General features: G+C 39.8%; 3 protein-coding genes across 5 annotated transcripts in view; all 3 read right to left on the reverse strand.

Annotated features, from left to right (window-relative positions):
- LOC125383457 (perlucin-like) overlaps window positions 1-10,762 on the reverse strand; it is an 11,455-nt gene extending 693 nt beyond the window's left edge. Inside the window, exons 1-3 of the mRNA XM_048401593.1 lie at window positions 10,680-10,762; window positions 8,724-8,821; window positions 977-1,156 (exon numbers count right to left, since the gene is read on the reverse strand). Of these exons, the coding sequence (XP_048257550.1) occupies window positions 977-1,156; window positions 8,724-8,821; window positions 10,680-10,762 (361 nt within the window). The remainder of the gene's footprint in view (window positions 1-976; window positions 1,157-8,723; window positions 8,822-10,679) is intronic.
- Window positions 10,763-30,328: 19,566 nt separating this feature from the next.
- LOC124133097 lies at window positions 30,329-39,226 on the reverse strand. Its single transcript, XM_046497343.2, has 3 exons — window positions 38,920-39,226; window positions 32,261-32,440; window positions 30,329-31,043 (listed from the first exon to the last, which is right to left on the reverse strand). The coding sequence occupies exons 1-3, from the start codon at window positions 39,116-39,118 to the stop codon at window positions 31,009-31,011; spliced, it is 414 nt and encodes a 137-aa protein (XP_046353299.2). The 5' UTR covers window positions 39,119-39,226; the 3' UTR covers window positions 30,329-31,008.
- A 2,945-nt stretch (window positions 39,227-42,171) lies between these two features.
- Window positions 42,172-59,122, reverse strand: LOC124133098 (coadhesin-like). 3 transcript variants are annotated; one of them, XR_006860896.2, is made up of 15 exons: window positions 58,954-59,121; window positions 55,891-55,971; window positions 55,220-55,245; window positions 54,729-54,923; window positions 53,629-53,823; window positions 51,851-52,042; window positions 50,822-51,013; window positions 50,237-50,428; window positions 49,294-49,485; window positions 48,935-49,126; window positions 48,107-48,298; window positions 46,319-46,510; window positions 44,417-44,608; window positions 42,345-42,901; window positions 42,172-42,314 (listed from the first exon to the last, which is right to left on the reverse strand). XR_006860896.2 is itself a non-coding variant. In XM_046497344.2 (14 exons), the coding sequence occupies exons 1-14, from the start codon at window positions 59,025-59,027 to the stop codon at window positions 42,618-42,620; spliced, it is 2,391 nt and encodes a 796-aa protein (XP_046353300.2). In that variant the 5' UTR covers window positions 59,028-59,121; the 3' UTR covers window positions 42,172-42,617. The 3 variants fall into 3 exon arrangements, 2 of the variants coding, with proteins under 2 accessions (XP_046353300.2, XP_046353301.2); XM_046497344.2 differs by having other exon boundaries at window positions 42,172-42,901; XM_046497345.2 differs by lacking the exons at window positions 50,237-50,428; window positions 50,822-51,013 and having other exon boundaries at window positions 42,172-42,901; window positions 58,954-59,122.
- Window positions 59,123-60,948: the final 1,826 nt, after the last annotated feature.

A 60,948-nucleotide genomic window follows, 5' to 3' on the forward strand; every position in this document is an offset into this window, starting at 1 on the left:
TCTGTTTCGACAGATAATCTGCTAAAACAGATTTGAGTGGACGTAAAAGGCAAATTACTTTGCACAAAACTCAGTGATGACACCAGGGGTTCGCGTAAAGGTTAAACATGTCTTGTTTTATAGGTAATACTCACACCATTTGTATACAAAAAGTATTTGTTTGTTGCAAAATACCGAATAGCAATACTCCTGCCATGAATCCTTTGCTTTGATATTGTACTTTTCAGGTTACAAAGAAATTATTCTTTATACGGCAAACACTGTGACGTGTTCATTCCTGATAAACATCAAGGGGCGTCATTCTATTGTTCTCCAGTCTGGTTAAAATCTCAAAAACGGAAATGTTGTGATATCCCTTGGATTTTACATAATATACCAGGGGTTTAATAAATTCAACTTCCGTTTACATTTGAAATAAAATATCAAATGAAAGGCAAATGTATTCTTTATATTCCCCGAGGTTCGAACATGCAACCTTCGTATCTGTAGCCCAGGTAGGTACCATTAGACAACAGGCACGCTGATAAATCACAATGCTTTTAAGAATGTCTTTTTCAAGTACCCATACGTCAGCAACAGATATCTGTCGCCCGTCTCCTAAAGTTTATGGAAAATTTGTTTTGAACATAAAAACGTTGTAAATGTTGTCTTAGGTCCCCTTTGTGGGTTCATAAGTTAGACAAAACACTTTCCCTCGGGTTCTTAATTATGAGATTTAAAACCCTCCCTCGGTTTTATCCCTCAGCTTCGGATTTTAAATTTTGTAAAAAAACAACTCTTACGTGTTAAACCCTACACATATAAAATGCGAGGAGACGTTATATGTAATATAGAACAAATGTGATGCCCATGATAATAAGGTTTTGTGATATTGCGACGTCAGTGGAGGGTAATTCAGCCACCTAGAGTACTTATGACAGCAGGAATATGATGTTGAATGTGATTGATGGGTGGATATGAAGGCAGGAATACGAACCTGATGACGAGTTGACCTGCCTGACGACGTGGTTCTGCTTGTCCGCACTGTCAATTACAACAAAGTGTTCTCCTCTGGACGCACAGTCAGCAAGCGCCTTCTTATGGGGGGTACGGTCAGTATGAACCTGGTAGCAGAAGTTGAGGAGGCGATTGTGGACGTAGCCAGATGGACATGCATCTGAAATAGACAAGGACAGTCATACATTGCTATGAATATAAATGAACCATAGAACAGATATATCGACACATTGTTATCTTTCGTTATGTCGTCCCAAAGTTCTTAGAAGACTTTTGGCTATAAAATCTGATTTGTTTAAGAACTAAAGAAAAACCAACGAACCACAATGAATTACGGATTTTCTGTCATGGGTGAATTAACATTGTTAATCCATTACAGCATTCATTCACGATGGACAGATGATCGATAATTACGAGTTTCCAATTTATTTAGTTGAACATGGCCGAGGTGTTTAGTTGGAACAAGACGTATTTGTTTAGTTGAACATGGCCGAGGTGTTCATTTGGAAAGTGACCGAGGTGTTTAGTTGGAACATGGCCGAGGTGTTTAGTTGGAAAGTGACCGAGGTGTTTATTTGGAACATGTCCGAGGTGTGTAGTTGAACATGGCAGAGGTGTTTAGTTTGAACGTGTCAAGGATGATCGCTTCTGAGTATTCTAGAGATTGTCATGAATGTCTACACAGATGTTGAATTTTCCAAATTTCATAATTTAGGATGTTTCTAAGGGAGTTTGTTGGCAGACGTACTTTCATTCAGTAGAATTCATAAATGTGTATTTCATTGCTTTCATCAGAAAAAAATATATCTGGTTTGCACCTTCCCCGATGGTCTTTGTGAATGAGTTTAGGATTTGGATGATGCTTTGGACGATATTTTAGCTAGGGAGTGTCATCTTAATGGGATCGATAACAAACTGAAATGATTAAAATCAAATATATTTAAGAATATCACAAAAGTAATAAATCGAACCAATAAACGTTGGCGACATTGGTTAGGTCCAAGAGCATTTGTGTGAGACTGACAAAATTAGAATCATAATCAGGGCAAATATTGGATTCGAACCCACAATGAAAGGATTCCAGTCATCATTGTGAATTGCAGCTGACTTCACGAGTCGTGTCTGTAACCGATCAACTTTGAGGTTCATGCGGATGGAATCAACACATGTCCTGTAAAATTCAGGTACGACGATGCCTTATACATCTTCAAAACTACATGGGTTTGTATCCACCACGTTCCCCCATGAATTCATGCACCGCTATGCAGGTAATAGTGGTGTGTGTCTATTTGCAGTCAGGAAATGCAATTGGGCCAAGTATAAATAAATGAAAAACAATGAAATGAGTCCTGCTCCGTGCATGAACTGTGCAAACCGTATCGTTGTTATTGAAGGAGTGTATCGTGTACGTGAAACACGATTCTGGCTAAATTTTAAGTACAACGACTCAACTCAGGTCATTAACAAATCTTATTCTGAGCAATAGTCCGTAATAAAAGAGTATTGCTCATTACATCTATCACTGCATCGTCTGTCGAAATAATTACAGATATCCGTCATATACATGTAGATGTAATAATGCCGTCTGCATCGACACAAAACACATAAAAACACGTCTGATGTTTTTCATAATGATTTCGTAACGTTTTGCTCATGTAATAAATTATGCGTAATCGATAGGCCAAGAAGAGACCTTATCATACCTTGCCCTGGAATTAGTGCAGTTAGTAGTGAGGTTCAACACAAACGTTTCGTCTTTTTCGATAATTTATATTTTTACACCGCTCTCTTGTTCAAATTCAGTCGAGTGCATAATCGGGTCACTGGAGTTTTAAGTCCATTGATCACGCAACATTGCTTACAGGCCTCCTTCGTAGAGCGTGTGCTCTATGTTACAGTTTTTGTTACTTTGCTTAAGTAGTCTGTCCTTTACACACACTTAGAGAGTCTGTATAAATCGATACGACCAATCCAACTAAACAGTTATCTATTCAAAATTATCAGCATTTCATAAACCTTTTAAAAGGAATGTAACCATTTTATCGTTGTAAATATACATAGACCATTTATCCTCATAATGAAGAAATTGGAAGTATAGTCCAATACTACTTTTAATTCACAAATGCATGAGAAACAAAGAGTTCGTGGTTACCACTAAGCTGTAAAATGTTTTGCTACTTTAATTTAAGTGGTCTCTTCTTTACACATGCTTAGATTTGGTATAAATCAATCCAAACAATCTAACTGAACAGTTTTATCGATATCAACATATCAGCATTTAAACACTTCTTGACTGTATCGTGCCAGGTTACGAGATGTGACAAAGATTTTTCATGCATATATGTTTGCATTAAACATCGTGTCTGAGCCGAGAATTCAATGCGACGCAAGTTGACCTCCATTACACGCGATCGCCCGAAAAGATTGAAATAATAACTTAGATGTAAGTTTGGAAACTTTTAGATATATGTTTGTTGGTTTTATGTATTACTTTGTATAATATATGTAAAGATATGCTTGAAACGTCTTTATTTTGCTCTTTGACATGTTGTCAAAGTGTGTGTCCGAGAGTTATATTTTCAATAACATTGCGGGAAATAGTGAATATTTTTTTAATGCATCGAGGAAAAATGATAAATTGAATTGGAATACGTATTTCAGATGTTGTGTCTGGGGACTCGTTGCTTCTTGGCCGGTATACCAGCCTACGGTGTTGAAAGAGTTAAAACAGTCATTGTAAATTGACTAGCGTAACACACGTGTTTAAATTGTTTATCACCCCATCCCCAAAACCATTTTTAAAAGACATGAGAAACACAAATCTGTAATTTTATACTTGCACTTCCTAAACACATAAAGATAGCTATGAAATCTGAGATTTGTATTACAAAACCACTTGTCTGTCAATAAATGACATAAAATTGTTGATAAAAAAGATCGTTGATAATTTTCAAAATGACACATAGACATTGCTGTGCGGTATTGGCGTAACAAACCAAATACCCATGGTATGCCATATTGTAAGATAGATCACAATGATTCAGCTTTAAGTCACTGTGATATTACTATAAGATTAAGATAATTTCCTAAACCCATATATAACAAACTTTTTGACTTATATTTATGAAATCTCACGATGGCCAACTGTTATGGTATATTATTTTCGATTATATTTTATGTGATTTTACACAGAATGCCCAATAAGGTTATACTTCACACATTGAACAGCGTATTGAATGGCTGGAAGGGTCGTTGTAGATAACGTCTCTAAAGAAATAATATTGTGTCTTGATGAACATTAAAATGTCTGTCAACTTCGTTTAGCACCATTCCTGTTTGCATCATACCCAGGGTACGTAGACTTTGATTTCAAGCAAGCGGTTGCAGTGTGCAAGCATTATATCCACTTTCCAAATGCGCGATGATACGTGGCTGAAATTAGTTTAGCCCGATGCAGTTTCGTATTTTGACTTATATATACCCTTTGTTCCCGTATTTCTTTAGATGAACAATTGACTTGCTTTAATAAGTGTTACTGACGGGTGCTACATCCGGCATCATCGCTTCTTATGGTGATTCTTAGCCACATGCTCGTGGTGTTGTCAAGGTGGAGCAGTCGACTTTGCTTTTGGCAGAGAATTGTTATGAATATGGAAAGGGCTTTGTCGCTTTTAATTAATTAACGGTTGAACAAAAGTGTTTTTTCTGAGCTCTTGATGGCTAAACAAGCATTGTGTGCTGTTCACATTAAACAAACATGCGTATCATACTCCAAACAAACATGAAAACACGTGCAAATTGTGAATCATGACCTTAAAGACGAGGAGGTGTCTTCATGAATATTTAATGATGCATTATTTCATTTCAGAACTTTATATGTCATGGCATGCTGGGTAATGTAGGTGTACAGACGTGTTTGCACAGCTCCCGAGATGGGTATATGTTAAGAACAATATAGGGCGAAAATAGGAGCTTTTTAACATCCGAAAATGTCCAAAAAGACAATGCATGGAATATCGATCAGGATAAAAATACATGTTTCGACGACCCTGTGACTAGTTTTGATGTTGTTTACACTCCTGATTGGGTGTGGTGTCGTTGAATCAAATCCCAGGCCGAAGACGAGCAGGCAATCAACACTATCACAAGAGGATACAGGTACTGTGGGTATCACAAGTACAAAATATTCAAATGACGACATAATGCTTGCAATATTGGACTTGAAAGGGGATATATAAACAGTGAACGATCGGGTCTCCACTTTGGATAGAAAATCCGACAAAATGGCGACACAGATCAGAGAGCAGAGAGAAGAAACCACCCGATTCCGCCTGAAAATAAGACCATGGACGAACAACTAAGCGCAATGCGGGATTGTCTTGATCATTATGAATCCCGCTCAAGACAAAACAACCTTCTATTCAATGGTATTGAGGAAGAAAAGGGGTAAACACGGGATAAATTAGAACATAAAGTCAGAATTCATCAGAAACACACTTAACATTCCCGAAGAAGACATTTTGATCACCAGGGCCCACTGACTACGCAATTGGAAACAGAACCCCACAATTCTTGTAAAGTTTGTTCTCACAAGTGACAAGAACAACATTCTTTATGCAGCATAAGGAAGTTCAAAGGCCAGGAAAGCCCACCACACAGGGTATCAGAGTACCTTACACAACGAGTGCGGGAAGTGTTTGTTCAAAATATGACATTATTTGACTCGGTGAGAACATTTGCGAGACACCCGACAATCTCATTAAAATCAGATCTTAGTTCTCGCTACCGCTAAACAAAGATCCGACGACATCCTATTACGGGTCACGTCAGACCGACCTTGCGCGAACTTTGACAGACCAATGGAATGACCAATCAGAAGGCAGTTTTCTCGTGCTTTAAGGCACTATTTACAAATTGGCGACAACGCTTCAAAACCTTTTTGACAAATTCTCGATTAAAAATTTGAAACCTAAACAAAAGAACATTCTGGAATTGCTAATAGATGGTCTAGATTGTATGGATTCAGTCGTTTAACCCGTAACTATCGTTCGAAAAACCCTGTGTTAAAGTTTTCGAGGATGCATGATTATAAATCACATTCCAACTGTCACTTTCATGATCTGATCTTTCTTAGATTATATTCCATGTGATGATTGGCATTATATACAAGATAACAGTGATGATTATCCAACTGATCCTTTTAGTATGCCAAGAAATACAAAGGATACCATAACATACAACAAATATGGTGTAAAACTATCAGATAATGTTGTATATATGGATTACATGCTCTCAATGGAAGACTGTTTGATGATATAGATGGGAACTATACTTGCTTTACGCATACTGGTACCAGCATAGTGGACTATTTTCTGGCAAGCGCCGCACTTCAGTGCTTTTGGTGTTCATGGAAGGGATGAGTCTAACCATTTCTCTCTCTACTGTACTACTGAGTTCAAGAAAGATATGTCTGTGGCATCTGGCCATACTCAACTGCAACCTCAAGTTCCAGCACAAACAACTAATCTCAAATGATTAAAAATCATGGATTTACCACAACTGGTCTCCAGATGTAAGCAATTTATTCATGATTAACTTTCAAGAAAAGTTCTCATCTTGTTGTTATGCTATCAACAAGCAAATTGAGGCATATGTTGAACAAAGTTTAGATACTATTATCAAACTTTATCATAATGCAGCTGATCAGTTCAAGAGAGTACGTAAAAATAGCCAGTTATCGTCAACCTCAGTACAACCACCGTGGTCGGACCATGACTGGGAAGACATTAAGCAAAGAAAATATGGGTTTATGGAAAGATTATTAGCACATATTTATGCTTTGAAAAGACGTTTGAAAACATATGAATATTTTCAAACACAAAGAGTGAAACTCCAGGGCTCAGTGGACAAATTGTATGACCCATTTGAAAACCTTTTGAATCGTGATTGTATATATGATTACTCTCATGAGATAAGGGGTGATACAGTTATTGATGCAGACAATAATTACTATATGGATGAATTAAACAAACCTTTCACACAGGAAAAAGTGTTTTCCATTTGAGAATATTAAAAAGTGGCAAATCATCCGGCCCAGATGGATTACAAGTGATTTTGTTAAATCAACAAGGATTTGTATAGCCCCTGTATTAACCAAGTTGTTTCATAAACTGTATAACGTTGGCATATTCCCTGAACGGTGGGGAAGAAGTATTATTCCCCTATAAAAAAAACATTGGTAGTAACCTTGACCCAAACAATTTCAGAGGAAACACATTGAAGTGCATGATAAGCCATAAATAATAAACTGTGACATTGGTGTGATAATAACAATATATATGAGAGAATCACAAGCGGGATTAGACAAAAATATTCCTCCACAGAACATATATTTACATTGCAAACAATGATGAACGAATATTTATCAAATAAAAATGGAACGTTTTATGTCTCTTTTATGACTTCTCCAAGGCTTTTGAAGACATAAATCATGAAGTATTGTTTTAAAATCTCTGAAAGCTTGGTGTTAGAGGTAAATGTTGCGACCATGTATTCATCACAGTACTAGTTTGCTTGTGTGAGAACTGATTCTGGCTTATCACCATACTTGACATGTAGCATTGGCACCCGTCAAGGTTGTATCCCGAGTCCACAAAACTTCATAAACCAGCTTGCTGTAATGTTGGAGGAGGAAGGTGGGAGACACATGTCTGATGTGTTTTCATTATTATTTGCCGATGATGTCTTATCTGTATCTGACACTGTTTTACAGCTTCAAAAGAAAAAATTATGTTTTGGAACGTTTTTTTGTGGAGAAAGCAGAACAAAAGTAAGTCTCAACAAAACTAAAATTATGGTATTTATACATTGAGGTCCCCTCCACAGAAATGAAAAATAGCTTCTAAATGGAGAAGAAAAAAAAGTTGTCAACATGTACAGATAATTATTTTGGTATTGTTTTTTCACCACAATTGTCATGGACAAAGGCTCAAACGTGTTCAGCACAAGCGAGGAAAGCAGTATTCCCAATTAACAACTATAAGAAACATTTTGGATATCTTAGTCATAATGATTTTATAAACATATTTGATGCCTTGATCACACATAGTCCGTGTTATGGATATGAGAAATGGGGAACCACTTACTGTAACATCATCGATAGTGTGCACACGAGTTCCTGTAGATCATTGCTGAGAGTAAACAAGTATACTTATTCCAATATGGTCCTGGGAGAGTGTGGCAGAGTCTCCATGCAATATTATTGTATATCCAGAGCAGTTAAGTACTGGAGCAGGCTGCTCCAGTTACCACAGCATAGATTTTCCCGACAAGCAGATAAAATGATTAAAACTCTTGATGATAATGCTAAAACAACTTGGGTATCTCGTATAAGAAATATTGTTTTTCGATATGGTTTTGGATTTATATTGCTGTCTCAGGACATTAGTTGCTTTTCATCGTTAATGGCAATGTTCAGACAGAGACTTAATGACGGCATCTTTCATTTTCTGACTGTTTCTTTTTAATTTGGCATCACTCACTCGACGTTTCATCTAAATGTAATTATTATTCTCGATTTAGATCTTTACTTACTGTAGAAGCCTATTTTACTTGTGATCTTCTCTCTTAGCAACGGAAAATATTAACCATGTTCCAGTGAAGTAATAAAAGAAAACCTCTCTGAGACACCTTCTTAGCCTCCTGTCAAAAATGATGTCATCCCTCACCTGCTGTAAAGCTGTAGTATTTGGTACCTATTTCTTCTTCTCCGTCCTCAGGCGTCATGAACAGCACGTCATGAAACTGACATCGCCGGTGTTGCCCTCTATAGAACACAGACACACAAGCTTTGTTCTGAAGACACAGAAATACACACAATATACCCCTGTGAATATTTGAAACTTCAGACATGATGTGTGATGACATGATCACGTTGTCAAATTTCGTCCATTTAACTCCAGATCCAGTCATCAGCATTGCAGTAACATCGCTCACTAAACAAAGGTAAATTAGCTTCATAATCATTGCTTCTGTCTCAACTGGTCGCTCGACGCTGGATTATGTTTGCTGACTGTTGAGGTAGTGATGCAAAATCGACTGCATCAACTGTTGATTTGTTACCATGGGTCCGTCTACAAAGCAGCCCAAAAGCAACTAACATATGAAATGATCGAGTTATGTCACGATATGTTGGGTAAACCTACACGTACTTGTCCATAGGTGCATGTTGACGTTGTTTAATGCAATGTCCAAGTTTTGTCATGGCGGAATACATTTTGCGAGAAAAGCAATCCTGCCGTGATAGGGCTTGGTGACTGACGCCAGGATTGGAACTCTGAACTCACCATGACCACGAAGATACACAATGTTATTACTGCTTACCAATTTCTTGCAAAATGCGAAAATACATATAGTTGTAAGGTGCACCATTGCCGGAACTACAAGATTACACAGGACTTTGTGTGTAATGTGTGTAATGCAGACATGTTTCCACATAACCACCAATTCATACGTTACCACGACTCTTTTTGGTGATGGTGAACTAGCAATCATTGTACTATTTGTATGCCTTAAACCTTATTTTATATAACTTTGTGCCGATGTCCCAATATATTCCCTAACCAAATATGCATTTCACTTTATATGCACCAGCAAAGTGCATTGCGTCGTGATCAAACAACAAATGCCACACATCATTAAATTTCTACGACACTTTCCTTTAAATACGAGTACTTGTATATCAGATCGCTCAACCATATATTTACTTATCGAGTTGGAAACGAGACCAGTGATGAACGTAAAGGCCACCAAGACTTTGAACCCACTCCATGATTCCAACTCGACAAGCACACATAAATGTGCCTGGTGTCTAAAACGTTAACATGCCTTGGTTAAGAAATATAGCCGCATCTAGGCATCAGTATAATTATGATGATGCATAATATTTAGAATACTCAAGAATTGAACGTCAGTTTGGATGGGTTCATTGAAGTGTGAACCATTCGCAAGCTGTGAGGTTGACACAGCTTAACCAGCGCTTTTAAATGGTTCACACTTCAATGAACCCATCGAAGCTGACGTTGAATTCTTCTAAACTTTGTAGATTACTGGTCTCGCTGAACAATATCGTAACAATGTTTGCTTAAGTTTTAAAGTCCTTTGATTTCGCTGAGGAACATTGCAACAACGTTATTTTGTCGGGATTTGCTGTCACATACATTTCCCCTTTCATACTCAGTTACATACAAAAAATAGTTCTTTGAATATTTACAACATAATCTGAAAATATGTAAACATCAACATAATTTCTTTCCCTGAACAAATTGACGAAATATTTGGGATATATCAAATCTTAAAAATAGGTAACAGGAAAGTGAGCACAAATATAAACATGACCTCGATGGACCGTGGCGAGGTCAACCTTCAAGCGCGGATGGAACAGTTATTGAAAACACCCATGGCACAAGCAAATTGGGAATATCACTGATTTATGAATGAGTTGCTTGTGTTTGGATAATCGCAAACCAATTTGGAGGATATGGAATTGACTGGTGGGGATTGAACGGGGTGCTTTGAAACTTGGGTGTTTTGTGATTATTGTCATCGTCAGGGTTTGCTATATTTGGAGTTTTTGATTTGTCGCTTGTGCTGTAATACTTTGCTCAGCTGGTGTTTCTTGTTACCTGAGACTGACCCACTGTATGACCTGATGCCAGCTCCATTTCTGTGCCCCGTCATTCCTCAAGTGCCGCCGCTTCTCTGCCATAGAATGCACGGAGAAGGTCGGCCAACCCAGAAACCGGAATAGTAATTCCGTCTACATATATTTTCTCGTCTCCAGTGACCAGTCGGTAAAACAGGTAGCAAGTGTGTGTGTGTGTTTTTTTTAATAATATAAGTTTCTTTCCTTAGGCCTACCTTTTTATATATTACGGTTTCTAAAAATCTTGGATTTTTTCCCCGATACAATAGAGTGAACCGGGTTTTAGTTTCGGATTGATCAGGGGCAGTCGCTTGGAACTGTGTTGACAGCCACATCGTTTTCATTCCCATATTGTCTTGGTGCTCGATTCCTGTCATTTCCGAAAAAAAGGCAACAAATTCAATATCGTCCAAAAATTCGATTTTGTTGACCATAGTAATTTTACGGAATTCATTTTCTTTATTTGCTTTATTAGTATTGATAGATAGCCATTCCATATCCAAATCACTGTAAGGACCATCCATTTTGTTTCATCGAGCAGTGAGACGACATTTAACACCAGAACCAGAACACTGTTTTTAGTCAGATGAAATGTTACAAAGTTATATTGCTGATGAATGCAGGGTTTAAAAAAAAATAAACGAGTTGATTGTACACCAACCGAGAATTCGGGGAAACCCCGGAAAGTAGTTCCGGCAAAAGTTAACACGGTCGTTTTCACGAAAAGAGTGTTCACATTGTGTGAACTTTTCTGTCCGTTCACAGTTGTGTGAACTCAAAATATCAGTTAACGTAACTACCCCTTCAGCCAGTCAGATTGAAAGAAACAGTTAAACTTTATAGGATAAAAATATAGGGAGATAAATCGAAAGAGTCCTTTCATGTTGGATTAGACTGTAGTCTTCAGAAGTTATGACCTGTATACGCAGTGGAAAGTGAAGTAGAGGTCAGAAGCTCCAACCAAGCTGGTTACTACTATGAAATCATCCATATGAATGTGCGTGCGTGCGTGCTTGTGTGCGTGCTTGTGTGAACACCTTTACAAGTCACAGACGAGAAAAACTACCTGGCAATAAGTGTGATCCACTCATCCTACGAAGATGCTATAGATCTTCTCTCCAGCTTCACTGTCAACCTCTTGGCCTGACGCTAGTTGAAATGCCGAGGTAACACAACCCTTGACTGTAACGCGTACGATAACCACAATCTGGTTTGAATGCTGTGGCCAGTCTACAAGTTCCAAAATACAGTGTTGAAATATACATACCAGTGGTTCTCATTTTGTTATTAATGTAGTCATGGAACTACGTAGGGCATGTGTGATGATGGCATTGGAAGTTGATATAACTGTTTTATTAAGGTACTGAGAAGCTCTGAACGTTCTGCTTTAAGGGTGTGCTACACGGGCATGTTTCGTTTTGTTTGTTTCTTGGTTGGCGCCGCACAAAGCAGAATATTCCTATGTGTAAATAATCGAATCGTGACCAGACAATCCTGTGATTGACATCATGAGCATCTATTTTCGCAAATGGGATACGACGACATACATCAACCAAGTCAGCGAGCCTCACCACCCGATCCCGTTAGTCGCCTCTTACGACATGCAAGGGCATTATCCCGACAACTGACAATAACGACCGGTTTCCGCTGGATGCGCATTGGTTGCTAAGGACCTTCTTTCTTGTGTTTTCCTTAATCTGCTAGTGATGTCATTGGATCAGAGGTGCTTATTCCTTGATTTTAAGAATCTAGGAGCACAGGTATGAGTTGTTTGACAACAATTGGGATCAAACAGAAATATTCACGGCAGACAGTGTCTCTTGTTTTATGGTTTTCATTCTGTGCAAAACCCATTTAAATTCCGAAGAAGATACATGACTGAGTCCCTTCATAGTGTCAACAATCGAAGAAAGGAAACACCCAGTCTGTTTGGCCGTTTTAGAAAATTAGAGTGAGTGGTTTTGTGTTTTTTAACATAACACGCAGTCATCAATGTTACAATGACATTACGGCGGCCTGTAAATAATCAACATTTCGACCACAAAAACTAGCGGTACAAAAACGATTTACGACATCGGCACACGATGACACACCATTGGCTGAATCAGAGTCTAACAACCCGGTCAATTGTGGTCTCTTTCAGTCATCACTAAGGCCCTGAAGACATACGTGTATTCTGATCCGAGTCCTAACTTGTTAAGAAAAGTAGAGATGTTGGTGATGCAGAACAAAGGGTTGAGTTCACCTTCTGGGCTGGAATCTTTTAAGGAGGCAATAGAAAGAATCGATTAATTCGCACTGGATGCTTTGTAATTAAGTATTACAGATTAATGCAGTTCAACATCGATCAAAGAAGCCTTCATGCATGTAAAAGCCTCCACAAATATAATGACTATGTCAACATTACTCAACAAAGGAATTTATCAACAATAATGAGAGGTGGAAATTGTTCCAGTTGTCGAACCTGACAATAACCACAACGACCTAGCGCCTGTGTCACGAAACGATACTCGTAGTGCTACTGCAGCAGGCTGCTGCACCTCGCATCAGACAACAGTTACAATTTTACCTCACTTGACAGAAATATTGGTGTGTAATATATCAGACATGTTCCAATGGTTAACAACTAGCCTTCTGTCTTTCATACTTGTGAAAGTTTCGGACTTTCGGAATAATTATGCTGTCGTGACATACAATTTTAACTCAACTTCCGTCACAAACAAAGCATCAAAACCAGATCAGATCAAGCGTGGAATTGCAGCTTCATTTGTATTGTGGTTATCTAAGAAGATGATGTTTACAGTGAGGAAATTTCAAAAGTGAAATAAAAGTCAAGATGTAAAATATCGCGGAAACCCATATAGATGCCTTCAACAATATTCTAATTTTCATGAGAGGCATTTAGATTCAATAACAAGAAAAAAGGTTTTCCTTCTTTGTTTCTCTGAATCTGTTTTGCTGAAACTCAGCATCGATGTTTGTCTCCATAAATGATATAATCGACAAACTAAATACACTACTGCCCATAAGTTCATTCCCCTTGCACGACTGGGCAACGCGTGCACCGCGTTGGTCACTCGTGTGGAACCCACCCGCCACGTTCATGTATGCTCAATTTCTTGAATATTTCAATAATCTGTTACATGTTACAGCGTTCGTTACTTTGCTTATGTTGTATGTAATTTACATATACTTGGAGTTATATGTATCATGTATCAATCCATCCGATCAATCTAATGATCCTTGTGAATGTATACTGTGTCACAAGCGGCTGGTCTCCCTTGTTAAGAAGAATCTAGCAAGAAATCCCAATACTATTTAAATTTGACAAATATATAAGCAACAAGCAAAGAACATCGACATGAACTACCAAGCAGAGTGAGGTTCCATACACTTTAGCATTAAGGAAGTGAAAACAGGAACATAATCACGTATGCCACACATACTACAGTAATGGGCTGTTAATATAGTAGTTAATATCATATGTAGTGGGCTTCACACATTGTGCCCATGTGGGGAATTGAACCAGGGTCTTCGGCGTGACCACTAGGCTATGTCACCGACCCTCACATCAGGGGCACGGGTGCCCCAGTCGTCTAAGGCGCCGCAGTTCGTTGTCCAGAAGTTGCTTCTCTTGGGTATGCCAGAAACAACTATGATGGGTTCGAATTCCCGTTCGTCCCGATTATGTTTCTAGGTTTGTCAGCACCATACCCGTACGATTTTGACTATATCATCAACATGCCTTTATAAATCACTGTCAAATAGTGATTCCAACGGGTGTTCATGAAAAAGTGAGCGTATCGCGCCTAACCGGTAGCACCGTCACAAGCACATGCAAAGTCAAGTCAATAGTTCTACTGAAAAGACACAGGAACTCATGGTACAATACAATAAAGGGAATTGCATCGGACATTTTTTTTGTCTCTGATGCGTCAACTTTTGAAATGCCCTCCATATAGTGAATAAGCAGAGGTTAGTTATGATTATGGAAATAATGGTATTACTTTAATTTGCATAGGTCGGTTTTCAATGATATCGGCTGACAGTGGTTGCAAGCTCTAATCTTTAACATTGGCATACATATACGTTTAGGCAGCATGAGGTATCTTTAAAAAATAAGTGTTATCTTATAATATTAACCTTTTGAACTAGGGGTGACATTATATTCCAGCTATGTGGCGGTCTGTAAAAGATCGAGTATGGACCTGACAATTCAGTGAATGACATCATGAGCATCGACCACGCAATTTGGACACGATGACACATCAACCAAGTTATGTGTTATGTATGTTAGTCCGCTGTTGTTAAGTAGTTTGCGACATGATATAACATGCATTATTGTAATCACCATACAAGGTCTCCATTTACATAAATTTCATTATATTCAGTGAGGTTTTAATTGAGTGGCTGGCATGTTTTTTTTAGTCAGAACTGAATGTCTTTTGACATCTGCATAGAAATTCGACCGCCGGTTGATAATTACACTGCCATGTTTGACACAGTCAATAGTGTCAATTGCTCGGAGACAAATTGGACATATATATTTCGAGCTTTTCTTAATAGCTCAAACATCACCTTTTATACGTGTTTATCTGTGCATAACGGAGGTATATGAAATGTCAATAACTTGTTAACAAGGTTGTGTTTGACTTCTTGGCGCGTGGTTGAATTCCACTGAGAGTTTAAATTTTCTAAAACTGACTGATCATCAAATCCCGCTGCACAATATACAAGAGAAAAGTATGATACCACAGCAAGACATACGAAACCTACTGCCCCTGACGGAAGCGTCGGGCATCATGTGCACCAGGGGACCGGCGGAGCAAAAAGCATCGTTTTCTGTCAACTGCACGCTTGACAAATTCGACGTTTTTCCTGACACAAATTGGTCAATTTTAATAAATTGTCAGTCGTTATTCCGACCATTGCCCATGGCCGAAAATACCCGTCATTCTCGCGCTTGCAGTGGCTGGTTACTGTGAATTGATTATGTTTCAAGATTACGTCAAGATTAGCTTTCAATGACAATAATTCTAAGATAGGTATAAGTATCTACTATGTCAATAATATTATTTCCGAGGTAATTTTCATATTCTGTTTGATGCTGGCCCGGAGCTAAATAATAATATTTTAGTTTTGTCAATCTGAACTTCGATTTTCCAGTTCGATTAGTGCTCATTAAATACTAGTATATGCAACTCGTGAACTTTCTATCGTATCTAACCAGGCTTTCACTCGGTCAGATACCATAGAAAGTCCACCCGCTTCATAAAATTGGTATCTTACGCGAATGAGTGTAGCATTCTCTATAGATTCTATTCGTCATGAGGGCCTGAGACTTTAGAACTTCTCCAAGACGAAATCTGTATGTGGAGGCTGATGAACGTCACATTACATTATCTTTACAGTGCATTCTAAATTACTGTCTTCTAATTCCAATCCAGCGTATGACTGGTTTTAATCCCCTTCATGAAGAACCTTACAATAAAATAGCATCCATTATTCAACCTCTTGGAATAAGAGTACAAGCTCATACATCTGCTGCTAAAATACATCTTGATATTATAGCGCCACTGCGCTTTTGACTTCTCCACCATGGCAGTAATGAAAACCAGAGGTGAATCTATCCTTAAAAAACAAACAAAAACATATCAACTTATTTATCGACAAGAATATAATCAATTACGACACACATATGATGCTTACAAATCTATATTTACAGATGGATCCAAGGATGGTGACGCAATTGCCAGATCCACCATCATTGGAACCAGGACGATATCATCAAGATTACCAGATAACTGTTCATTTTTACGACCAAGTCAAAGATAATTTTCACAGCACTAGCACGTAAACAATCAAAACAGAAACAATTTATTACATTTTCAGACTCTCTGCCCTGTCTTCAGGCACCTATTTATCAGTCTTGCAAACATCCAATTTTAATCGAAATTATTGAATAATTCTGATCTTGCTACTTGCCAATACGACATCATCTTGGTTACCAAACCATGTTGGAATCATTGGTAACACAATGGCTGATGACTTTGCTAAAGCAGAACTCAACAAATATGTGACACCACTTCTAATTCCATACAGTGATTATAAACCTGTAATCAGATGTTATATCAGATATCTAATGCAACTGAAGTGGCATACCCAGGTGGGTATCAATAAATAACATCAAATTAAACCAAGCATCGGTTGCACCTACTTAGGTTGTCAATCCAGATTTGAAGAGGTCGTAAAAGCGTCGATGTCGTATAGGCCATAGCAGATATACTTATGACTATGTTTTGAAAGGTTAGGATCCTCAATTTTGTATCGCTTGTATCCCATATTCTGCATCCCAAAAAGGGATTAGTCCTCATTTGATTATTATTCTTTTCTTAAAGGAAAAAAAATTGTTTAAAAAAACTGTTTATGAAAATAAATTAATGAAGTTTTGATTTTGTTGTATTAAATGGAGGAATGGCGTAAATCCTGCTGGGGCCCATGCATGTAGCCAAGGTTCTATTAATCCTCATTGTCCAAAGTATAGCGATCTTCCATCAGTTGCTGGCGATCTTTAGCCGTTTATTTAATATTTTTGTTTGTTTAGTAATATCTTTTTTTGGTAACATACTAGTTTTAAATATATATCTGTGATAAGTCAAGCTATTTTACTGTCCTTTGTCGGCAGGTTTTATATAGTCTGAACTGATGTTTTCATAATGTTTAAATTGTTTTAGTCACGATATGACTGAATAATGCTGTTGTGATTATAAATCGTAACTCACTCACTCACACACTTTCCAAACAGATTAGACTTGTTCCTACGTTCTCTGAACGTGATGTTAAGAAGTTTTTCTCACATTTTGAAAAGGTGGCTTTCAGTTTGAAATGGCTTCAATATCAGTGTACCTTGTTGGTGCAAAATGTGTTAATCGTCTCGAGGCAAGGGAGTTAACTAACTATAAAAGTCGAGTTTCCACCCTTGCCGAAGTAGTAGGCTGGTATTTTGGCTGAACTGACGAGTCAATGCAAAGTCCAATCAAAATCGCGTAACGAACGCCATGGATTTCAACGTGCAGATTTCGGCAGACTGCAGCATTTGCAAAGCATGTGTACCGCCAACTTGGCGTCGACAGATATTTAACTTTTTCATGTTTTTAATCAAGGTGCTCAAGTGAGCAGGGTAAGACCCGTTATATTACAATATAGATCTTGATTTTGGATCAGATCGACTGACTGGGCGCCGCCATTTCGTTTGAAGCAAATTTATGTAATATGAGAGATACCTCATAATAGCCAATGGTGGTGCTACGATCAAGCCTGGAAATTCCAGCCGGCAGTTCGGCAAGGGTGGAAACTGGACTTGTTAACGCCTTGGCTCGGGGATATGAGTGTGTTTAGAGGAAGAGCTGAAAGTGTATTCTGCCTTACTTATTGAAAGGAGTTCTGATTAACAGGTTGTAAAAGCTGAAGTTTTGAAGACTGATGAATTGGTTCTTGAAGCTTTCATGAAGGTCTGCTAAGAAAAGGGATGGTTCTACTTTTATTGAGTTTGCAAAGGTGACGGAAACTCTGTTTGGTAGGTGGTTCACTTCAAAGGAAGTCAATGGTGATTTTAATAGTTTGTAGCACTTGGTTTTGCTGGAGGAAAACAGTGTGGAAATGATCAATAAGTCAGCGATGAGCTGCATGTAGGCGATTTCAAGTTGACTGACCCGAAACTCGTACGACAGTAGCCTGATGAAAAGTTCCTACTGACTAGCGAGGATGTATTAAATAAAGCGTTCACGCCAATTTCACTCTCATCCCCTTTTCTACTCTGGCAGCCTTTACACGTCCATTTTCCAGCCCTGGTGCAGTTTCTGATTCTAGTTTTAATGCATCCTTATACTCGAGGATTGGTGGCTTAATATTGTTGTACGAACCTCTACTGAACTAGGCATAAACCACCATGAGGGTCATGGCTTGATATTGTTGCCAGTGCATGCTACCGTTCTCGCGAACCTTTCCAACAATTATGGATTTTTTATAACGTTTTCGCAACTGTCAGTAGGTTTACTCGACTTAGCCAGTTTGCGAAAAAACACATGGATAACAGTTCTTGCACAAGGCGAAATTCCAATATATACAAAATATACAATTTTGTATATATGGTATATCCAAAAATATACAATTTTGTATATTTGGTATTTCCAAAAATAAACAATTTGTATATATGGATTGATTTTACCTCTGCTTTATTCAGTTTCTTTACATTGCAGACATTAATGCTCACAATATTTGGTTGCTATTGAATATATTACTAAGAATACCGGACAGTATTATTGTATGTGACAAGTGTATACTATTGGCATTATGACAACTCCATTTGGAGTGTTATGAAATAATTTGTATTTATTTATGTTGACAGCATTTTACGTAATAAAGAAATAGAACACTTGAGCAGACAGTTATATCAATAATATATCTAATAAGTGCGTCATCTGTTTACAAATAAGAAGATCTATACATAAAAGTCGTTCAGAGTAGTTTCAAACAATGACGGTAAAAATAATATATCATGAATATCGGCAAATATGAATATATACAATTTAATATATATGTTTCTGTTATGTCATGGTATGGTGATTCTAAATCTAAAATGTTGCTTGATATTGTTTTGACAAACAGTTGTATGCACTGTCCAATGTGATACTCCTTCGTAAGTATATAAAAAAGGATGTTCGTTTAGTCAATTGACATATTAGTGGGATTAGTGTGACAGGATAACTAAGTTTGTCATCTGGTATAATGCACTTCCTCGATTAGCATAATTAGAACAGAGTTTGTAAATAGTTATATGCGGACTCCAGTTAGCTAAGGCAGCCAGCATCAGTGGAGAGTGTGAGCAGCTCGAGAAGAGGCGAGCAACTCAATGTGATTTATGAACTTGTGGAATTTTAATAAATAAACGAACGCCTGTCACAAAAATGCAGTTGAACATAGAACACACAGAATCGCAGATTTTTCTATCGTACATTTGAGGGTGAACGTGAACGAAGCCGTGCTGGGTGCCTTACATCGATTTTACTTCAGAACACACAGTGAGCTCAGGTAAGTGTATTAATGATGATATTTTCATTCATTCGTGCAATAGATATGGCAATCATGAGCGCTGACTCTGTATGTGTTTGCAATAGAACATTTGGAAGAAATAAAAAAAATGACTTACAAGTCTAGTACACAACAAAGCCATTAAGTGAATATCAAATAAATTGATTCACAATGTGACAACCTCTCATCCAAAATTTGTTTAATGCAACAGGTTTAAAGCATTCAGAATTGTACAATCATTATTATAAAATACAGCATGTTTATATATATGTGTCGCTACCTCTCTCATGTTAAATAGTATGATTACATAAATGTATAAAAATGTTTTAATATAATTTGATAATACTATTAGTTTTACATTATAAGTAACATTATGGACCCTAGCATGTCGAGCCAAGAAACAATTGTATATATTATTCACCTTGGAATGTCTGTTTACTGTGTTTGCGGCGGGGTCCAGGCAATTCCCTAAGTGGACAATTCCAACTACTACTGTGTAAAATATTAATGCCGATTTGGAAAAAATTACCAAAAGGATGAAAGCAAGTAAAGTATAATCCAAAGAAAACAGAAACTATTCAATTTCACGTTAAAGTCAATCTAAATGCAATACCTAACCGTAAAATGAAAAGATTTTTTATCAATGACTTTTGGTTAAATGTTTCAGTCAGATTGTTAATAGCATTCTGATATTGTCGATTAGTTAAAAAGATTGTGGGTATATGTGTAGGTAATTCTCTCACGCTGATGGCAGAAAGTCACTCAACCAGTTCACGTATTCTGTCACTTTCAGTGTTGATTATGTTGATATATTGATCTTCTCCATACACTTTACTTCATGCATGTATGTTTTGTTGTTTTTGAGCAAGAGTGATTTCCAACTCTGGTAAAGTTTCTTTTGGACGTCAGTTTATTTAATCATACACAATATATCTCATTTAAAATCTTGAAGCTGCCAATGAAAGCATGAACTCATTTACTGTGCAAATATAAGAGTTCATTTTGTATAAGTATAAATATGAAGTTATCATTTTTTAACTTCAAAAACTACGATGTGCCCACTGATACCGTCATTATGTTGACGGTCTGATTGTTAACAACCATGAGTTGCAATATGTTATTTGAAATCATTGCTTTGTATAACATCGGGTCATGGATGCTGTTCACTTTCATTGGTACTGGATTCTTCTTTGCGCAATAACCAGAGTATCTCATTGATTGATTATTTGTTTTAGATTTAAGCAAGTTTTGTGCCTTGTGGAATTGTAGATGAAGAAACAAACAAACAAAAAATTCGCATTGACATAAGTAAAGAAAATATCAATTAAATCTGAATACGTCAATGTGTCAATTTCTTTTCCTAAAAAGTACAGGTATTAGTATTCATATTCCACTTGTTAATAATTTGTATTTGTAACATTTTTTTTATTTTCTTGCATCGGTTGTACAATACATTTACAGTCGTAGTCTGTTGACTTTGCAAACGATATTAGGCTGAGCCCCCAGACATTTTTTAAACATTGCATATTTAGCAATTTCGTGCCGTTTGGACAATATTCATACCAACAAATGTAACAAGTCAGTGGCAAAAGTAAATAAGTCAAATATGGCGGATGCAGTAAAATTTCAAAGTTAAATCAGTACTTTCAAAAAATTTGGAATAGCTTCAGCGCACCCGCCAGGTCTGGGAGCAATACTGCTACAAACGTGCAATGTCTGACTCTTTTCCCATGTTGAAGCATATTGAGAAAAGCTTACCTTGTACTTACTTACCTTTTGTAAAACATAAGACATTATTTGCAACATATATCCCCGTGTTATGAGTTTTCGGATGCTGAATAAACATTCATGGTGTTTTCATATGAACAACTGTAAAACATCTCATTGACTTATAAAAGACAACGTTATCATAAAAACAAGCCATCATCGGAATACTTCTGTGTGATGCCACACCCCTCGTTATAGTGCAAGTATTCGTGATAGAAAATGTATGATGTCCAAAAACTTAAGATCAGACAATAATAGTATTGTGTTATGAATAATAATAAATGCATGTTTGATGCTGAAAGCTCTGATCGCAAAACAGGACAATCCGCGACGGTTGTCCGGAAACACGATATTTTTCGGAGTATTTTCTTTTAAATCTTTGATTATATTTTTACGCGGAAGATGATTTTTCCAAGGACTACTGTTTTAAAAAACGCGATTTTCCGCGTTTCCGCGGATATTTCACATCATTTCAATGTATACCGTTCAATTCAACCGTACAAACCAAATTCAACACTTTTAAGTAATAATGATTAGCTTTCATCCTCTGTGCAATCTGTTGGCTAATCTGCTATGCGCACGAGAGCATGTTACAAATCACATCGCGGCATCCCGTACAAACCAATCCAAGCTCAGCACAAATCGATTTCAACACTTTCAGGTGATTATGATAAAGAAGTCACCGCCAATGCAATCACCTCCGACTGCTAATCCGCACTGTATATTTGACAATAAAGTCTACCCAAATACCAGACGCCTCAATCGTTTACCCGTTAATATCATTGCAGGTAGAGTATGTACTCCCGCTAACAGTGTGGAGTACTAATTAAACATCCCAATAATGTTACACGCCACTATATCAGTTTTATTTGTAACTTGCTAATAATATTGATCGGCATTTTGCACATACAAAACAATTATAGAACAATACCCAGCAGTTACCCCCCTTTATCAACATTAACAAAGAAACACAGTGCTCAACTTAAAATACTTCATTTTCCACATATACAATGATTATACACGAATACATTACAATTATCTCCCTTTACTAATATATACAAAGAAAAACAATTTTGGATACATCATTCATACAAAATTGTATATTTTTTGTATATGTCATAAATACAAACTTGTATATTTTGTATATCTCATCATTCCAAAGTTGTATATGCTTTGGATATACCATCTTTCCAAAGCATATACAAGCTTGTATATGTGGATTTTTTTTGCAGTGTTGTACTCATATTGGTGAAACTAATATATGTGATGATGATTATTAGTTGTTGATGTATATTCCGTAATGAGGCCCCCGGCCCATTATACAAGTATATGCTCACACACATATATATTTGACTGAGAGCGCCAAAATGTTTTCCTTATACAATAGCGTACAGTATTACTACTTAGGATAATTAATGACATCTCTGAAATATCTGTTGCATTTCTTAAGTGCTAAGAAAAAAATCCCTAGACTGTTAAGTAAAGGCGGATTCGAGCTTTAGAATATCATTTTAAGTTTTTGGAAGGACACGATAATACTTTGGCAAAATGCTGTCTCTTAAATCTGCACAGAATGGACATTGGAGGCAGAAATGGTATTGTGATCCTACAATTAGGACTATGCAAAATGGACATAATTTCTGTTAATATTGTATTGTCGACCTATTTCTATCATTAAATTATGACTACAGCATCTAAATTTAGCTAATGCTTTAAGATATATCATATTGTGAATGCAAAAAACATAATCCTCCAAACCATATTCTATTTTACAATGTCTGTAAGTCTAACTTTGGAGAAGCTGTGTTGCTATGACGTGCATATTGGTTTTTCACGGTCTGTATGACAGACCAGTCAGGTAGGGTTACCGGGTAGTGCTGCGTGTATATGTGAAAACAAGGTTATTGAAATGAAGAAGTAACTGATGAATGTTACATATGATTGCGTTTAAGTGTTTATTGCAAAGTAATAATAATAATTGAATGTCTTTATGCTTGTTGTCAGTATTCCCATTCAAATACATGATCTTTATAACAGCAGAATTGTTGTAATCTAAATTTCTTCTCTTGATGTCGACAGTTTACAGGTTATATGAGAAAATGACGTCAGACCGGTAACATCCGTTCATATAACATCTAAAATCAATTTATTACTCCCTACTTATAGATCGCCAGCCAAACACATGTTGTGTCAAACGCAGTAACGGAGTTGCTACAATCCCAGTTTGTTGTCATTTCAAGCCCACAAGGAACTCCAATTTTGTGCTTTTCTTTGTTTCATCAGTATGACTATATTTGCTATATATTTCCACTTGAACATGAGAACATCCAGACTATCACAGTATGTCACTGTATTGTTTGTTGATTCCGATCACAGTAATTCCCTTGTTAGTTGATTTTATCTCACCAGGACTGACTGTCCAAGTGAGCTTTCCTTCTTTCAGTCGTTGTCATTATCATCCACATATCGTTATTTAGGCACCAGCACATTTCAAATAAGCGTAGAAACACAGTACCAAAACCAATTTTGGGTTATGTTGATTATTATAGAAAAAGCCATATCTGAAATTGCGTTTTGGAATCTTTTCAGACACCTCAAGGTCTAGGATTGTGACACGTTGATACACTTAAATAAACCAATAATATCATTTGAAACAAGCGTAGCAGTACAGTAACAAAAACAACTTGGGTTATTTTGAATATTATAGAAAAAACAATTTCTGAAAATGCGTTTTGGAATCTTTTCAGACACCTCAAGGTCTTGGATTGGGAACCAAAACCAAAAGATAATATCATTTGAAACAAGCGTAGCAGCAAAGTACCAAAAACAATTTGGTTTATTTTGATTATTATAGAAAAGGCAGTTTCTAAAATTGCGTTTTGGAATCTTTTCAGACACCTCAAGGTCTAGGATTGTGAAACATTGATACACTTCAAATGAATTCGAAATGAATTCCGTCCTTACCTGGAGGACATAACAGAGAAAAATGAAAAACGTATCGACTCAGTGCCAAAACTGACAGTACATATATAGCATATATTAGTTAGCAATAAAATTACTTCAGCACCTATTCTTCAATTTGATTTAAGGTTTCGGCTAATTCACCAATGTTGAATAACATTCAAATGTCACACGTGCAAGGACAAGACCTATCGCGTTGTTTGTGTCGGCCGATTTGACCTGGTGTCCACGTAGCACAACGCGCTGTCACTGTACCTAACTAAGGTATTTCTTAATTGTTAACACGAACATAACACAATGTTGCATCAACAATATAGACATAATATTTTGATTAAACAAATATTCTCTCATCCTATTTTCATGTTGTCAATCCATATTTTTAACCTCGATCTTAACATCTAATAATGTTTTCAGATTGCACAGTATGTTTAATTGGGCGTTCAACAGAACTCGACATTTGGAAACCTGGGGCACATTCAGCGTTTCCTTTTTGAAGTACATTAGAAATAAAAGTGACATAATCCATATCATAAGAAATCTCTGCCAAAAGCAGAGTCGATTGTACGATTTCGACTATATCCTGAGCATGGGTTTATGAATCACTATCAAGTAACAAGGTAAACGGAATAACTCAAAGTTCATGTCGCGGTCTATCGATCAAGGTGAAAGTCGGGGGTGGATTAATTCACATGGGAATGTTTGATTAAAGTGTACTTGCTGACAAGAGTGAGGTTTAATATTCATACACATTAACGTATTCTCTTGTTTTACCGGCACTTAAAAAAACATGTTCATGTACACTACTGCCTAGAAGTTCACGTTTCACGTCACGTGTTCGACACCCCGTTCGCCACTCAGGCGCAACGCGTGACACACTCATTGGTTCGATGCTAAAATTCATCGGTTCGATGCTAAAAAGGTGCGATTTTAGGGTGTGTAAGAAACAGATTACTGCACTCGTGCCTGTCGTTGTTACAAAGCGTATCTAACTCGCTTTCGCTCGTTAGATACGTTTTGAAACAACTCCTTGTAAGATCAATGGTATCTGACAGACACTCGTGTAGTAATCTCTATGTCATTGAACTTTTACAATACTACTGCGATATAATGATACCTGTCTTTTCTATCTCTTTCATAATATTGTAACCAGTGGCAATTTCCCAGATGGATTGTGCAAGTATTAGTATTATTACCCACACTTTCCGATGTGTGTCGGTCAATATCCCTACAGTTTTGGTGGTGGCACCTCTGAGCAAGTGTGTTTAAATGTCTTATACCCCACTTCATACGAGTGAATACAATGTACAATGTATGTTTGTTGCACAAATACATCGTTATGAAAATCACAAATTGCTTAAAGCGTCCATAAAAGTGTATTCAAGTGGTTAAAATTTAGAGCTATTACCAGCTTTAAAATTCTGCAAGCACGTGTGCAACGTGTCTGCCCTAAGGGCCGAAAAACAGATAGGTTATCCTCAGAGGATGAGTTTAAGTCCAACTCATTTTGTAACTGTGAAATGCTTGATCTTATATGTTCGAGAGATATGACCTCAACTCAACACCCAGTTGTCTCATGTTGGCCGTGTCAGAAAAGTTTATGTCGTCGTTCCGGAAGTGGGGTAAAAGGTTCTGTTAATGACTCGAGACTTCTCCAAAGCGTCGGAGTGTCCAGTGTCGGAGATGACTGCACACATCATCGCACTACCACCACCAAATCTGTCCTCTTCCTGTATGCAGTTATTTGCATAACGTTCCCTGTGACGCCTGTACACTCGACGGCGACGCATAAAACGTAACTCGTTACTAAACCAAACTTGTCTCCATCGCAGTTGTGGCCACTCTCTGTGACATTGACACCATTGACGTCGCTGCCGATGATGCAGGTCCGTCAAAATGAGACCTGAAACTGGTTGTCTAGCGCGAATACCTTCAGAGCGTAAACGCTTGCTCACTGTTTGGGCTGATATCTTACGCAATCCTGGTATTGCCATAGTTGTAGAGAGTTGGGCTGAAGATGATTCTCCTGTTCGCAGTCGGCCAATGGCGTTGTTACGTTTGTCTTCCATCAGTCGTGGCCCGTTTTCGCTGTTCACTTGAGGTAGGATTGTGATGCATGGCATACAAATGAAAACCCAACAATTTTATAGCACAAGAGTGAGTGAGTGCGTGAGTATGGTTTTACGCCGCTTCTAGCAATATTCCAGCAATATCACGGCGGGGGACACCAGAAATGGGCTTCACACATTGTACCCATGTCGGGAATCGAACCCGGGTCTTCGGCGTGACGAGCGAACGCTTTAACCACAAGGCTACCCGACCGCCCCTTATAGCACAAGAAGTGATGTTGCTCGTGCATGTCATGTTGGTGTTTTTCGGCGTCAGGGTCTCACGTGTTTGTGTTTGTTATGTGATTGTCCATCTTTTCACCAAATTTCTGCAGTGCCTCTCATTTTATCCAAAAATAATCAATCAGTTTATGCAGAAATGGCCAATTCATTTTTGGTATTAATTTTGTATGGATGTCTGCATCATTTTAATACGTTTGCGTTTCTCTTTTTGTATGTTATGTTTACAGGCCACCGTCACATGAGCATTGCTCTGCGTCGCCAGGCAATACATACTTACCTTTTATGTATTTTGTGTAAATGGCGGGTTCTACTGTTATAAGGTTATAAAGGCGTAACAAAATCGGAGTCCCAAATCAATAGAGAGATGAGCACTCTGGCACGAAGGCTTCTGTATTTATCCGATTACGACACACATGAGTTCATGGTCAGATCTAACGTTTAACGTATGAAAATGAGGTATAGTGACATGTGACAAAAACAGGCCAGGCCCGAACACTATAAAATGATACCTTCAACATTAGCAGAGGAGAGCGTGGTTTGCAATCGATCGAGTCGAATCCCGATCGTTCTAACTTTTCCCCAGTTAGTGACGGGTCTGGCCGGTCTGATCCTGTCCTGTATTGATAGATGGGCTGAGAGTAAGTAAAACTAGGTGAGTATAAAGCTGGAGTTGCGTTTCTTTATTATGCAGATATAAATGCTGATAGAGACAATTTGGAGTAAGCGTCGTTAGACCAATTACTCCTTGACGGAGCCAAGCCACTGCGGACAAGGCGAATTGCAAAGTCATGGCGTAATTGACCATGATCCCCAGGAACGGCAATACTTTCAGTAACTGTAGAAGGGTTGCACTTGACGCCCGAAAGCAGTTACGACACTACCGATAAGGCAGGACATGCTTCCCCTTTCCGCGAGCGCTTGGTGTTATCACTGATTTTTACTGGCCATTCACATATTTTTTACTGCTATTTCGGCCTTTACGCCAAATTGAATCTGTTTCGGCGGATAATCAAGACTAGTTAATCCTTTGCATTGTCATTTTATATTTTCTTGAACTAGGTGTTTCTACTGGTGGACTGAAGTCCCCAGATTTCATCATAAGCTCAGTAACCATTATCTGAGTAAACAAGAAAATACATGTTAGGGACGAGACATTTAGTTAACCTCGTACTGTTTGGCAAAACGAATATATTTCTCAAACGCATTTCTTTACGGATTGCGTTGACATTTCATATTTGAAGAAACTGAGTAACTAAAATGAGTAACATGAGGAGAATGGCTCTGGAGACAGGAGATTGACTTTTGAAATCCGATCATGTTTTTGCGTGCAGTGTCCTTGTTGATCACTGTTGGTAAAATCGCCATCAACAACTGTATGTTATATACCGTAGATATGTGTAAGGTGGGTTTGGCTGTTAATATATACTAACGGACAAATATATCCGTGCTTCATGTAAAGTTCAATATAAATGCATATATTTTGAAATTAAATAATGCATCCCCTCGACTTGTGTTTGTTTGAAGCATAATACTAACACATGTGTTTTTGTAATGTGAACTCCACGCAATGACTGTACATCCGCTTGCACTTCGTTACGTTATGACAGGACAGGTACCTATGTCAACACTAACTACTCTATAAAAATCTGACACAAACCAATTGGTCTATCAACAGGAATATGCCTCATTAAGGTCAAAATATGACTCTCGTCGCACTATTTTTACCGATTGTTCCAAGGATGGTGGCAAAGTATCAAGTGCCATCGCATTGGATCTAACACTGTGTCTTCGAGAATCCGAGGTAATAGTTCTATTTTTACAGCTGAGGTCAATTATATTCTTATAGAATTGGACTACATTCAAAACCAACCATCTTAACAGTTCATCATCTGTTCTGATTCCTTGTAGATCCGGGTTAGAATAGGTCTTTAGCAACCCATGCTTGCCGAAAAAGGCTCGCTGACTTGGTTGATGCATGTCATCGATCCCAATTGGTCCAATTGTCTGGTCCAGACTCGATAAATTTACAGACCGCCGCCATATAGCTGGACTATTGCTGAGTGCGGCGTTGAACAACAAACCAACCAATCTGATTCCTTGTCATGAATTCAGACAATACATAATTGTTCTTCAAATCATCCGTTGATACTTGATATTTTTGAATTGAATAATGTTCCCGCCACTGCCCAATACGGCATCGTCTATTGTTGGTCATGTTGGAATCACTGGTGACACTATGGCTGCTACTGGTGCAAAGGCGGCACTCAACAAATCAGTAACACCACTTCTTTCACCATACAGTGATTACAAGCGAATAATTAGATGCTACATCAACGATCTAAGTGGAACACCCAAGTAGGTATAAACAAACTTCATAGTATAAAACCAACCCTAGGTTATACCTACTAGGATTGCCATTCGAGACATGACGAAGTTGTTTTTCGACGAGGTCGTATTGGCCACAGTCACTATACCCACTATTATTCCTTGAAAAGTGAGGATCCTCCGTTTTGTGTCCCTTGTGATGAGAGAATCACAGTGAAGCATGTTTTGCTTGACTGTGTTGATTTTCCTCTCACAAGGGATAACTATTATCATTCGGCAAATAGAAGTATTTGATCATTTTTTGATTGTTTTAGAATAATGGGATATTAATGTCAACAGAGATTAATGAAGGCGGTGCCACTTAGGGGGTTAAAGTACTACTACCCTACTTAGTAGGGCAAAATTATTGTCCCCCTGACAATGATACGTGAGTCCATCTACATTGAAGTATTGCATATCAACTAGTGTTTTAATTCCTTGATTGTGCTTTGATTTTTAAATATTGGTTAACATTGCGTACAACCGTGGGACAAGGTGATGGCATAAATCCAGCTGGGAATCATGCAGGGAGCAAAAGCACGGTACGTTCCCATGATCCCCAGTTAGGAGTTCTAGCATTGTTGCCAGTGGTCTATAGCCTGTTTTTTCTTTCTATTAACTAATTGACTGAAAAGTTTTTTGTTTTAATATTACTCAGGTTTGTGTTATACCTAAACTATGATATCTACCTTACTGTTTTACTGTCCTTTGTCGACAGGAATTTTATAATTATAAACTTGTTCTCATCTCGATGTGGCTGCAACATTGCCGATGCGATATAAAATTATAACTCACTCACTCTGACGTCAAATATATTAATGCTCACATTCCAGGAAAACTTGCAATATTTAGGTAAAATATTTGTGAGAGTTGGGAAGAGATTTTTCGAGCAAAGAATTGAAGAATGTCTGTATATGACAGAGGTTATCATTCGAGTCTGTTTGGGAATGGTTAATATCATGTATTATGAATAAATATTGCATTGAGGAAGTCTTGACGAGATAAAAAGATGGTGTTAATTCTCTTCCCATATTTATTCAAGAAAAAAACGACTTGTGGTCGTTGTTTATCGTACAGTCAAACACTACTGGGAGAGAGAATAAACGATGAGGGACGCATGGCAAATTTCATTTTGCAATGTTCATTACTATTTCAAACCAAAATGGTGAGCTTGAAGCGTGATTATTAAACTCAAGGTTGCTTGTTTGTGTATTCAGAAATGTGTATTCCGCTTCTCAAACTCTATACCTCGGGCAGCAGGGTAGGCAACATGATTTCATTGTTATACATGTACAACCAGGTAACGCCATATGAAATTCTAATACAAGTAACTGTTGGTCGTCTTTGGGACAAAAATGAATCATTAACAGAAATTATGTAAACGCTTTTTTCAGAAAGCAAGGAAACATATGTATATTCACTATTTATACCGCTAGGTGATGCTTTGTCAAGTGATAGAAACACGCAAGCCAATAGTTGATATCGTATGGTGGTGGTGCTGAGTACTCTTCTTGTGTTCTCCGTTCTAAGTTTTCTTTTGAACTTGGAAATTCCGAGTAATGCCAGTATTCTGACATTTGAGGAATTTCAAATGTCTCTTTGACAGATGTAGTATTTTTCCAATGTCCGCGGCCTGTCATTCCACAGGAATTCTTTGTGGTCTCGCTTGGCGAAAATGTAATGTCTGTCCGAGCCATTATGCGGTGCTCCTGGACCCGAGGCAAAGTAGGTCATAGGTCGGCCATCATGGAATACCCATTGTCCCTCATTTGCCGCATCTCAACCATCGAAATAGTAGCTACTGGCCACAGTTGCTGAAAGTTTCAAACAGGCACTTTGAGTATTGAAAAGTGTGAAGCAATAATTACAATATATGAATTTGAGTGAAATTGGCAAAAGCATCGATGATAAAACAATAGCGCGACCCCTCTTGATAACCAACATTATGAAACTAATGATCAAAATATCGTTCGTCGTTTTGCGTCTGTTGAACATTATATGTTTAACTAAATGATGTGTAGAATAATACATTCCTTAGGTCCACATACGCACCTATTTTTGTTTTGTTTTCAATATAAATGTCCTGACTTTTCTTTAAATTGGAATATACAATTGTGTAGAAAGCACAAGAGAACTCACTTCTAACAACATTGCAAAACTAGGTCATGGACTCAACAGTTGTTCATTTTATGGAACAAGCTTCTGGAAACCTTGTCCCATTCAAGTTTTGTCACAATTGTCTTGTTCATATGGCCCATGACGTTTATGACAAGACTGATTTGTATTATAAGAAAAAGGCAGAGTTGTTGCCTCTCGAAATATAATTTGTATATATATTTTTTCAAACCCCATCTATCGAATGAGGGTGATCAATAGATGACGTTCTGTTCAAACTTCATAAAGTTTGTGTATCGTGGAGGTCACGTCACACTCAATAATAAATACATTTCCCATCATTATAGCAAAACGAGAATAACATCTGTATCTATACAACCATAAAAACACATTAAAATGTTGGACCCACGACACCAACTAAGCAGCTTGTGTTAACTACAAGGGAATTGGACCCGTGAAAATCCGGGGTAGAATAGGTCTTCAGCAACCCATGCTTGCCGTAAAAGGCGACTGTACATGGTGGATCGATGCTCATGATATGAATCACTGGATTGTCTGGTCCAGACTATTATTCACAGACCGCCGTCACATAGATGGAATATTGCCGAGTGCGGCGTTAAATAACAAACCAAAAAACAATTGTGTGGATCGATGTTCATGATGTCAATCACTAGATTGTCTGGTCAAGACTCGATTATTTACAGACAGCCGTCATTTAGCTGGAATATTTCTGAGTGCGGCATTAAACAACAAGCAAGCAAACAAACAAACAAGGGAAATGATTCTGGGACATTCAAAGTGTACTTTTACCATCCCCGTCAGGTCTAGTACGGTGTTCTTGCATTAATTCAGTCACTTTGGCAGTATGAATATGATTTTTACAGTGGTTAATAGATATGAAGGCATCTATTCGAACCTGATGACGAGGTGATCTGTTTCACCACGTGGTTCTGCTTGTCCGCACTGTCAATAGCAACAAAGTGTTCTCCTCTTGACATACAGTCAGCAAGACCATCGTCGTACGGGAGATTGTCGGGATAAAGCTTGTAGCAGAAGTTGAGGATTCGGTTGTGGATGTAGCCAGATGGACAAGCGCCTGAGACAGAAAAGAATACTTGTCATGTATATGTAAAGAAAATGAACGAGAGGACAGATACATACAACCATGCACACTTTTTGTGAGTGAGTCAGTTAAGATTTAACGTCACATCGGCAGTATTTCAGCCATATCGTGACGAGAAGTACATTCATGATACACATATTTAGACTAAGTAAAACGCTGTCAACGATGGACAGTACAATAACTAGAATATCACAGATTCGATTTAAAACTAGTTGAGAATAAATAAAAGTCATAAGTATTAGTGAACAACACAATATAAAAATCGGCAAGATATCGTCAGTAACTAAAGGGAGATCATCATTCTTCGGACCATGGGGGCGTACAGTGCCTTTGAGTATGGACCCTGGCAGGATTTATATCATCCCTTCAGTCACTGGCGATATTTTTTCAGTTAAGCCTTACAAGTAAACTGGGCGGCAAAAGAAAGTATAGGTCGAGTTCCATGATCGATAAAAAAATAACAAGAAGAGGTCTTGTTGTGAATTATAATATAATCGAGGGAGGGGTAATACATGATTGATCAACCACAGTTTGAATGAAATTGTGCAATCACAGGTAATGTAAGCTCAAGGGAAACAATGGTGGGGTAAGACATTTCATTTCAAAAGTTGTCTGAAATGTCACCAAAACATTGTCAGACACACTACAAGTTCATTGTCGACACAGTTGCCTTCAATAGCGTGTATGACCTCCAGCTGCCTCAATGCATGCTGTGATACGCCGCCTCATCGATGACGTCAGTCTTCTGATGATGTGGACTGGAATCCACTCGTCTCTCAGGTCCTGCTGCAATTCTTATCTGTTGACGGGAGGCTGATGGCGTGCTCTAATCTCTCTGTCAAGATGGTCCTACAGATGTTCAATAGGATTCATATCGGGTGAGTGGGCAGGCCAGGGCAAAACGTCAACGTTCTGCTGGTTTAGAAAGTTCCGAGTCAGTCTTGCAGTATGGTACCTGGCATTGTCGTGTTGAAACAATGTCCACTGCTGTTGGTTTTGTAAGAACGGAAGCACAACTGGCTGCAACACTTGGTCTCTGTACTGCACAGCGTTCAGGTTTCCCTGTATTATCACCAAATCAGTCTTCTGATCTCCACAAATACCGCCCCACACCATGACACCTCCCCAGCCGAATGGATGGACCTCTCAAACACGAAATGGGGTAGTGTTTAGACACATAACAAGGGGAAGTTTCCAACAATGACTTCTGTATCTAAAACGATGGTTTAAACACATATCTACATCCCGGTACAGGTACCTACTCTGCCTTGGATTTATCAGTTACAGATTCTGATGTATTAAACGAATTTGAATGGTCAGTCCATTAAGACCCCTATGGCAGTGATCATTTTCCAACCATAAACCTGTCTTACCTTCAGATGTTCCTCCTTCAACAAGATGGAACTTTATTAAGGCCAACTAGCCTTTATTTAAATTACTTGCATCCAATAAATTAAAACCTGATCTGTTTCTTGACGCTTCTGACCCTGTACAATTAGTTTCTAATGAATTGAACAACATCGCTGATGACTGTATTCCTAAGTCCTCTACAAATCGATACATCCGTAAACCATGGTTTAACAATGACTGCAAACAAGCTAGGAAGGCACGGAAAAAGGCTGAGCACTATCTCTGTAGCCATCCCATGGTCTATAATTTTAAAATCTTAATGCTAAAGCCAGGCGTACGTTTAAACAAAATAAACGCCAATCTTGGCAACATTATGTTTCCAAACTTAATTCACGAACGCCTGTGTCCAAGGTATGGAACATGATACATACAATTAAAGGTTAGGGTTCAAAATCTAGCATCCACCATCTTAAGAATGGGGATGAACTATAACCTAATAAATCAGATATTGCAAATAAACTAGGTGAAACGTTAGCAAAACATTCTTCTTCCTCAATTATGTCACTTTATTCCAAAAAAAGCAAGAAAAGAAAACTATTAATTTTAAATCAGATAATGGGGAAGATTATAGTGAAATATCTTCGACCCATGAGCTTCATACTGCTCTTGGACAAGCACATGCTACTGCTACAGGAACTGATGATATACACTATCAACTCCTGAAGCACTTACCAGAACCGTGTTTAGAAACCCTTTTGTTAAGTTTTGATGATATATGGAGATCAGGTAAGTTTCCTTCTTCTTGGCGTAATGCCATACTTGTACCCATACCGAAACCTGGACGGGATCATAGTGATCCCTCAAATTATAGACCCATTTCATTGACCAGTTGCATTTGCAAAACCATGGAACGCATGGTCAACAATAGATTAACATGGTAATTGTAATCAAATAATTTAATTACAAATATTCAGTGTGGCTTTCGAAAGAATCGAAGTACCGTTGACCATTTAGTTCAGTTAGAATCATTTGTGAAAAATGCAATAATTCATAACCAGCATACAGTGTCTATCCGTGAAGATTTCGGGGTAGAATATAGGTCTTCAGCCACCCATGCTTGCCGTAAAAGGTGACTATGCTTGTCGTAATAGGCGACTTACGGGGTAGGGGGGTCAGGCTCGCTGACTTGGTTGACGCATGTCATCGATCCCAATTGCGTGGATCGATGCTCATGATATGAATCACTGGATTGTCTGGTCCAGACTCGATAATTTACAGACCGCCGTCATATAGCTGGAATATTGCTGAGTGCGGCGTTAAACAACAATCCAACCAACTACAGTGTCTGTCTTTTTCGATTTAGAATAGCGTATGACACAACATGGAAACACGGGATTTTAAAGGATTTACATGATTTTGGATTGAGAGGCTGTTGGCATCAATTTATATCCAAGTTTTTAACTGACAGACAATTTCAGGTCCGCGTGGGTTCTACCCTGTCTGATCATTATCATCAGGATCAAGGCAGTGATTTGTCTGTCACTTTATTTAGTATAAAAATAAATAGTCTTTTAAAGATTTTAAGTGATTCAGTAGATGGATCACTTTTTGTGAATGATTTTAATTTTTCTTGTCGTGGAAAAAATATGCATACAATAGAGAGGCAGTTACAAATCTGTCTCAATACAATTCATAAATGGTCACTTGAAAACGAATTTAAATTTTCCATATCAAAAACAAACTGTCTACGTACATTTCTGCAGAAAATATAAGCCACATAAGGACCCTGAACTATTTTCATATGGCAATCCCTATGAAAGTTGTGAAAGAGGCCAAGTATAACTCGTAAATTTGAGAATTGTTTAGTGTTCTTGACACAACTGTGGAATTAGAAACTGGCAGAGTTTGTTTTTGACTAGCTTTGTACAAACTTCTTGCAATCAGGGTAGGATACTTTTCTTTTCCACGAAGTGGAAGGGGGATATAGGAATGGGTGCCGTCCGTCACATTTCGTTTCCGGAGCAGATCTTGAAAACCGTACCATATTTCTTTAGCAAACTTGGCACATAGATAGGTCTCGTGGTGAACTGGTGCCTTTTGATAGTTTGTGGGTTTTTTTAAATAATATTTTTCGAGTTTTCATTGCAACGACTTTGGCTTAAACTGAAAATAGCGGTAGTCCTCGTTTCTAGAGCAGATCTTGAAAACCGTACAATATTTCTTCACCAAACTTGGCACATAGATAGGTCTAGTGGTGAACTGGTGCCTTTTGATAATTTGGGATTTTTAAAGAAATATTTTTCGAGTTTCCATGGGAACGACTTTGACTTAGACTGAATATGGCGGTAGTCCTCGTTTCCAGAGCAGATCTTGAAAACCGTACTTATTCCTTCACCAAACTTGGCACATAATGTCATCTCGCAGTTTTAAATACATTTCCTTTCTTGTTGGTAAGTTCTGCATTGCTTGTGTGTACATGTATGTTCCTCCAAATGTGTCATGGACACGGTTGTTGCATTCACTGACTAACTTCATGCAGAAACACAACTCATTACAAATACAACAGTGTAACTGATCTTAAACCTACTCAACTGTATAAACACTGCCTCCAATCCTGTATATATTCTTGTCAACCATACTCTGTACTTCACTTGCTTGATAACCTACACCGAACCTACACCGAAACCATCGCTCCTAATTGTAAAAAAGAAGTTGTTCGTCCATATGTCTCATCCTTACTCATTACAAATACAGTTACATATTCTATCATAAACTGCAGATGGCAAAACAATACCAGTAATAACTTATTTTAATGCTGCAATTAGGCCATTTACATAAAGGCCCAGTGAACATAGTTCACAGGAGCTAATGCATTGCACACAACCGGACATGTCATATTGGCGGGGGATGTGAGTATTTCATGCTTGTTTTTAATTACTTTGTGTTCTGTTTGAAAAACAGGACACTTCTGAGGAGGACAGTTTACATACATGTACTTTGGTTTGCGAGTGCAGTCATAGCTGTCATCAGTTTGTCTTTGTACATGATTGAGAGCCATGTAAAAAAAACTGTGGCATGTGTAACAACTGAGAGAATTCGGAAAAAAATATTTCCACTCCGATGTTAATTTCCTGTTATTGCTTTTGGAGGAATGTGAACATTTGAGAAATTTTAAAGTCAACAAGGTAAGTAATTTGACCAATAACCCCAAAATGTAAGTAACACATCAAATTGTGAAAATGAAATATAATGCACAGCGCTTGGCATGACCAGCTGATTGATCGAACCGAGTCCATTCTACCACCTGTCAAGGTGAAGTCAGGGTCAAAGTGGTGTATTGGTCAAAGGAACGCTATTCCTGGAACCAGTGACCTCAACCACCAGACTCCCGTCCTCTACCGACACAGGGGCGCAACACACGGCAAACAAGTTGCCAAATTCGGTTGCTTCTAAATAACAGCAATGGGGTGCTGGAGACACATACTACCCCGGGTCCCCAAGGGGCGGTAAAAAGAAAATAAAGACAGTGAGTTTATGCTATGTTAATATTATTTACTATCTGCCAATTAAACGCAGTGGTGTAAGTCTGAACAATTTAGAATCATAATCAGGGCGCATTTGGGAATCAAATCCACATTAACAGGATTCCGGCCCGCTGAAGGGACGCAACTTGCATTATGCATTGCGGCGCTCAAGTCAACTGGGCCCTGTGAAAAATCATCATTCCAGGTTGGAACCTCTAATGTCCTGTAATATGTGAGGTAGGAACATGCCTTGTGCAAGGTCAATAATTCTTGTCCCAGTTTATTCATGATGATACCAGAGCACCAGGTGCTGAGATCGTATCCCGCTAGTGACCGGGTTGTTAATCATCCTTTGGACCAACAGGTTTACAGGTTTTACAGTGTTGCCACTCCCCCTAGTGTTCAGTTCATTCACCCTGTGCACTCATAAGAACCCACTCGTCCGATGGACCTATGAAGATCCGAGGTAGAATATAGGTCTACCCATGCTTGCCGTAAAAGGTGACTATGCTTGTCGTAAAAGGCGACTAACGGGATCGGGTGGTCAGGCTCGCTGACGTGGTTGATGCATGTCATCGATCCCAATTGCGTGGATCGATGCTAATGATATAAATCACTGAATTGTCTGGTCCAGACTCGATTTTTTACAGACCGCCGTCATATAGCTGGAATATTGCTGAGTGCGGAGTTAAACAACCAACCAACCAGCCAGCCAACCAACCGAGGTAGAATATGTCTTCAGCAGCCTATGCTTATTGTAAGAGGCGACTAAGGGGATCGGGTGGGCAGGTTCGCTGACTTGGTTGATGCATGTCATCGTATCCCAATTGCGTGGATCGATGCTCATGATGTCAATAACTGGATTGTCTGGTCCAGACTCGATTATTTACAGACAGCCGTCATATATAGCTGGAATATTGCTGCGTGCGGCGTTAAACAACAAACAAACAGCCATCCGATGGTAGATGAACAGATGGTGGAAACACGAATTCTTACAATCACCCGACAAACAAGTGTCAAAACTTGAGTTGTCACCCTGGGGAAGTAATTTAGTTCAAATGTGCCTCTGTTCAACCAGCAGGGAATGGGTACCTGATATGTCAGGTGGATGTAAAAAAACTCGAGCGTAGTGTGGTCATACCACGATGGCAGACATAACACAAGGCGTTTAATATGATGATAGTAATGATATCAAGTGCTCAGAGATGATTACATCAGCTTTTCGACCCGTGAAGATCCGGGGTAGAATAGGTCTTTAGCAACCCAGGCTTGCCGTAACGGGCTCCTAAGGGGATCGGGTGGTCAGGCTCGCTGACTTGGTTGATGCATGTCATCGATCCCAATTGCGTGGATTGATGCTCATGATGTGTATCACTGGATTGTCTGGTACAGACTCGATTATTTACAGACCGCCGTCATATAGCTGGAACATTGCTGAGTGCGGCGTTAAACAACAAACAAACAAGCAAAAGATAATAAAGCATTCGAATAGACATTGATGACTGGTAACAAACGAATCTTTACGCAATAATCGACATACTTTCTTAGCATTCTATGAATAATGATGTCAAACCTCACCTGTTGTTAAGCTGTAGTACTCGGTGCCTGTCTCTTCTTCTCCATCCTCAGGCGACATGAACAACACGTCATGGAACTGACACCGTCGGTGTTGACGTCTATGAAATACGGACACACAAGCTTCGTTCTGGAGACACAGAAGTACACACCATTTACCACTGTGAATATCTGAAACTTCAAATATGACGCTTGTTGACATGAGCACGTTATCAAAATCGTTCCATTTATATCAAAGTCCCATCTTTAACAACGCAGTGGCATAGCTCACTAAAAAAATGAAAATTAGTTTCCGAAACATTGCGTCCGTCTTAGCTGGTCGCTCGACAAGGTGTGGTGATTGAATAGAGGTGCTGAATTATATTGAGTGACTGTTCTGGTAATGACGAAATGTCAACATGTGACCGCATCAATTGTTGATCTGTTGCCATGGGTCCGTCTTCAGTGAAGTCACGTGACAATCATGATTATAAATGATCGGATTCGGTCGCAGCTTAGCTTGTTATCCCTGTATATGCAAATAAACGAATGCAGGTATCGTGTAGGGCTATATATTGAAACTAAATCACGGCTGCGATACATGTGGTTGCAGGAATAGCAACCCTGTCCTGTTTGTGCTTAAGTGACTGCCATAATGCTTCTGACATGCCCTAGTAGGTCACACAGACACTATAATCGCAGCATTTGAGTAGATTGATCATGATGTATCTGCTAGCGGAATACATACACACGACACAATTTTACTGAGTCATAAGGTTAGAATCTTAAGAGATTAAGATAATTTGCTTCGTATTTAATTGCTACCTTCAGCAAAATGGCATCCCCAAAATGAAATAAATGCACGTTAGGGGCGTGGATTAACAGATCTACTGATTGACGAATTATTGTTTCAGAATACCATTCGTGTTTACATCATACGTGTCTTCTCCCAAACTGGGGGTGATGTAATTAAACCTGACGTGCCTATCAATGTCAAGTTTCTGACAAGCTAGAAAAACAAAATCAAGTCAGATAACATGTATAATAAAGTTGGAGCCTGTTGTATCTAACTCAAAGGAGCCAAATAATAAGTTCAGTTATCTGGGATTCAACGAAACCATATGATTGGCATTTGTGAAACAAATTGGTATCGAAACAACCAAGAGTTCGACTTATCCGTGTTCAGCAGGATGTTTAACTATGTCCTTACAGTCTTCACCAAACCATGCTTGCCGTAAGAGGCGACTAACGGGATCGGGTAGTCAGGCTCGCTGACTTGGTTGATGCATGTTATCGTATCCCAATTGCGTGGACCGATGCTCATGATGTCAATCACTGGGTTGTCTGGTCCAGACACGATTATTTACAGACCGCCGTCTTATAGCTGTAATATTGCTGAGTGCGGCGTTAAATAACAAATAAACAGAAAATTGAAGAGCCGACGAAGCAGCTTAAGCAGCTTTTGCCAACCAACATGTCTGAAAGATCTGCTTCGTGGTTGGTTTGGTTGGTTTGTTGTTTAACGCCGCCCTAAGCAATATCCAGCTATTTGACGGCGGTCTGTAAATAATCGAGTCTTGACCAGACAATCCAGTGATTAATATCATGAGCATCGATCCACGCAATTGGGATCGATAACATGCATCAACCAAGTCAGCGAGCCTGACCACCCGATCCCGTTAGTCGCATTTTACGACAAGCATAGTCGCCTTTTACGGCAAGCATGGGTTGCTGAAGACCTTTTCTACCCCGGACTCTTCACGGGTCCTACATTTCAGCAAGGTATTTGTTTTTGAATGTATGAAATTACATGCCTTCATTGTAGTTCACGTTGTCTGTATACGTTTTACTCTTAACCATATAGTTTGTGTTATATTGCATCTGTGATATTTGCCTTGTTGTTTTAATCAGCATGCTCTTCATGAATGTATATTTTGCTATCGTGGCTGTATGGCCTGCCGACATTTTTTTATCACTCGCTCCACGAAGACCTTCACGACGCTCGACGGAAACACAGGTCACGACAAAAGCTCACTTGTCTTACAGTGTGATGCCAAATGGGACATCCCATTAAACGATCGTAGCACTACGACCATCCTTTGGTGGCTCGGGCGCTGGGTCCACGTGGCTGTTATCAGGTTTCGTATTTCCGCATCTCATTAAGGGTGATAAACAGATTTGTTAAGGGATGTTGACAATCGTTTTACTTGTGCAGGCTATTATAAGGACGTGTTTGCATTGAGAGGACAAACAGGTACTCCGATGTTGAACTATATTAATCTATCAGACTTGCAAAGAATCAAGAGCTAAGTAACCAGTTCTTGCCTCGGTCAGCCCAGATGACAAACAACCCTTTGTTCTGCATCTCCAGCAGCCAACCACATTACAAAGACGATCCTCTACAGTACTGAGTCAACTCGAAAATCAATCAGTTTGAAAGGAATATGTAGTACAAGTATGCTCAGTGTGAATATAGCAGCGTTGGAAATAAAAGTTTTCTTTGCGTTTGTTATTCATGCACTTGTGATCTGGTGTAGTTATTATCGATTAGACACACTTTTGAAACGCAGTCATATATAGAGATGCAACCTTTTGAACACTTATTTAAGATGCTAGCATCAATATATGTACGTTTCGGCTTGGACTTTTTCTAAATCTCAGAATAAGCGGGAATCCATGCTGGCCGTAAGAAGTGGATGGAGAGATCAAATTTGACCGATTGAATGTCATCATGTCGGTGTCGTTGCTTCTTTTTCGTCATTGGTGTTCCTGGTCGAAATGGGGCGGTCGGGTAGCCTAGTGGTTAAAGCGTTCCCTCGTCACGCCGAAGACCCGGGTTCGATTCCCCACATGGGTACAATGTATAAAGCACATTTCTGGTGTCCCACGCCGTGATATTGCTGGAATATTGCTAAAAGCCACGTAAAACAATACTCAATTGCTCACTCTTTCGGTGATAAGTTTTTTCAAACGTAAGTGTCACAAGACTCACGAAACATACTGAATATAAACTCGGCAATTATTGGAACACTCGACTTTTTAACTATGATCTCAGGCAATTAATTCACTCTGCAATGCGTTGTCCTTTAGTTATACAAGGACCCATTGATGTGGGTTCGATCCCAGATTAAACCAGATTGTGACTATTGATCTGGCGGCGCCATACCAATGGTGTCAGATTTTGTCAAGATGATAAAATGTTAAACGTCCCCCACTTCACGCCCTGGTGTACCAGAAAAATTCTCGCAACAAAAATAGTACTCTAAAGACAATCAATACGGCTTCAGATAGTGAAGGAAATTTATTAATCATTCTAGAAAAGAAAAGACAAACTTATCATCCATACAGTGGAACCCTGCTTATCCGGACTTATTTGAATCGCCTATTACTGTATATTCGGACTGACATTATCCCCATGCCTCCATACTTTACGACCACAACATCAAGACCAAACGCCAGACCAATGTACATATTAGTAATGAACCCTATTTGGTCGATTCAATTTCTATACCTTGTACTTTGACAATGATCACTGGTGATCAGCGGGTGTTATTCTCAAAGAGACAGCAAGTTATGTTTTCAAATTATAGCATTTGCAAATATTGTTCGATTGAAAAAATATGACAACAAATCCAGTAAATCAAATAATGATGCAATTCCAGTATTTAGGATTGTATTTAATACCAGGACATTATGAGCTTTTTTCCTGAAAATGGCCATCTTTACTCAACACAGTCGCTGGGGCAGTTAGCGTCCTGACTAAAGCATGGCATCTCCCAGGGGCTACCAAACACACAGAAAATATATTTGTTGCATTTGCGTCCAGGGTGGGGCATACTCCTGACCCCGGTTGGGGCACAGATCTTGACACAGCGGCTCTCATCAGTCTTGTAGTATTCCCGGCTCGGACACTGTGCCTTGGCCATCTGTCCGTCGTTATTACAGCGGTAGAAGGCTGTGTATTCTCCCTTGTAGGCGTAAGTCACAGAACGATCGTCACAGATGCCTGTATTGGAAATATAGTTTTTAATCATAGCAGTAGTGTCGTTCCGGAATAGTGCTATGTGTTGCTTGTAATATTTTTACAATGTCTTTAACATCGTTTTGTGTATGGACTTATACACTATGACATGTCAACCAGGATGGAGTTATTACACTCTTGTCCTGTATATATCTACCCCAAAATTCACACCATTGTCCCGTATGTTTCTATCCCAAAATCCCCACCCTTGTCCCGTATATTTCTATTCCCAGATCCCCACCCTTGTCCCGTATATTTCTATTCCCAGATCCCCAGCCTTGTCCCGTATATTTCTACCCCAAGATCCCCACCCTTGTCCCGTATATTTCTATTCCCAGATCCCAACCCTTGTCCCGTATATTTCTATTCCCAGATCCCCACCCTTGTCCCGTATGTTTCTATCTCCACATCCCCACCCTTGTCCCGTATATTTCTATCCCCACATCCCCAGCCTTGTCCCGTATATTTCCATCCCCAGATCCCCACCCTTGTCCCGTATATTTCTATCCCAGGAGACCCAGCCTTGTCCCGTATATTTCTATCCCTAGATCCCCACCCTTGTCCCGTATATTTCTAACTCCAGATACCAAACATTGTCCCGTATATTTCTATCCCAAGATCCCCACCCTTGTCCCGTATATTTCTGTCCCAAGCCTTGTCCCGTATATTTCTATCCCAAGATCCCCAGCCTTGTCCCGTATATTTCTTTCCCCAGATCCCCAACCTTGTCCCGTATATTTCTACCCCAAGATCCCCACCCTTGTCCCGTATATTTCTACCCCAAGATCCCCACCCTTGTCCCGTATATTTCTATCCCAAGATCCCCACTCTTGTCCCGTAAATTTCTACCCCCAGATCCCCAGCCTTGTCCCGTATATTTCTATCCCAAAATCCCCACCCTTGTCCCGCATATTTCTATCCCAAGATCCCCAGCCTTGTCCCGTATATTTCTATCTCAAGATCCCCACCCTTGTCCCGTAAATTTCTATTCCACTGAGCATATGGCAAACCATTGATTGCGGATATTAGCCCTCTAACATTTGATCTCTCTGATTCGTTGTCCATAATTGTTCGGTTACTTATACTACTCAAAACAATGTAAGGTTAAAAAAATATTTCGATATGAGTTTTGGCATACAGTTTGAGTGCGCAGTCTAATATTTTTCGTGTTATTTGAACATGATAGCACAATGATTGGAAACACTCAGGAACATCAAACATCTCTGCAACGTTACATTTTTGGAATGGTATTGCAATAGTGTTTTACCAATAATGGTACAATAGTTAAACTGTCCAAATAATGCATTTTGCAGCCCATTCATATGGCTTCTGGTGTCAGAATAGGGTCCCACCTTACAAATGTTGAGTGTGTGCTCTGGAGATTTGACTTGTGGTAGACCTCAGACATTGTTTGCCTCGTCCCGATTCCACTCTTTAAATGTCACCGCAATATAGCTGAATATTGCTGACTGCGGCGTAAAACAACAATCGCTCACTCACCCTGACACTGTGTAACCTGGCAGGAGGCCTGGGTGTATTCCTTGCTTGGGCCCTCGCACTCGCTGCCGTCGAATTGCGGGACAGGGTTAGTGCAGGTTCGATCGTGGGTCATCCTTGCTGTGCCGATGTGTCCAGTCACAGTGTATTTGCCGTCAACTCTCCAGTCGGACCAGTCGGACCACCCACCATCCACTGATAGATCGGACAGAATAAGGTTAGAATGTTAATATACTAACACAAGTGCAAGTACCTGATCACATACATTCAATTAGTACCCGTGAAGATCCGGGATAGAATAGGTCTTCAGCAACCCATGCTTGCCGTAAAAAGCGACTATGCTTGTCGTAGCGAACGGATTTGGTGGTCAGGCTCGCGTCCTTGGTGGATGCATGTCATCGTATCCTAATTGCGAAGATCGATGCTCAGGATGTCAATCACTGGATTGTCTGGTCCAGACTTGATTATTTACCGACATCCGTCATATAGCTGGAATATTGCTGAGTGCGGCGTTAAAAACAAACAAACAAAACATTCAATTAGTAACTTAAAACTAATAGTGATATCGACGGCGATATCCTTTCCTGTATACGAGGGCTTCAACGGGTCCCAATTGTTCGACTCGTGTACGAATTTGACTCATGACCGATAATAGGAACCTTTTGATAACGTAAATATCTTTGTAAATAAGAGTTCATCGTGTGGGCGTTTGAAGCTTTCTTTCTCTGGCGAATAAAACCAAATTATATATACCTTAACTTATATACAACGTAAATAAACCAACGTGTGTTAGATTTCCATAATCGTAACTTTCTTGGACATGTTGACCTGTACAAGTCGTACAAGGCAATGACACTGTAGCGTAAATTGTTTGACGAAATTAATGAGACGTCTTTCTGTCATCATATACAACATGTGTATTGAAAATGACGTGAATGAGAGTGTCATCCCCTTAGCAAGTACTCTAGTCGACTGTAACGGTATCTGAAACCCACCCGGTCCCAAGTACCCGATTCCGCGTTGGCTCCCTACTGTATAGACAGCAATTCACTTGTCAAGATGAACCTGGCTACATGTAGCTCGATGTAATTTTAATGTGAATTAAGGTTAAAAAGAATATCAGCATTAACGTTAATACAGACATTATACTTTGACTTTCCCAAACGGCACCATAGCAATCCAAAACAGTTGGAAGCAATCCACATCTTGGAAAATACTCGGGTGAGACTCGAAGTCATTCGAGTCTTCAAAAGTTTCGAATAAGCGGTCTATCCACGATTGTAAAGATATTTTTTTCTTATCTTCCAATAATATTTTAAGCTTTCATAAGTGTCAAAAACGACGCCACAAAAGGTTAAAGAATGGTGTTTCATACTTAATCACGATAAGCTCGTCGATTTTCATAAGGAGCACTCGGCTTAATAACTATGATCAAATTTAATGTTTGTTTTACCCGCCTCCATGGGATATGGGTGCTGTTCCTGTAACCTGATACCGAATACCCAAAGTTAATTAGAATTGGAATACGTTTGACCTTTTCAATACTTTCGTACTACTTTAAGTTTGAAATACATAGCACTAGAAGAAGTATTTCGTGAACCAGTGGCTTTTTAATGTTACGATAATGAGGAAACGCAACGACAAGTATATTTTATTTGTTATTTTACGCCATAATTAGCGATATTTTAACTAAATTCCCGCAGCCCGTAAATAACCCCTCCACGTCAGCCAAGCCAGTCACTGACAGAATTATCAATCGGCATACGATAACAGTCAATCATGATTGTCACCAAGCCGATTTATATACATTAGTCGCATCAAGCAATAGCGTTTATTCTAACTATTCTAGCCTAACCTATTCTATCCAGGGTCTGTACGGGGGAATCAGGACGCATGACATCCTACCTGGGCACTTTTGGGTGTTGCACTCGGCCTCTCTTGTGTTCACATCATCGCCGTCACATTCCTCCCCGCCATGAGCAGGTGCAGGGGTGTCACATCGTCGATGTTGACTCTCGATGATGTTGCCACCGCCGCACGAAGCTGAGCATTGGCCGTCTTGGGACCAGTCCGACCATTCACTCCATCCTCCATTCACTAAAAGTATACACGTGTTTATGCTACTACTGCAGTTGCTGCACTATTACATTGCATCTGGTATCTGTGGACTAGAGCAATAATTGGCTTTGGCTGTAGTCAGCCAAAGGATCTGTCTGTATTACCATCGCCCAAATACCGTGTAAAGTAACAATACCAGCTCGGGCAATTTAGCTCATTGATAAATTAACGCCTTCGGCGATTATACATTTGCAAACTGTTATAAAGTTAAAGAACCAGGAAAAGAAGTAGTTTTTTGGCAGACAGTACATTAATATAGAACTCCATTTGAGTTTGGCACGCCAGAAACCTATGATTGTGGGTTCGTAACCCGGTTCGCCCCGATTGTGTTTCTAGGTTTGTCAGCACCATACCCGTGCTCGTGGGTTTCACCGAACTGGTAAGCGTCTAAGACCTGCATCACCTCGGGTTTCCTCCAACATTAAGCTGACACGCCGCGATATAACGGGAATACTGTTAAAAGCGGCGTTAAACCCAACTCAATCACTCACTACGTGGTCTAGTGTATAGAGTGTCCGCCAGGAGAGCGGAAGGTCGGGGACTCGACCCCCGGACGCGTCTTATCAAAAGACGTCAACAGACGGTACTTGCTGTTACCCTGCCTGGCGCTCGGCAATATGGGGCCAAAGAAGGAGTAGTCAGCTTGGAGTCCGTATATTGTGTATGAGTATCTCAAACTACGGCATGGTATCTCAGTGGGACTAATCCGGACTTGTACAAGCAGTCACACTAAACACACAGACACACACACACACACACACACACACACACACACACACACACACACACACACACACACACACACACACACACATACAAACGCATACTACGTTTGTGAGTGCAACAGTCTTGAACACGACATTAAACCCCATTTCTTCTCACAACCTCACCGCCTCAAGTTGTATATGGACGAGATGGTACATACTACTGCATTTATTGAAGAACTAATGTACCTTTAACTCATATTAGTACTCATCATAGGAATACAGGAATAATAGTGGTAGTACTATTATCACAATTTGTTTTTTAAATATTGTTCACTAAAATGCACGACACGCACATCAATTCAATTTGGAATATTTGTATAACCACATTAATGATGTAAAGTAATGTAAAGTAATGTAAAGTAATGCACGTAAATGTATGTCATACGACTCCTGCTCAGAAGTTGTTTGATCACAGTTACAACACACAGGCCTTATCAAATTTTTTAAAAGTGTGTAAACACGTGGAGGACATATTCCCTATTTTGACTTGTACCAATTGTTCCCTTGTTGGCGTTGGTGTTTACTTGCCTTTGCATGTGTTTGTGACGGGTGCCCACGTTGTGACAGTATACGTTCACTGTTTCGCGAACAGCTGGTATCATCACTATTTGATACTGATTTATTAACAACGCTCAATATTAAAGTCGCAATCGTACAATGGACTCTGTTTTAGAAGAGATTTCTAATGCTTATGGAAACGTTTTTTCCCCGCTTTGATGTATATGTAAACTATTCCCAAACTTAGTTCAGAATTGTAAATCTTGTCAATTTGTGTAGTAACATATGGCTATTGGTTGACCGATCTGACCTGGGCATGGGTTGTTGTTGCATACGCCTGGCCTGCTTTCAGTCGCGGAACCCTCGCAGTCTTCACCCCCGTGAGCAGGAGCCGGGGCATCACATGACCTTGACCTTGACTCCATGATCGGACTTCCGCCACAAGTCACAGGGCACTCATCGTCGTGAGTCCAGTCAGAATACTCAGACCAGCCGCCATGAACTGAAACAATTCACCTTATGCATTAGTATTGCAACGCAGGTGCATTATAATTCAATGAGGGTCTTTGGAAAAGGGGTTACTTTTACACAAGGTAACTATGACACTCAGCCTTATCCATGGGATGCCACGAGAGGATATGAATATGGACATTTGTGACTTCCAATAAGGGGTGACAACTCGTGACCAGATGATGACACAAGAAGGTCGCGGTTGTGACCATCCTTGTGTCATACCAGTAAAATTCTTTTTGAATTTTATTTAAGGGATTTAGTGGGAATTAATAAAACAGAAGGAAGAGAATTTATGGATGTCAACTTCTTCATTATGAGGAACACACTGTTTCGGAGTATATACTTACTCCTTCATCAGGTGAATGATGAAGGATAACGTATATACTCCGAAACGTTGTGTTCCTCGTAATAAAGAAGTTGACATCCATAAATACTCTTCCTTATGTGTATCACTTCTAAATTATACCTTTCAAATATTATATAAACACATATTGTTTATCCGCATCTTTGACACACGTAACAAAACAGCCACTTAACAGTTAATTAACTAACGCATAATTTCGAACGCAAAGCCATGCAATGATTTATTATTCCATATTGGCTGTGATACGACATATATGGTTACCTGGGCACTCGTGTGTATTGCAGGGAACCACGCTGGTCTGGGTGCTGTTCCCCTCACACTGCCGACCCCCATGTTCCGGAGTGGGGGTGTTACAGTCCCTGTTCCGCTTCTGCTGCAAGTCACCACCCCCGCAAGGTACAGAACACTCTCCCTCGTCGGCAAACTCCGTCCAGTCAGACCATCCACCGTGGACTGCGACACAAATACCACAAACATTTACAGGCTGTGTGCGTTCAAAAGCACATTGATATTCTGTGGTATTTTATATAGCGAGCTTTTACTCTCTTTTTTTACTCAGCTTTTGCTGATTTACTGAGCAACAATGACATTTCTGAGATGAATTAAGCTATATTTAGTACTTGGACACGCGTGGGTGTTGCAGTCAACAGTCTGTTCTTCTTCCGGTTCGCCGTCGCAGTCAGCTCCATCGTATTGGGGGGCAGGGTTGGTGCAGGTTCGGTCGTGGGTCTGGACCTTGGTTCCTCCGCCACACAAGACTGTACAGTCTCCGGCATCTGTCCAGCTTGACCATGGTGTCCACCCTCCGTCAACTTGATGAATACAAAATGTACCATTCCATAAGTGGTGACACGTGGTCCTGTGTGTAGGGTTCAGGTCACAAATCAGCGAAATTAGGCAGCGCTAGGGGAACAGCGAGGGAGTATTGTTTTACGCTGCTTTTAGCAATATTCCAGCAATATCATGGCCCACCAGAAATGGGCTTCACGCACTGTACGTATGTGGGGAATCGAACTCGGGTCTTCAGCGTGACGAGTTGACACTTTAACTACAAGGCTACCCCAGAGGGGAAAGAGTAGTTTGGGGAAGACCGCGATTGGCAACATTGATTCCTGAATTTGGTCATGCACCACTCTGTAACTCGGTTACATTTGGTGTCTTCCCAGGTAAATGGCGTTGGTCAATACTTTCCTCTATTCACCCAGCAGCCATTGGGTTGGTACCACGCTCAGTCACATGTTTATGTGAATGTAAATATTCTAGCGTCTTACAGACAGGGTGGGCCGTATACCGTCACAGGAGTTGAGAAATAAATTCGAATTCACACTGATCCTTTCCTCGGTGTAATAATATCATGTCTGTAATGTTGAATTTATAACCATATAAGCCAGAATATAGCGGCAGTATTTCTAAGTGTGGTCAAAAACAACATCCACCCACAATTGACACACGAAGTGCGAAATTAGCTTCCGCTAGAAGAGCCCGTTATATCTTGGCTCAGATGCCGAATTGGAATAATACCATCTCGTGCTGTGTTAGGGTTATGACGTCGCCGGAACGTACCTGGGCAGTTGTGGGTGTTGCAAGCGACGCTCTGTGCACGTGTGCTGTCACCGCTGCACTCCGCTCCTCCGTGTTCCGGGGCGGGGTTGTTGCACGTTCGCTCCTGAGTTTGGCGCTGCATTCCTCCCCCACATGTTGCACTACACATGCCTTCGTCAACCCAGTTGGACCAAACCGTCCACCCACCGTCAACTAGATAACGGAAATATTGCCGCATGATAACATAGGAAGATGACAACAGCAACTTTTGTGTTTCAATGACTGACATGCAATTTCAATGTTTATTTGGTTCGACACTGAAAGAAGAATCGCCTCGTGGACAATAGGTGTCCCAAGTGGATCGTTGACCATTCTATCAAGCACTGGTGCCCTTGGCTCAGATTCTACTATGAACCGGCAGGAATATAGCTGTAATTTGGCTGATTTCGGTGTAAAACAAGATCTATCTATCAATGGTCCGACCAGTGCGAAATCATTTTTTCTCGAAGCGCCCATAACATCTAAAATCAGATGCCAAATTTGAATAAGAAAATGGAATAAGACCATCTCGAGCTGAGTGAGGGTTATGACGTCGCCGGAACGTACCTGGGCAGTTGTGGGTGTTGCAAGCGACGCTCTGTGCACGTGTGCTGTCACCGCTGCACTCCGCTCCTCCGTGTTCCGGGGCGGGGTTGGTGCACATTCGCTCCTGAGTTTGGCGCTGCATTCCTCCCCCACATGTTGCACTACACATGCCTTCGTCAACCCAGTTGGACCAAACCGTCCACCCACCGTCAACTAGAAAACGGAAATATTGCCGCATGATACCATAGCAAAATGGCAACAGTAACTTTTTGTGTTTCAAAGACTGAGATGCAATGTCAATGTTTATTTGGTTCGACACTTAAAGAAGAATCGCCTCGTGGACTCGTTTTTTTCTCATAAGTTGTCCATTCGTTATGTTGAAATTTAAAAAAATACTAAATAATACAATTTTCTTCTTTTTTTTTGTAGGTGAAAGAAACCATGGAAAGAGTCAAGGAACTTGCGTCCGTGTCAACCTCATCCCTGCCGGCACTATTCCGAGAAGATGTTGAAATATAACAAACGAGTAAATGCTTCTTTGGTGTAGAATTGTGTTTGTTGTCTTATTTAAAGTTCTTCCATAAGAGATGATCAGCTATCTTCTCCATATGATTGCCAATGATTATGTTGTTTCACAGCCGAGCATGAAGTGGGAGGTTGTTTAATTAACGCAAATTTCAATTGGTTGGGTCCTTCGTTACCATAATCCGTATGTAATTGCATTGTTAGTCAGTTTCACGTGAGGCCGACTTACCAAATCTACCCTTTTACCAAATGTCTGCCTCGAGTGTATAAACCCAATAGGTGTCCCAAGTGGATCGTTGACCATTCTATCAAGCACTAGTGCCCTTGGCTCAGATTCTACTATGAACCGGCAGGAATATAGCTGTAATTTGGCTGATTTCGGTGTAAAACAAAATCTATCTATTAACGACCCGACAAGTGCGAAATCATTTTTGCTCGAAGCGCCAATAAAATCTAAAATCAGATGCCGAATTGGAATATGACCATCTCAAGCTGTGTGAGGGTTATGACGTCGCCGGAACGTACCTGGGCAGTTGTGGGTGTTGCAAGCGACGCTCTGTGCACGTGTGCTGTCACCGCTGCACTCCGCTCCTCCGTGTTCCGGGGCGGGGTTGGTGCACATTCGCTCCTGAGTTTGGCGCTGCATACCTCCCCCACATGTTGCACTGCACATGCCTTCGTCAACCCAGTTGGACCAAACCGTCCACCCACCGTCAACTATAAACCGAAATATTGTTGCTATTGTCTCGCGTCAGTGTTGCAATGGGTGCATGCAATATCGATTATATATCCACGTGCAAATATAACCATATAATTTAATCGATCATATAATTATATCGATAACTAATACTTGTCAAGCTTTATGTCGGTTTGATTAATATAATTTAAGGAAAACTGAAAGCCCCACCCACTTTTTCTTTTACCTCGACCTCATCCAAATTGTCTTTGCTTCCAACCTCTTTCGCGGATTTAAGATCCAGGCATTTTACCATAACTTTTGAAATAACACATATATTAAGTCTTTAAAAAACATAAGGAAGAAGATTTATGGATGTCAACTTCTTTATTATGAGGACCACAACGTTTCTGAGTAGATACTTTCTCCTTCATCACGTGATTCACCTGAGAAAGGAGTAAGTCACGAGTTCATCACTTAATTCGTTCTCATGCAATACTGGATGCTAATCAACTTGCCCATCCTCATCTGTTGTGTAAACATCAATCTATCATAATTTCACCCTGCATAAACATCAACTATCCTCAAGTATATAACGCTCCTACTTCACATCACTTGCTTGATAACGTTGTTGGTATCTACCCCGAAACGTTGTAATAAAGAAGTTGTACATCCATAGAACTATCTTCCATGTTCATTATACCTACTTCTAAATGTCACTTAAAGAAATAATCGAGTCCATTCGTTCATACTATAGGAACTATATATCTTTAGTTGAATGTCAATCAGTAGTTTTATTTCGGTAATAAGGCTGTATAACGGCTCTCTGTAAATAATCGAGTAATAACCCAGTGATTGGCATCATGATCATCGATCCACGCAATTGGGATACGATGACATGCATCAATCAAGTCAGCGAGCCTGACCACCCAACCCTGATTACGACAAGCATGGGTTGCTGAAGACTACTCCGGATCTTCACGTATCGCTGTAAACTAACGAATTAAAGGCTGATCTTTTTCAAGCAAGAGATATTTGATGCAAAACTGGGTGTTGTGTAATTAGCTTCCTGTACTCGGTAAAGGAGCTGGCTGAGCTGGTTATTTTGTATTTTATTGCTGCTCTAAGCACGAACTGTGCACACACGTACAGGTAAGAGCCGTTGAATGCTTCGTTATTTTTTTAAACGTAACGTTACTACAGGTGAGGTGAGGTGAAATTGGGTTTAACGTCGCGTCCAAGATTATTGCACTTATATAGCGACGTACATGCACGTGTGTGTGTGTGTGTGTGTGTGTGCTTGTACTAGTCCGGACTGATGCCGATTTATAGTGTTAGCTCACTGAGATACCATGCCGCAGTATAACATGAATACCCTACTCAGACACAGTATACTGACTCCGAGCCGACAAGTCCTTGTTTTAGCCCCTTAATACCGAGCGCCAGACAGGGTTACAACAAGTACCATCTTTTAACGTCTTTTGGTATGACGCGGCCGGGGATCGAACCCCGGACCTTCCGCTCCCCGGGCGGACGCTCTACCACTAGACCACGGAGGCGGTCAACGTTACTATAGAAGTCTAGGGGAAAACATTTGGTTGTGTGTAACCTCTAGGTGTATACGTACTAGGACAAGGTGTTCTGTTACAGGACGTAGAGCGGAGCTGGTATGTCGCTCCACTGCACTCGGTTCCTCCGTTGGCAGGACTTGGGTTCGTGCAGGTGCGAGTACTCCTCTGTGCTACTGTCCCGTCAGTGCCGCATGTGCTGGAACATGATCCCTGGTTCGACCAACTGGACCAGGAGCTCCAGCCGCCATTTACTATGAATGTAAAGGGTTAACGACTATAAAGCATTCCCCCCTCGTTAGGCAGGCTAAAACAATCCGCGTCAGGTATAGCTCCTTTGAGAACCTACGGAGATAACTATTAAACATGATATTAAAGATATTGAGTTTACAGAAATTATAAGGTTGGGGTTGAGGTGAGGCTTCAGATGCAAAACCATGTATTATATTTATTCATAACTATAAGCCTGATTTTTTTTTTTAAAAAGGAAAACGCCTTCAGCAATGTAATTTTTGCTGCAGGCAATGTCCTTGTTTTTCAAAGGTCTGAACCATAAGCATTCTTTTCACAAACATTTTCAAGGCCAATTTATCCCCGACTACCCAAAGGCCTTTTTCTTGAAAGCAGACTTAACATTGGTCATAAGGAAGGGTCGACAAATTGTATACAATCGTGATATTCATGTTATAGATTTTCTGCCGTGATATTGCTGGAATATTGCTAAAAGCGGCGTAAAACCACACTCACTCACTAAAGCTTAACTCATAGATATATGTGTATCTAATACACATGAAGCAATACGTACTAAACCGGTTATTTAGACTTTTCACTTATTGATTTTACAATGCCCATAAATATTAAACATTTGTCAATGTATCATGTGTAGTTGTCCTTGTCATACCCGTGTTTGTAACCCGTTAAGATCTTGGTTTGACTAGGCCTTCAGCAAACCATGCTTGCCGTAAGGGGAGATTATGTTTATCGTAAGAGGCGACTAACGGGTCAAGCTTGCTGTATCATCATATCCCAATTGTATGGATCGGTGCTCATGAAGTCAATTACTGGATTGTCTGGTCCAGACTCGATTATTTTCCGACCGCCATTATAACACTGGTCATTTGCTGAGTGCGGCCTTAAACAACAACTAAAACAACCTTACCTGGACAAGCCTTCGTGTTGCACGGTATAGTTCGTGTCTGGGTTGCCGAGCCAGTACAGTTGTTGCCATGTATAGGGGTTGGAACGGGGTTGGTGCAGGTGCGTGTTCTTCGTTGATTTTGGACCCCTCCCCCACAGGTGCGAGAACAACCCCAGGTATTAGTCCAGCTTGAGTAAGCTGACCATCCGCCGTGATCTGTAATTTACCCACGAGTAACTAAACAGGACAAATACAAATCGTATGGCATAAATCTAAACAAAGGATTTATTTCCGGAGCAGAAAAGGCCCCAAATATCCATAAATGCGTATGTCAAGAGATGGCTAAAGGAGGAGCTGGTGTTACCGCTGAGTGAGCTATCGTACCCCTACGGCGCGGATCGTCCCTCATGCTATCAATCACTGGTTTGCCTGGGCCTCATCAGCCATAATCTTGCAGTCTGTTGCGTAAAATAACACACACCAATACTATTGTTATTATTGGCAATACTTACTACATGTAGATGTGTAATACTGTATTCTGAAAGAAACAAGACCAACGTTATACATAAGCTCCTCAAAATTCGACAGAGATACTGATGGATTACACTTTACATATGCGAGTAATCAATTTGTGTGGGCAACGGAATTGGAACATCGTTATAAACAGTGGAGTCGTATAAATGGGTTGATATGTGTGGTAGATAAAGATACAAAATGTATAAGAAAGCCAGTCCATCCGTATTCAAATCACATAATAAGATTCACCTAATTTAAAAATACTACCACAATGAATAATCTTTATTCTGTCTATTGATGTGAGCGCGCTGTAGAAATGTTATCTTTGAATCCATAAGTGAGTGTGAGTGAGTGAGTTGGGTTTAACGCCGCTTTTAACAGTATTCCAGTTATATCACGGCGTGTCAGCTTAATGTGGGAGGAAATCCCGAAGTGATGCAGGTCTCAGACGTTTACCACATCGGTGAAACCCACGAGCACGGGTATGGTGCTGACAAAACCTAGAAACATAATCGGGGCGAACCGGGATTCGAACCCACAATCATAGGTTTCTGGCGTAGCCAAGGGACGCAACTCTGCATAGCGAATCGCGGCGCCTTAGACGAGTGGGCCACGCGTGCCCCCAGAATCCATAAGTGTTAACGCAGAGGTTCGGTGAGACACTCACCGGTATCTTGAGCATCGTTGCCAGCCATTCCAGCCACAATCGGTTGTATAGCTTGTTCTCCGTGAGTACCTGTAACTGCAGCTGGAATACAAAGTCACAAACACAGCGTAATGAAAATGTGCAACGACATTATTAAGCATGCATTTAAAGCAAAACAACCCTAAATCACTTGTTTGTTTATGATACAGTCGGAATCGCACAATGGACACTGCTTTCAGCAGAGATGTCTGATGGCTCTAGAAAGTTTTTTTTGTCGCTTTTAATATAAAATATAATATAGCTACACGATAAATCGCAAAGAACAATGAAGAAAAAAGCGTGGTTCATTTCACGATAAAACATTGTTCTATCATGATGTCATTTCTGGACATTCAAACAGGCGTTCGCAACTTGACGTCGTAAATTGGACGACGTTACTTTTGAAAGGGGAGTGTCAAGTGAGTTGTTTCCCATAGATGTAGCTTGACAGCACAGATGAATGCAATGGCCAAATGATCGAACCCAAAAGTGGTAGAGATAGGACGATCGGTATTGGGAGAAAAAGGTGCTGACAACCGACATGAAAGTTGTGAGAATACCCATCTTAACTCCACTGTACATAAAATCGAGTTTTCCGACATTGCCGAGGTCGGATTGTATTCAGGGAGACATCATTATTTTGAATACGGGTAAATGTTTTTAAAGCTTGTACAACATATTGACATCCTTAAGAAGGCTGTACAAAATGTTGATATCTCAAAAAAGAAATAAACGGCTCGTGGTCGTTATATTTCGTACAATAAAACACTGCAGGTAGAGTAAACCATGAGGGGCGCATCTTAATGCGGTGCCAGCGACTGCAGTTACAAGGACCAGCGTGGAATTACAGTTGTAGAGTTGGACAAATGACAAAAGGCACATGCTCACAGCTGTAAAAGTGTTTAAAAGCTTCCAACATGATTTCAGTTCTGTTACGTCTGTTTGTTTGTTATTTAACGCCGCACGCAGCAATATTCCAGCTATATGACGGTGGTCTGTAAATAATCGAGTCTGGACCAGACAATCCAGTGACTGACATCATGAGCATCGATCCCCGCAATTGGGATACGATGACATGCTTCAATTAAGTCAGCGAGCTTGACCACCCGATCCCGTTGGTTGCCTTTCACAGCAAGCATGGGTTGCTGAAGACCTATCCCCCGGATCTTCACTGATAAGTTCTGTCATGGCCTGACCTATCAACTTAATGCAGGTATTAACTGTTTATCGCTTTTGTGAACCTCACAAACAGAAATGGTGCTGACCAACCAATGACCACAATTGTGTCAAATCCGGGATTCAGATACACGATAATGTATGCTATCGCGTGCACGGGACGCAACTCAGCAACAGAGTCCTGCGTAGCCTAAGACGACTGAATCACCTGTTTTCTCTTGTATACTAAAGAGCAGATACAGAAAACTGTTCGTGAAGCCCAACATCCCACTGCTGGGATAACAGATAAAGGTCGCATAGTTGTGAGGAATGCATAGCACATCAACAGATGAAGGGCTATCAATGTTGATTGGTTGGTTTGTTGTTTTACGCCACATTCAGCAATATTCCAGCTATATGACGGCGGTCTGTATATAATCGAGTATGGACCAGACAATCCAGTGATTGATATCATGAGCATCGATCCACGCACTTGGGATCGATGACCTGCTTCAACCAAGTCAGCGAGCCTGACCATCCGATCCCTATAGTCGCCTCTTACGACAAGCATGGGTTGCTGAAGACCTCATCTACCCCGGATCTTCACGGGTCGTCTGTCAATGTACCCCTTGGTGACTTATTAGATTGTCCTAAGAGCTGCCTTAGTTATTTCCATGTGGTCACAATGTGTGACACGACTGACATCATACAACCGTAACCCAGATAGCTGATCATGTTATCAGCCATTCACAAGTCATGAGATGAAGACACCAAAGGCTAGAGCCGCTGGATTATTGCTCAACATTACAAAAGAGGAACATTGACTATTGGAAAGTCATCTTTCTTGTCATACATTCTTGTAGGTATTTCTTTGTCTGAACTTTTATGCATAGATCTAACTGTAAAACAGAAGTGGCGGTTTCAATTGATTCTTTTATTTCTAAATCAGGCTGGTAAATCAAAGGGAAATTGTTATTTGACCATTATTAAACCATATCAAATCATATCTATTACCTGCAACTTAGGTTAAACTTCTTGGCCAAATGCACTTATTTTGTGTTTGCCAATCTGAGCAGAAAGTCCGATTCCTGCGAAACAGATCAGTAGGGAGGGGAGCAGAATTAGTGCCCACAGGGATGCCCATCTTTTGCCTAAATGTCATTATCACACAGCAGCCCCCTCAATGGCTCTAGAATGATTCATTACTCACTCTTTCAAGCTTGTGAGCTACTGGAACTTAAAGATCATGCCCTACTATACACTGGCGTAAGTCTAAGGTTAACGGTTAACAGTAACAAGTACGTAGGTTGGTGCAACTGGAACTAATGTCATGGAGACCTCCTGTGTGACCTTTAACAATACAGTCCATTTAAATTGCAAATATTTTGAAACACCATTGGCAAAACCTACCGTTTCCAAGGGCATAATCGGTATGAATATTGGAACTGCTTTCTTCTAAAAAATCCAGTTTTAAAATAAATAACACTGCAAACTAGATGCATGTTGAAGTAAGACAAGTTCTATGGATGAACAACTTCTTTATTACAATAGTGCGACGTTTCGGTGTAGATCCTAACACCTTTATCAAGCAAGTGATGGATAGTGCTAAACAACATAAGTATATATAGATTATTAACATCAGTGTTTATACAGTAAATTGATTGATGGACACAGAGAGCTGATTAAGATGATTGGAAGCCAGTGGATGACTAATGGGACAGGGTAAACAACCACGGAAGCTGATTGGGATGATTGGATGATTAGATGCATGTTGGTGATACAATTCAGAAGTTGCCATTTTGCGGAGTTTGCTGAACGAACTAAAGTGTCAAAGGAAAGTCCTGACAAAAGCTTAATATGGTGTTGGTATAGTGTAACATTACATCTTACCTCGCGGCATCTGTGGCCTGCATAGCAACTGCACACAGGCAGATTGCTGCAAGGAAGATTTGTGTTGCAGTCATCTCCCTCTGCTCGGATGAGAAACTAATTTGGTCCCAAGAATCAAATCTAGCTGACCGCTCTGTCCACCTCGGAGAACCTAACTGTCACCTACAGACATGTACAGGTATATATCAATGCTCTGTACTACACATTGTGTGTATCTCTGAGACTGGTTGCCCAGTTATGGCGTTAAGCGTTTTGGAATGGTGTTAACAAGAAGGGTAAATAGTGTTCATTTTGGTCTGTATGAAAGTTGGCATTGCTGTTCAGTGGTCTTTGCTCTTTGATTATGCGGACTGGTACCTCTTACAATTTTCGAGTTGACTTGAAATTGGATGCGTCTCTTGGTCTGTAAAGGAAACTCACTGTTTATGCAATGGCTTAATGGTTTAGTGTCTCCACGTTTAATACGCAGGGAGACAAAAGTTCTGCGTTTTAGATATGTAAGTAAAGTAGAAGTAGAAGTACACGTAAGCTTACGTCTTTGTGTGTACAATTCATAAGTATTTAGAATAGTTGGAAAGGGTCGGTTTGACGCAGTATAATATTATATTTAGTACTATGTTCTTTCGTGTCTGACGTAAAGTTTATCATTGCGGGACTGTTAACAAAAATAGAGCTTAAATATATCAATCCAACTTAATTTAAATAGTTTATGAATAATTATTCTTGTCTCATTATTTTTCAAACTCGTGTGTGCTCCTCCAACCTTGCAGTGATATCTCCAGTTTCATTACCGAAATATGTAAGATAATGTTAAAGTCAAACAGAATTGTGAATGTGCCATGACTGTCAGGTAGTCTGGATGTCAAAGCGTCTGTTCGTCATTCCGGAAAACTTGGTTCAATTGCCGACATGCGTACGATGTGTTGAGTCCAAGTTTAGTGTCTCCTGACGTGATACGTATACTGTTCATCACTTTGAACTTCCTCCCTACATTGGTCCCCAGAAACCTATGCTTGTGGTATGAGGCGAAACAATGGATCAGGTGGTGTGGATTATATCAATTATTCGTCTGGTCCAGACTCAATTATTTACAGACCGCCGTCATATAGCTGGAAAATGACTGCGTACGTCGCTTAACAAACAAAACAAACATGAGTTGGTATGCATACGTACATTTTACCATAATTCTATTTTCGTGATAACCTACCTAACCATACCTTGTCCCTTTGGCATTTCAGCGTAGCGTATTCGTGTGGGACATAACAACAAACCAGAATCATGTTACATGTATGTTCGTGCGTACTGCAAATAACAAACAAAGCAGAGTTGCCAAGTCTTGTATCTGAGTGACAATATGCGATCAAATGTCTAGTATCCATACAATGCTCTGGGTAATATTAAGTTCACCATACAACTCGAGGACAGTGACTGAAAGAATCTTCAATAGTTAAGACATACAGCACTGTTGCTTAGATTACAACAAGAATCGGAAACCATGCCAAATGTAACGTACATTTTGACAACAAACGTCATGGTACTTCAGATTTTACCCGTTAGGTTCCATATCTAACTTCAGGCATCACATACTCAATAAGACCTGCAAATATCAACACATAATCTTTATCGACAATTTAAGTATTAATTTTCACTTTGTATGAGTTCATTGGAGTATGAACATTAAAGTTGGAGCTAGCGAGTGAGTGAGTTGGGTTTAACGCCGCTTTTAACAGTATTCCAGTTATATCACGCGTGTCAGCCCGAAGTGATGCAGGTATCAGACGTTTACTACTTCGGTGAAACACACGAACACGGGTGTGGTACTGACAAACATAGAAACATAATCGGGGCGAACCGGGACTCGAACCCACAATCATAGGTTTCTGGCGTGCCCAAGGGACGCAACCCATCACAGCGAATCGCGGCACCTTACACGACTGGGCCACCAGGGTAAGCCCCTATGCCCCCCGAAGCTTGCGACATTTCACCTATAAAATG

Source organism: Haliotis rufescens, unplaced genomic scaffold (genome assembly GCF_023055435.1).
Source record: "Haliotis rufescens isolate VD_foot unplaced genomic scaffold, xgHalRufe1.0.p SCAF_23, whole genome shotgun sequence".
Classification (NCBI taxonomy): Eukaryota; Metazoa; Mollusca; class Gastropoda; order Lepetellida; family Haliotidae; genus Haliotis; species Haliotis rufescens.

Bases quoted from the DNA above. Each gene is read 5' to 3' on its own strand.
- LOC124133097 (XM_046497343.2), bottom strand. From the start codon at position 39,118: ATGTCAACAAGCGTCATATTTGAAGTTTCAGATATTCACAGTGGTAAA. The intron at 32,441-38,919 runs GTGAGGTTTGAC...TTTCTGTCTCAG, and splicing joins GTACTACAGCTTAACAACAG to GCGCTTGTCCATCTGGCTAC. The intron at 31,044-32,260 runs GTTCGAATAGAT...TGAAACTTTCAG, and splicing joins ACAGATCACCTCGTCATCAG to CAACTGTGGCCAGTAGCTAC.
- LOC124133098 (XM_046497344.2), bottom strand. From the start codon at position 59,027: ATGACTGCAACACAAATCTTCCTTGCAGCAATCTGCCTGTGTGCAGTT. The intron at 49,486-50,236 runs GTACGTTCCGGC...GTATTCATCAAG, and splicing joins CAACACCCACAACTGCCCAG to TTGACGGAGGGTGGACACCA. The intron at 42,902-44,416 runs GTGAGTGAGCGA...TTTCCAATACAG, and splicing joins CCAGGTTACACAGTGTCAGG to GCATCTGTGACGATCGTTCT.